This window comes from Dasypus novemcinctus, chromosome 22, assembly GCF_030445035.2.
Source record: "Dasypus novemcinctus isolate mDasNov1 chromosome 22, mDasNov1.1.hap2, whole genome shotgun sequence".
Classification (NCBI taxonomy): domain Eukaryota; kingdom Metazoa; phylum Chordata; class Mammalia; order Cingulata; family Dasypodidae; genus Dasypus; species Dasypus novemcinctus.
Window position 1 is genome coordinate 61789974 of NC_080694.1, and position 71656 is coordinate 61861629.

The 71656-nt window shown below is 43.5% G+C and overlaps 1 long non-coding RNA gene and 8 other non-coding genes across 14 annotated transcripts; 6 read left to right on the forward strand and 3 right to left on the reverse strand.

Annotated features, from left to right (window-relative positions):
• Positions 1–3787: 3787 nt before the first annotated feature.
• Positions 3788–3869, forward strand: TRNAS-GCU (transfer RNA serine (anticodon GCU)). Its single transcript has one exon. It is a non-coding gene; the product is annotated as a tRNA-Ser (tRNA).
• A 5125-nt stretch (positions 3870–8994) lies between these two features.
• On the forward strand, positions 8995–9067 carry TRNAM-CAU (transfer RNA methionine (anticodon CAU)). Its single transcript has one exon. It is a non-coding gene; the product is annotated as a tRNA-Met (tRNA).
• A 3118-nt stretch (positions 9068–12185) lies between these two features.
• Positions 12186–12258, reverse strand: TRNAA-AGC (transfer RNA alanine (anticodon AGC)). The gene has a single exon. It is a non-coding gene; the product is annotated as a tRNA-Ala (tRNA).
• Positions 12259–18451: 6193 nt separating this feature from the next.
• On the reverse strand, positions 18452–18524 carry TRNAA-AGC (transfer RNA alanine (anticodon AGC)). The gene has a single exon. It is a non-coding gene; the product is annotated as a tRNA-Ala (tRNA).
• A 951-nt stretch (positions 18525–19475) lies between these two features.
• TRNAM-CAU (transfer RNA methionine (anticodon CAU)) lies at positions 19476–19548 on the forward strand. Its single transcript has one exon. It is a non-coding gene; the product is annotated as a tRNA-Met (tRNA).
• Positions 19549–31333: 11785 nt separating this feature from the next.
• Positions 31334–31427, reverse strand: TRNAI-UAU (transfer RNA isoleucine (anticodon UAU)). Its single transcript has 2 exons — positions 31390–31427; positions 31334–31369 (listed from the first exon to the last, which is right to left on the reverse strand). It is a non-coding gene; the product is annotated as a tRNA-Ile (tRNA).
• Positions 31428–32524: 1097 nt separating this feature from the next.
• On the forward strand, positions 32525–42247 carry LOC111766140 (uncharacterized). 6 transcript variants are annotated; one of them, XR_009182792.2, is made up of 7 exons: positions 32525–32876; positions 33134–38077; positions 38656–38869; positions 39215–39358; positions 39600–39737; positions 40158–40347; positions 42060–42247. It is a non-coding gene; the product is annotated as an uncharacterized lncRNA (long non-coding RNA). The 6 variants fall into 6 exon arrangements; XR_009182793.2 differs by having other exon boundaries at positions 39249–39358; XR_002798269.3 differs by having other exon boundaries at positions 39276–39358.
• Positions 42248–66908: 24661 nt separating this feature from the next.
• TRNAA-AGC (transfer RNA alanine (anticodon AGC)) lies at positions 66909–66981 on the forward strand. The gene has a single exon. It is a non-coding gene; the product is annotated as a tRNA-Ala (tRNA).
• A 4215-nt stretch (positions 66982–71196) lies between these two features.
• Positions 71197–71269, forward strand: TRNAA-AGC (transfer RNA alanine (anticodon AGC)). The gene has a single exon. It is a non-coding gene; the product is annotated as a tRNA-Ala (tRNA).
• Positions 71270–71656: the final 387 nt, after the last annotated feature.

A 71656-nucleotide genomic window follows, 5' to 3' on the forward strand; every position in this document is an offset into this window, starting at 1 on the left:
AGAGATAAAACATGCATGAGGAAACTTCATTTATAATAGTAACAAAAAAAGAAAACATGCAAAAAAAAATATCCCCAATGTACAAAGAATCTTTTTAAATGAAGGAAAAAGTGACTGACATCTTGTAAAAAAAAAAAGGAGGGGGGGCAAAAAGATGTGCCCAGATAATACCCAAAAGAGTTACAAAACTGACCATTGAACATATGAAAGGATGGTCAACTTTTTTCATAATAAGAGAAATGACAGAGTACACTGACTTACTATTTCTCACCTAGCAGACTGGCAAAGAAATTTTTAAACGTAACACTATGCTCGGTCTGTGAGGCTGTGGGGAAATAGGCACTCTTATATGTCACTGGGTGGAATGCAAAATTATACAACACATATGGAAGGGAATTGGGCAATATCTAACAAATTATGTACGCATTTACCACTGTTGTGCCAGAAAGTAAGGAAGTGCTCAAAGAAAACAAAACATACACACAAACAAAAATAGAACCAATGGGAACATGTCTCAAGGACACAAAATACAACCTGAAGGGCTCACGGTGATGAAATGTAAGACTTTTTTGAACACAAAAATAAGTATAAGGAAACGGATGTGGCTCAAGCGATTTGGGTTCCCATCTACCATATAGGAGGTCCAGGGTTTAATACCCAGGGCTGCCTGGTGATGGCAAGCTGGCCCATGTGGTGAGCTGGGCTGCGTGGAGTGCTGGCCTGTGCAGGAGTGCTGGCCCAAGCAGACTGCTGGCACAACAAAATGAGACAGAGGAAAGACAATAAGTGGTGCAGCAGACCAGGGAGCTGAGGTGGCCCAAGAGAATGATTGCTCCCACTCCAGAAGGTTTGGAGGATTGGTTTCTGGAGCTGCCTAATGAGAATTCAAGCAGACACTGAAGAACACACAGCAAATGGACACAGAGAGTAGACAACGGCAGGGGGTGGGGGTGGGAATAAATAAATCATTAAAAAAATAAGTACATAATGAACTATAAACCATTGATAAATCATAAATTCTCAAGACCATATGAATACTAATAGGTAAATCTATAAATAAGTAGGGGGAAAAGGAAGGCTCTTGCTTGTAGTGCTGAATGCTGGATGGTAGATGGTAAATGTATAAGAATTTTGTAGTTGGAAAATGAGAATTTTGTAACCATGGATTTGGAAAGAATCATCAATGGATGCTAACCCTCGGTAAGTTTTTTAAGAGAAGCAGGGTATCTGAATCATTTCAAAGTTTCTCTCCACAGATTGCTTATTAGTTGGGGAAGGGAAGGAATCTTAAGTACACAGTGGGAAAAAGGGACAACATTTTGATCAAGCAATTAAAATTAACATCACCAACGAGGGGCATCTGGCATTCATTGGATTCCAGACTTTACACCCTGAAAGGACAAAACATCACTATTGTGGTTTCCTGGTCCAGAATGCGTACACTGGATAAAACATGAAGAAACAGTAGACAAATGCAATATGAGCTCTTCTTTTAAAAGAAAGGGCACATATATTCTTCAAAAGCATCAAGTTAACAGGCAGTGGAAATGTGCAAGTTAAGGAAAGCCAAAAATACACAACGACTCAGTGTAATAACTGACCGTACACTAGATCTTACCTGGAGGGGAAAAAGTGCTATGAAAGACATTTTGGCAAGTGACAAACTGGAATACAAATGGTAGATTAAATTAAAATATTTTATCAATGCTAAATTTATTGAAGGTGTTACCTTGATACCAGTACTGCGATTATGTAAGAGGATATTACTATACTTAGGAAATAAACACTCACTGAAGTGTTTAGTGATAAAGGGCTCTGATCTGTTAACTTACTCTAAGATGATTCAGAAAATGTGTTTATCATTATATAAAATTGCAGATGTATTTTTTCTGAACCATCAGTAAGATACACAGAGTATTATGTATGTATATATATATACACACAATATATGTATGCATATACATGTATAGAGGGAGAATGAGATAAATATGTTCTCACAAGTATATTCTGAGATAAAGATGTATATATAGAGATACTTATATTTGTAAATGTAAACACAAACTTTAAAATACATGTAGGAGAGCAAACAGAAAAGAAAATGGGGTAAAATTTCAACAATATGTGAATCTGGGATATTCCCTGGGCTATAAACATAATATTTTTGCAACTTTTCTCTAAGTTTGGAATATGTATCTATTTTTTTAAAAGGAGGTGCTGAGGATTGAACCCAGGACCTCAGACATGGGAAGCAGGTGCTTAGCCATTTGAGCTACATCCGCTCCCCGAAATAATTTCTAAATAAATTTTTAATGAAAAATGGATTAAGGAGCTGGTTGTAGCTCAAATGGTGAGCCCCTGCTTCCCATGTACGAGGTCACTGGAACCGCCTAAAAAGCAAACAAAAAATGAATTATCCCTGAGCGATTCTCAGGGATCATCTCAGGGATCGTCACGTCTCTTCGCCCCCTCTGGAACATTTGCTCTTCAGTGGACTGAGTTGCTACACAGTGCGTCCTGGGAACACAGGCTTAGGCACAAGAGAAACTTCCAGCAAATGACCACTGAAGACTTAGACAACCCACAGGGTCCCGAGGAGCAGGGCAGACAGCCCTTCCTGGGCGCCCCTTGGGGGAGCCCGAATGCCACTTAGTGCCGCTGGTGGCAGCTCCCACCGCCCTTAACACCCAGGTGAGAGGCCCGGCACTGCCTGAGGGCGGTGCGTCTACACCCCGGGGAGGGCCCAGGCCTGACGCGCATCTGAACCCGACTTTCGGGTTCAAGGTGTCCTGAGACCTAAGGCGGAAGGCCTCCCGAGACAGCGGAGTGGCAACCGGAACACAAGTGCAGGCCCTGGAGAAGGAGGGGCTGGGGCGCGCCGAGCTGCGAGCGGGCGCTAGGCCCCCTGAGGACCCCAGAACCTACGTATCCCCTTCCTCCCTTCCTCCCCCAGAGGAGTCACTCTGCTTAGCCAGAATGAATCCCTATTTGCGTTTATTCATCTCTGTGCATTTTATTCATTCTACGAAACAACGAAATGCAACAGAAAAATCTCCTTTCTGCCCTTTGCCTGAATCATTTTCTCGTTGGAGGTGAGCTGGAAAAGCGAATGAAAGCTTGTCAATCTCTCCACTAAAACTACGCCAGGAAGGACATTTGGGAGGAAATGATCAGGATTCGTCGCCGTGATCCCGAACAAGAGGCCTAGGCGTTCAGGATTCTTCCCCGCGACATTTCGCCCTCCACAACTGGGCAAAAACGGTGACAGAAGCCGAGCCTTGCCCTCCTCGGATGCACCATCTCGTTAGCCAGACCGTTCCTAGCCAGGGATCGGGAGGCCGCGTGCCGCGCTCGGGGGTCCGGGGGGCCCTCTGGGGGCCTCTGCCCGGGGCGGGCTGCGGGGCGCTGCGGGGGGGCGGCGCGGGACCCCGCGCACCTGCCTCCGGGCGCGCAGCACCTGCCGGCTCCGGGCGCGCCCCCGCGCAGGCTGCTCGCCGACGGGCCTCCCGTCCCGGGGCGCGAGCCCGAGCAGGGGGCGACCACCGCGCAGCTGCGTCTCCGTCACGTCTCGGCCACTTTCGGAGTCCTGCGAAGGCGGAGGCCGTGGAGGTTTGGGTTTTCCCCTCTGAGCCTCGCCACGCCAGCTCCCTGGCCGTTCCCGCGCAAGCTTCCTACGTCCTCGTCTCTCGCGCGCGGCTCTCCAGGCCTCCGAAATAGCCTTTAGGCCGAGGCTGCGGAGTGCGGCGAATAAAACCCTGGGAAGGCGCGCGTGGGGGCTACCTCCTGTCAAGACGAGGTGGCCGAGTGGTTAAGGCGATGGACTGCTAATCCATTGTGCTCTGCACGCGTGGGTTCGAATCCCACCTTCGTCGTTACTGTAGTTTTGGGTCTGAGACGTTTGAAACCTCCGCCAGGGCTCTTTTCAGCAGACCTTCTCCTACCCTCCTTCACTGAGTCGTCTGAACTTGATCTCCGTGGCATTTACGCTTTCTGCTCCTATTCGTTTATGTGCATTGATGTTTCCCATGTCAGAGCAGATGTTGCCGGGCGTTCCTCAAATTTTACTTGAGCATTGATATTTAGCAGACACTAGACTCCTTGAAGGGGGCTGTTCATTCAACCAACTGTTATCGTATAAGTAGGATCCTTCACACGATCCATTTAATACGTTTCTAAATTTAAGAGAGGTGGAGAGGTATAGAGAGTAGAAAGAGGGCAGGAGAGAGACAGAATCAAAGTAGTCCAAAAAGGTTAGCAAAAAAGGGCATAGCGACTTTGGTCTTTCCAGTTTACTATTGTGATAACTAAAATGAAATCTTATGAAGAGGTGAGATCCGCAGGAGGAAAAAGTCACAGTTCAAATAGTGAGATTCGGTGAGTACTACTGGAAATAAATGAATGACGTCAGGGAGGGACACAGGGGTGTAAATGATAACTTTAAAAGTTGGGGTAAGTTACTGTCAAGCTACAAACACAACACCCACAAAATTCACTCTTCTTATCCTCAGATGACTACACTTATGCATCCTTTATATACCTGTATAACAAGTAAGAAGAAATAAAATGGCTCCATTTTAGCTAAAATCAGTCTTTTACACGATCTCTTTATTAGCTATATAACAGTCAATGGAGTGGTCATACTATATCCTACTGTAGCCATTCTTCTATCTTTAAATTTTTGATTTTTAGGAGAATTAACTGGTCAAGGGCTTTGATGTCTTTATGGATCTTTTTAATATTGACCAATTCTGTTTGTTGATTGTTTCTTTTTATGCCACCGCTAATGTCTGAGTAATCCAGATTCCTTAGTGTCAAGGGGCAATCTAGTTTTCCAATTATTTAAGTATTTTATGTTAAATAATAATAGAATATATATTATATATATAGACATTTGAGATTTATGGAGTTAGGAGGATGATTAGAGTTATTTTTTCCCATATATTGTCTTTCAAAAACACATTGTCTTCTGTTCTAAACCTACTGTCCTTAAGATAATAAAGATAAAATATTATCTCAAAACATTTTATTATGGCAATTTTTAAATACATTGAATTTAGAGACAAGAGCATAAAAATGTCCATGTACTCATGTCAGAGCTTCACCAGTCCCTTGATTTTCTGATCTCACTCTTAGGCCTTCCTGTCTGCTTTTCTCAGTTTCTCTCTTGGGAAACTATTTTATCAGGAATCTCAAATTAAGTACTACCTAAAAACCTCATAGGCCTGCTTTGGTATGTATGAGTTATTTATGAGACAACGTGGATGATGGGAACCATCATATGGAAACTGAAAGCGTTCATTTTACAGTCTCTCCTGAAGATGAGTGATCCTGTGACATAGTTGAGCCCATTAAAATATAAGCAGAACAGGAGAGTTTTGCTTTTCTAAGTGCTGCTGCTTCTGTGTTTTTCCTTCCTTTGTCTTCTCACCGCGCCTTACTATTGGAATTTTGATGGTGACAGAGCCGTCTTATAAACATGAGAATTGAAACCACTTCTTGTGGGTCACAGAACTGAGAATGAGAGAAGGGCTGGGTCCCTCCAGCCTTCCACGATCTCCTGCATCAGCTCAGGGCAGCCAGTCGCCACGTTTGTTTTATGAGACTAGACCTTTACATGCTTAAGCTACTCTTATGTGATAATTGTTTACCACAGCTAACAGAACTAACAATTATTTCAAATTTTCTTACTGAAGGGAACAATGAAACACATTTTCTCAAGTAGTATTGAGCATGCCACATTCAGCCATAATTCCACTTTTGAATCAGCCCAAAAGCACTGAAAATTGCATACCGTTAGACATTCTCAAATATTTAACATTATGGAACTATTTTCTAAGGATGAAAATAAATATAAAGAAATAATACAATCTGTCCAAGAAAAGAAAGCATGCAAAGGAGAATACTTGGAGTGGCTTTTACCTCTGCGGGCGTTTCGTAGAGAACCTTGGAGATCTGGAGGTGGAGGGTGTTTGTGGTCAGTGTGGAGAACAAATACCAGGAAGCCGCTGGCCCAGCCCGAAGACTGCATCAAGATGCCTCCTAGTGAGAGTAAGCAAAATCCATCTTCTCTTCCCCTCTTGTAGAAAATAACGATAGTTATCGCTTTTGCTAATTGGTGATATGTTGCTGGTATTTGTGATGAAATACAGTAAGTTCACACTTACCAGGGAATAGAGACTCTGAGAGAAGAGAAAAAAGAGAAGGCTGTGCCACGTGGACCTTGCTTGATGGCAATGGTTCTGGGCCGGTGACGGTCCGGACCGGTGAGGAGACTGCTGGTGCAGCGTGAGCTCCCGCAGCCACAAAATAACAAGTTTACAGTCAATCTTACGAAGGATGGAGGGCGCCTATTTAACTGGAGCGTCAGAGCTCCTCCAAGGAGCAAGGCAGCCCTGAGGGGGTGGGGGGAGCACAGCTTGCTGAGGCCTGAATTCTGGACTCCTCCTAAGCCTCGGACTCTGGTGCTGTAATTTCCTGTTTAAACCAACCCATTGTATGGTACTGGGCTTGGAAGCAGGAAAACTAATACAAAACCACAAGAGAAGGCTGTTAGAAACCAGCGTGGAAAGCAGGTAATCCCTGTATAATCAGCACTTCCCCGTTTGTATTTGTGGTATATATTTTGAGATAGAAATGGATATTTTTCTCACTTTAGCACCGTCTTCAAGCTTACAGGGAGGTTGCAGCAATATAGAAAGTAGCTGTAGCCAGGCTCTTTCCCCCACAAGGATCTAAGCCAAGGGAGGTCTGAAGAGGATGAGGATGGACGAGAGGCTCTGTAGTAGACGTTTTTGGCTTGGGGTGAAAGAGAAAGGAATGGAGTTCCCTACACTAAGGACAATGATTCACCCAAATGCGGAGGAAGAGAAGACCATCTCGAGTTCTTATGAGCATTTTGACATAGACCCCTTAACTGACATTGGCCAAGACAAACGACAAAAGTTCATCAGGGAGAAAGTTCATTAGAAAAGGGGCTTCTAACACCAGGAAAACTCCCCAGTCTATGGCCTTAGTCGTCCGATGGCATGGACGCTGCAGAGACCCCCGATAGAAACAGGAGCTGGGGTAGCCTTCCTTCCTGCCTCCTTTTCTCGAGACCTGCGTGGACGGGAGCTCACACGCTCGGCATGCACCTGAGTGAATAAGAAGATAAGGACTGAGTGAAGCTTACCACGGCCTTCAGGATGGGGCTCAGTCATCTCACGAGACCAGATGCATGGTTAGGCATGCGCGGGGTGTTAGAGGCCAGCTCATACCATGGCTGTACTTCCTTGTGCAAGCAGTGACAACTACACGGAGGGTGTTAATGAAAGGCAACCCTACAGAATGCCGTAAGGGCAAAAACTAAAAGGTAGTTACCGAGAGAAAGCCACCGCCATCAGAGATAAAAAGCAAGTTCCTGTTAAGAATGGAAGCATCAAGAACAGGCCGTGAGGGATGGAGAGGAGGAGAACGCAGGCTCTATGGGCCAGCCTGGACGGTGGGGATTCCTGATTGAGGAATGGTGCCTAGCCTGATGATTGAGGGGAGTTCTGAAACACTCACGGAGGGGAGCACTGATGGCAAAGGCAGGCAATCTGCAGGTGAAAACGGAAACAATTTTGAGCAGAAGAGTTACAAGATCAAAATGAAATTTGGGGAAGGATGTTTTTAGCTGCAAGAATCAAGAAGTTGGGGAGTGTTGAAACTGGACCTTGTTTATCCTGAAAGCTGAGGTGGCTCGATTCCCTCTGAATCCCGAGCCTAGTACAGTGCCTGGCACAGAACATGTCTTCAATAAGTACGAGTAGAACGAAATAATGATGGAGTGAAAAGAAAGAGGCAGATTCAAGAGAGTTTGTGCAGAAATAATCTTACAGCAATGGTCCTCAAGCCTTCTGGTGTCAGGACCTTTAATGCTCTTAAAAATTACTGTGAACCCAAACGGCCTTTTCCGATTATCCATAAATTTTTTATCATGTTAAAAATTAAATCTGAAGTTTAAAAATATTTGTTAACAATAATTAAGCCATCATGTGTTTTCTTAAATAGTATAATTTTGTAACTCTCCTAAGAGTCTGGCCTAGTAGAAGGCAGCTCAATTTATATATCTGCTTCCACATCCAAACTGTTGAGATACGATGTTTTAGTTTAAGCACATGTGGAAAATCTGCCTTCACACAGATAGGTAGTTAGGAAAGGAAGGAATATTTACTAGCCAGCCTTCAGGTGATTCTCGACATTCTTCTTTGATTTTACACCAAGACTTGTCAGGTACTTTCTTTAAGTTTGGTTACCTTGTGAAATCTGAAATCATATCATTAATTTTGAATAGATTTTTTTTTTACCCATGCATGATTTTGTAATATTGGTTCAGTGATCTTGTTCATATTGGTTCAATAAGATATCTTACTTGCAAATGTTGAACTATTTCAGTATATGATATGAAAACATGAAGTTTCTTAAATAATAATTTTTGCTTGAAAGCTAATATTTTATCATTGAAAACAAATACTGTACATTGTTTTCTTTGAGATGACAGACTCACTTCTTTTTTTCTTTTTCTTTTCTTTTCTTTTTTTTTTTTTTTTTTTTTTTTTTTTTTTTTTTTTTTTTGAGAAAAATATCTGCCAAATACTGAGGTCTAACTAATCAGTTGACAGAGGTGGAAATGCAGGTTTAAATTAGCAGGTAAGTGTAGACTGCAGATATGTTTGGAAGCCGTTCATTCATTCAGTCAGCTAATATTTAGTGGGTGCCTTCCCACTAACAAAGGAGATTACAAAAGGAGGAATGTTGACTGCTATTTCTGAAGGAAGGAAGATCGAGATCAATAGAAAATAAGGGGAAAGTACCAGGTAGAGATCAGACTCAATTCCTCGGTGACTACAGCGGGCCGCTAGGATTCTGAGTCAAAAAAACTGAAAAGTATGAAAATCGGGCAGAAGAGATACAATAAATCTCCTTTATGTTCTAACCGAGAGAGGCGTCGCAGCAGCGTCTAAGCAGCGTCGCAGCGCCTTCTTAGCGCAGTAGGCAGCGCGTCAGTCTCATAATCTGAAGGTCCTGAGTTCGAGCCTCAGAGAGGGCAGCTGATTTTCTTGGCCCAGAAATCAGCTTTCATTGTATTTCTAAAAACGACAGGAGATTATCACAACTCCCTCTAGAGAGAAAAGAATCAGAGTATTCTGGGGTACCTGCACTTTCGTGCATCTGGGCCTTAGTCTCATATTATTATACTCGAATGAATTTTAGAAAAATGTATGCCAAATAGTGAAGGGTAAATAAACATGACTGTTTCTTACTTTGTTGTTACTTATTCTTTTAAATAAAAATGATATTCTGCGAAAAAGGAAAAAAGCAGCAGATAATTTAGTTCGCAACTCAACAATCCCCCAAGCGTTTTTCCTGGAGACATCGCCATATTTCGGCACCTCACTGAAGTTCTTCATCTGGACTTCCCATTCAATCCCACAGCATATTAAGAGACATGCATTTGAGGGTGGGGATTTAATAAAATCAATAATGTTTACGCTCCAGCAAGGTCGTCCTTAGGTAAAACGCATGTTTTGTCTGTTTTGAGTGTGTGGCAGTTTGGATACAATGACCCCTGGTACCATGTGGTGTCAACCGCCTCGATGCCTAGTTTTACTCATTTTTGTTTCTGCACCATCAGGTTTTTTTAATATAGGGAAAAAAAGTCTTGATATTATTATGAAAATGTGGTCACTCTCACCAACACCCTGGAAGTGCCTCTGGACCTCCGGGGTCCTGACATGGGCTTTGAGAACTGATGAGCCACAGGGCTTGTGAGGTGTGAGGGAGATAGGGCCAAGAAGGCGTGGAAGTTTTGGACCCGGGTACCAGGCAGGTGTGAGTTAATGTCCGTTTCGTGGATTAAAGGATCCATGATTCTATACATATTCACTTAATAATACAGATGTGGAGAAAACATGAGCTGGAGTGAAGCTAAGAGCACAGTTTTCAGGAATCAGAAAATCTGCTTTGCCTCTTGGAAGTGCTGGATTTAATTGCCCCGGGGCCCAGTTTCATCAGTAAAATGGAGATAATGATATATAGGTTTATGGCAAAAATTGAATTGGACTAAAGGAAATGATGTGAATAAAATCTTTTAACGGAGTTTTTTATCCATAGAAGTGAAAAAAACATGACATAAAATCAGTTTAGGCCTGCTTCATTCATGATATCAGTTGCAAAGCTTGGGGGAGCGGTTCCCCCAAAGCCATTCTTTTTTTTTTTTTTTAAGATTTATATTTATTTCTCTCCCTGTCACCCCCCCCCGTCCCCCCCCCGCCCCAAAGCCATTCTTAAACCGTGATCATCTCCATGAGAATTGTTGAGGTGGGGGGTAGGACTAGCACACCCTTGTGTGTGGGAGGTGGGTAGGTTGGTGGTGTGGGGTGAAAAAGGTTGATAAAATTCCCTTGTTGGAGATTCCTACATGGAGTCTAATAAAAGCAGTGAAGAAGATTGACACTACAAATGCATCTCAAAGCAAACTATAGTTCCAGAAGGAAGAACGTGTTTCAGACAAAGAGAATTCAATTTTGTACCAGGATATATCCCTCAACCCACAAAACTAGGCTTCTTTCAGTCTTCCCTACCAATGATGGATAACAGCTACTGTTTTCAGCTGGCCTGACTGAGCCAGTCCTTGAACTCTGTGCTTCTTGGGGAGGCTGTCTACCCTTGCACATCTGAGCAGAGTTAGAGAGGGATTCTGCTTCATGTAAAAGAACCTCTCCTGAAAAGACAGGATCTCTAGCCTCCACTGCAGCTTCCTGTTTGGCCTGTTTCAAGCTTCGTTTAACTGGGGAAGTGGGGTGGAGGCTGCCCTGTATTCCCCTGGCCTCTGCCTCAGTATGTCTTAGAAACTGCCAGCTGGCATCAGTACGAAGGGCAAGGAAAGCAAGCACTCACCCAGAACTCTTTTGCTGGTCAGAGATTCTCTGAGTGTCCTTTCCCAAGCCTGTTCCATGTGTCTGTATTGTGAAGCTTGGGAATCTGGAGAAAAATGGGAAGGGGGGTGTGTAAATGCTGCCCTAAGAATGCTTACCATTCTTTTGTTCTTGTTGGGACCTGTCCTTGGGGAGGGTGGGAGTTTGGGGAAGCCTGACCTTGTGTCTTCATCAATAAACACTCATTTACACAAAAAAAAAAAAAAAAAAAAAAAAAATCAGTTTAGGATATTTTGAAGGACATAGGTGGAAATGCAGATTTAAACTGACAGCTAAGTGTAGACTGCAGACAAGTTTGGGGGCCATTCACTCATTTAATGAGCTAATATTTAGTGAGTGCCTTCTATTCCAACGGAGGAGACTATGGAAGAGAAAACACCGAAGAGAAAACACCTTCTGAAGGAAGGAAGACTCAGATCAACAGAAAATAAAGGGGACAGTACCAGACAGAGGCCAGGCACAATTCCTCGGTGAGTACAGCGGCGCTTTCGGGTGTGAGGCTCTCTGGAGCGCAGGGCGAAAAAACAATCCTCCTGCGCTTACCTGACTGATTAATGTGACATTCAAATTCTTTTTTTTTTAAGATTTCAGTGGAAACATGTTAAGTGTGAGAAATGCTACACTGTAACATTATTTTAATACCAGTCCATAATCCCAGTCTTCATTTTACTGCGAGGAAGACCAAGCACGTTCATCAATTTATCATGTGACATGAGGGAAATGGGTCTGTGGTGGAAGAGATGAATGATCTTACCTACCTGTAATTATTAGATGGATGTTAGATTTCTTTCGTTCACTCTTTTCTCCCTCTTAGACCCCAGTTTCAACTGAGAAAATAACCATAATATCAATTAGTTTTTCCTCATCAAACTAATCATTCCTGAATCCACACCTGTTCTTTCTCCCAGAACCTCTTTGTCACAGAGCCGCAGGTCTAATTCTAGACACTGCGGATAAAGAAAAACAAAGGCTCAGGAAGTTCACTTTCTAGAGAAGAGAAAGACAATCCATCATTGATACTAGCAGGGAGGGGCAAAAAACAAACAAACAAACAAAAAAAAAACAACAACAAAACTGCTCAAGCTATCTGGGTACACGTCCAGCGCCCTTTGCCTCCAGTTTCCTTTCTTTCATTATTTACATTATAAAGTGTCATTGGGAATATGGGATAATGTATTCCCAGTTTACTTTTTAAATCCCGGAAAAACAGACCCCTAATAGGTCAGTTGCTGGAGAATGCGGGCATCGATCCCGCTGCCTCTCGCATGCTAAGCGAGCGCTCTACCACTTGAGCTAATTCCCCTTGCTGAAGCAAAGTTTTCAGAGGTTTTCCTTCATTTTCAATATGGATCCACTTCTTTAGGGCCACCGAGGCGAGACTGGAATCCAAATAAATTGCCGGGTATCAAAGGCAGTGCCTTGGGCAAGCGCGAAAGAACAATCAACCGCTTCGTGACGAGGAGGGAAAGGTAAGGAAAACCTGGTAGCGTCGCGGTGGGAGGCGTGGCGTCGCGGGCACGATGGAAAGTTCCTGTGTTCGTGGATGAGAAGACAGCACGTCTCTTCTGGGGTACCCACACCCGGAACTGCCGCTTGTATCCAAAAATGTTCACCCCTTGCTAAGCTTAAAAATAGTCAAATTTCAGCTGCCCGTGGCCCTCGGCCCTCGGGGAGGCGGCTCCGGGGTCGCCCTCCAGGCTCTCGGTTCTCTCCGCCACCCCCAGCGTGGCCAGCCAGGATCAGCGGAATAACCGCGGGTGTGGGGGAAACTGTTCATTCACATGTAATTCAAGATGGGCATTTCAAATTCCAATTACATGTGCCGTCCTTTAAGGATGAAAGGGAATGTGACTTTTTTGGTGTCTTTAAAAAAGGTTGTGAGACAAAGTACTTGCTGGAAAGAAAGCAACGATCAGCCTGAAGGGCTGCGCTCCCAGTATACCTGGAAGCAGGTGGGGCCGCAGCGCCTGGGCAGCTTGGCTTCGCCCCTGCTCCCCCCTCCCCTCCAGCAACAGCGCTGGCCCGCGCCCACCCTCTCCCTGGCTCCCTCCTCCCCGCAGAGCCTTCAGCTCCCCGAGGCCAGCAGCGTGGCTTCCCCTGCCGCCTGGGGGGCGCACGCCCCCTCCTCGGCTGCCGCAGGTCCTGGGAGGATCCCGTGTCTGACCCGTGCACGCGGGCGTCGCATTTCCACCGTGCGCTCCAGGGTCCGCAGATTCACCCACTCACCCCAGACTCCCCGGGGGACCAGGAGTGAGCTCTGCAGAAGGCTCAGGGGAGAGAGTTGTTGGCTGATCTGGAGGACTGGGGGCAGGACGTCCTCTGACCAAGGGTGGGAGCTGGGCGGGCGAGCGGGTGTGATTGCTGGAGCCAGGGCCGGCGTGGGGGGACAGGGGCTTCTTGGCCCTGCAGGCACCTGGCAGAGCTGGGCTCCTTCCGGCTGCAGCTCAGGGGCTGCAGGACAGGGCGCCCCGTTTCCTCCTGCCCCCTTCTTTAAAGCCCAAGCCCCAGCAGGCGCTGTTTGAGTTTCCTTACCAAGGGCTTGAGCAGTCGTTCCTGGGGAAGGAAAACTTGGTTTTGAGGTTTCTGTCACTGCAGCCCCTTTACTCCAACCTGTGAATACTTGGTGGAGTCCTTGAGATTCCACCCACCTGCCCTCAGGTCTTTCCCTTTGCTTGTTGCCTTCCCAACCTAAACCTTACCTGCACTATCAGCCATGGGCAGGTAAGTTTAGAAATGCCACCAGAATTGGAAGACAAGGTAACTTTGAAAATCTCCTTTCTCAAGTTTGCAAGAGTCCTGAGCATGTTGAGCTCCTGGCCCTGGGCATCCCTCCACCTTGTCTCTGCAGATGAAGACTGCCGTGCAGGGTCTGTGGAGGGCCCCTGAGATTGAGCATAAAGAAGACGATGATTTAGATTTGACGCTTGTTTTGAAAAATAGAGAAGTGTGGAGACTGAGGGACTTACTTTATTTGTAAACTGTATTTACTTTTGCATAGGTAAAAACTTCACACTGTTGAATATTCTAGAGGTTTTCCAAAAGTTGACAGGGAAGAATCTCTCTCCTTGCTGTGTTCCAAGATATTCAATTCCTTTACCAGATACAACCAGGTATCAAAGACTTGTTTCTTACAAAGATACGGAGGTATAGAGAAGAAATTATCTATGAACCAAAATGTATTTTTATGTTATTGGCTCCTTGTTATATACGCTCTGTAGAAACTCGCTTTTAACACTAGACCTGGAATCCCTGTGCTTTTCATCATGAGCCTCCTTTTCCCTTTGAAGTCCACCAAAGATTCTGTTGTATGCATCTGCCACAATGTAACTCTTCTCCTAAAGCTGGGCCTTCAGCAAGTTTCCAGTCCCTTAAGTTACAAATAGTCCTGCAAGGGTTGTTTTCATTTCTATATTTTTTGGCATGGACATCAGTGGATGAATTCCTAGGAGTGGAATATGTGTATTTGTAACTTGATAGATTCTGCCAAATTGCCCTCCATATGTGTCGGAAGAAGTTCGAAAGGAATTGATTGTAAAGTGAATTGACACTTTATCATCAATGAGAAAAATATGCCGATTTCCCACAGACTGACTTCAGCCATTAGTGGCAATTATCAGAGAAAATGTCTTGTTCAAATGGCCTAATGTTTTTATGCCCATATTTTGGAGAAAGGAAGATGTATACCTCCTTATGGGTGGGTAAAAGAAAACGTGACTCCCAGAAAAACGTGGGTCCCCAGTGTCAGAAGAAAAGCAAAACCCAGAACTCCCACTACTCTGCCGTGGACCCTTCCAACCCCAGGGCTCCCGAGCCTGGAGGGGCCGTGCCTTTCTCCTCCACCCCCAACAGGGCCCACTGCCCTCTTCACCCACCACTTTGGCCTTCACTGCACCTTCCTTCCGCAGGAGTCTGATGAGACCAGGACCTTGAAACACCTCATCCACCCCTTGGCCTGTCCAGCTCTGGATTCTGTCTCAGAATGGACACCACATCAAGTCCTGAGAGGAGAGGGGACCCTGACTGGCTGGTGCCGAGCCTTTCTGGGGGAGCCGAGATGTGCAGGGTCAGAAGGTAGAGGGGAGGCCCGGAGGCCCAGGGTGTGTAGAAAGAGCAGCGCCTAAAGCCTAGACAGCTCTGGATAGAAGGGAAGTATTCACCACCCTTAAAGCTCAAATGGTAAGAGAAGTAAAATTAGAATTGGTTAAGGGAAAAAGTAACACTGACTTGCGGTGTTCCGAGGAGTCTGCTTGACCGCAGAACTCTGCCCAGTGGCCTTCACAACCTCCAGTGGGGTCTGAGTGGCCAGTTGGGGTCCTGAAATACCAGGTAGAACATAAAGGGTTTTGTCTCTTAACAACCCTCTATAGAAGCCTAGCAAATCTCATTTCTGTGGTGACCTAGAGACCTCTCCCTACTTGCCAATGGGATTTTAGTGGGGATTTAACTTGGGAAACGAGGAAGGTCGATGACAGGCATCTAGAGAGGTTAGAGTAGGAGAGAATTTGTGGGTCTGAATTCTCCCAGCAGATCCTGGCTAGGAGGGGGCTTTGCTAGAAAGCCAACCTAAGGAAGGTTCCACAGCAGTTGAAGTTATAGATCAGAAATCCATGGAGGAGAAGAGGAAGGTGGCAGTTGGGGGAATCCATCATGAATGAGGCTCTATACCCACCTTCCTGGCATCTCATCTCCCCCACTCCTGCCTCTATTTCAAAGCTAGTGCCAGTCCCAAACAATAACCTCAGAAAGCTTCCAAAATTATAAGAGGAAACAAAGAGGCCATTCACATGCTCCACAAACAGAACTCCTTTATTTGACCGAAATTATGAAACAGAGTTGTGAAAATCTGATAACATGAACATAAAACCTCAAAATATCAATGAACTCCAAGTAGGATAGAAACAAGGAGACCCACATCTAAAGAAATCATAATCAGAGTGTTGAAACCAAGGATTTCTGGAAAATCTTGGAAGGAAAACAAGAAAAACATTTCATCACTCTAGCAGTTTGCTATTGTTTATGATTCCAAAAACTGGAGTTATGTTTGTAAACTGGTCTGTTCCTCTGGGCATATTAGATTGTATTGGATTCAGAGGTTTCACTCTTACTTGATTAAATTATGATTAAGGTTTTGATTGAATCACACCAGTAGGACTTGGAGTATGTGCCCCCTTAGTGGGTGGGGACTCACAGAGAAACTACATGGCAGAGTTTTAATGCTGGAGCCCAGGAAAGTAAACACACAGAGAAGCAGATACGCGAGGAAAGAGAGCAGGCTCCAGTAGACTCACAGAGGCCCGGGGAAGAGAGACGAGCCTTTCACCTGATAGTTTACCGCTGGCCTTGTTGAGAGAGCAGGGAAATTGAGCAGAGTAAAATAAGCCCCGGGAAAGAAACAAAACGTATCCCAGCCTACAGCTGATATTGGAAGAAGCTGGAACCACAGAACCGTAAGAGCAAGTGGAAACCTGAACCCTGGCAGAAGGCGGCAGCCATCTTGCTCCAACACGGGGCAGCAGACTTTGGTGAGGGAAGTAACTTACACTTTATGGCCTGATAATGGTAAGCTTCTAACCCAAATAAATACCCTTTATGAAAGCCAGCAGATTTCTGGTATTTTGCATCAGCACCCCTTTGATTTACTAATGCAATCACCTTCAAGGGAACCTCAAAAGAGCAACTACTGACTTCTTATCAGAAGCAATGAAGCAAGAAGTCAGCAGGATTACATATTCAAAGTGCTATAAAAATATGTATAAACCCCCCCTCTCGTTTAGAAACAGGGTGGGCATCACCATCCTAAAATCCTCAAAAATTGAGGAATGAACAGACATAAGAGAAGAAGGCAGCTATGGACTAAAGTAGACTTATTATTATTCTAGCAATGGAAAAAGTTGTATCATTGATATAAAGGCAGTGGCCACCAGAGGTTCTGAGGGGAGGGAGAGGGAAAAATAGATATCACACGGGATGTTTCAGGACATTGGAATTGTTTGGATATAGGGCATTATACATTTTGTCAAAGTCTTTTAAATATGTGCAATGCAAAGTGTAAACCACAATGTAAACTATTGACCATGTTTACTAGCAATATGTGTTCATCAATTGGGAAAAAGTGTGGAAGGGGGAAGGGGTGGGGTATATGGGAATCCCCTTATACTTTTGATGTATCGTTTATGTAATAAAAAGTTTCTTTAAATATAAGATTTAAAAATATAAAAAAGATACGCGTAAACCAAGAATTCTATATCCAGCACCACTTTTTAAAAAATCATGCTAAATCAGGACAACAGTGGACACGAGAAGCATCACTTCAACCAAGGTGGAGCCAGGAGTGATTCCAGAACTTCTCAGCAAAGTGTCTCCAGAAGCTCTCTGGGAACGTACCAGAGGTGGATGCTGCGGAAAGCTCTGGACCTGACCCTACTTCACTTTCTTGATACTAGAGGAAGAAGGAACTTTGTCTCACCTGCAAGTGAGTGCAACTACACCAGACTACTCTGATTATTTTCTCTCCAAAGCAGGGGCTCTTAACCAGGGGTCTACGGACCCCTAGGTATTCCGTGGGAAAAGTTCAGGGGGTCCCTGAGCTTGAATTGAAAAAAAAATCCATTTATTATCTTTATTTTCTCTGACCTCTAACTGAAATGCAGCATTTCCTTCACTTATGAATGCATGCAACGAATTACAGTAGTATTCACTTCATATCACATTACAGTTGTTGCATATCTCGAAAAATCGGTTGCGTTCATCCATACTTCGAAATTACCGCAGTTGTTAGACCCGCTGCTGGTTGAGAGTCGTGAAACTATCTGCCGCTGCGTTCTGAGAAGGGGTTCACAGGTTTCACCAGACTGGCAAAGACCTCCGTGGAACAAAAAAGGTTAAGAACCCCTGCTCTAAAGGGAGTTGGGATTATCGACCACCTTTTTAAGAAATACCAGGAAAGCAAGTAATATAATTAATATTAACTAATATACTTAATTATTATACTTTAATGACTTTTCTAATAGATGCAATAAAATCAACAGTTCATTCATATATGTTTTGGATTTTAAGTTTTTAAATGAAATTTTTAAATTTTATTTCATGTTTATACTTCATATTAGTTTATAACATTACAAATGTATATGTAAGAAATTTTATAAAAGGAATAGCGTTTATCACCTTTCCTTTTTCCCCATTTATTAATTTTGTTCTAAAATTTTAATTTAGCATATTGCATAAAATTAATATTAGTTATTAAAATTATCGTCATATTTAATTAAGCAATGAACATGGTTTTCCACATTCAAAATACTGTAGGTAACCTGATTGATTTACAGTGGGCCCTAGCAATTCTCTCACCTGATTGGCATCGCTAGGGGCTCATCACCCATCTTTCTCGTTCCCTAGATTAAATGCATCGTTGCGCCTTATGATACAGAGCCTTCTCGCTCTCACACCCTAGGTAAGCATTGAGGGAATATTGATAAAAAGCATCGGAAGTTGCCTAAAGCTGGAGAATGCGGGCATCGATCCCGCTGCCTCTCGCATGCTAAGCGAGCGCTCTACCACTTGAGCTAATTCCCCTACGCATAGAAGGTTTTTTTCCCACATTTTGATCACTTGGACTTTGGCGTCACTTCTTTAATTTTAGGATCACCAGGGTGCCACTAGGATCGCAATCATTGCCCAGGATCTCACAGGCCGCCTGGGACCGGTGCGCGGGGACACCAATCGCTTTGTGGCGAGGCGGGAAAGGAAAAGGAGAGCCCGGCGAGGGTCGCGGGGGGAGCGTCTCGTCTCCCTCAAGGCCGACAGTTCCCGTGTCCACGGACGAGAAGTCAGCAAGTTTCATCTGGGGTAGCCACGCGGGGAACTGCCGCCTTAATTAGCACAGGCATCCCAGAATGTTCTGCCTGCCTTGCGTTTCAAAGGAATCAAGTGTTTCAGCTGCCCGTGGCCCTCGGCCCTCGGGGAGGCGGCTCCGGGGTCGCCCTCCAGGCTCTCGGTTCTCTCCGCCACCCCCAGCGTGGCCAGCCAGGTATCAGCGGAATAACCGCGGGTGTGCGGACAACTGTGCATTTATATGTGATTCAAGATGGGCATTTTTAAGCATAAAAATTCCAGTCACCAGGGCTTGAGCAGTCGTTTCTGAGGAAACAAGAGCTGGATTTGAGGTTCTGCGACCCCAGCCCCTTTACTCCAGAGCCTGTGAGAATCTGGTGGAGTCCTGCAGACTGCACCCCGTACCCTCAGTCCAGGGGGCCCAAGCCCTCTGCAGGTCGCCTCCTCCACCGAAACCGTGCCCCACTCTCAGGACCAGGCAGGGGCCATGCCCGCTGCTCGGTGGGCGCAGCGGGCTCCGGGCGTGAGGCTCCCGGGAGCGCGGGGCGAAGAGGCGATCCGCGTGGGCTGACCTGGGAGAATCTTCAAGAATCAGCTGCCTCGAATCAAGGAAACTGGAAACCCGGGGGCGACTCGGGGCAAGGGGAACGTCCTATATTTGCTATATGACATGGCAAGGAACGGCGTCACCGTGCCCTCTTAGCGCAGCAGGCAGCGCGTCAGTCTCATAATCTGAAGGTCCTGAGTTCGAGCCTCAGAGAGGGCACCTCTATTTCTTGGTACCGACCTTGCTTTCCCTGTAGTAGAAGGTAATCACGAATCTAGGGTACCTGCACTTCCATTGCACGTGTGACATATTTCATCCTTTTAAAAAATATATCAAGAAAGAGAAATAGTGCCAGGACCAGAGCTTCTTCCCACAGTAACCCCTCCGGGGTGTTTGCAGGGAGCTTCAGGGGATAATTTGCCGAGAGCTTCTGGAGACAGCCTTGCTTTCCGTGTTCAGCCTGACCCTGTAAACCTGGAGGGACGTTAAAGGTCTAGTCTCCAAACAACCACGTGTCTGGAATCGCTAATAGCTGGAGGGTTCCCCAAATAGCACCCCACTCCCTTGGCAGGCAGGAGCCAGAGGGCCCACGGCGCCCCCTCCAGCTTTGCTCCTCGCCTGCCCTGAGCCACAGCCTGGAAAGCCTCCCAGGTACAGAAGGAAGCGAAGAGTTCCCTCCCATGCCCCATGCACAAGGCTGGGCACATGGACCTCTGGTTTTCCAGGCGCCTGGAGATATGGACACGAATAGGCCTAAACCTCCCCGCAGCCAGAACCTAAAAGCCACCCACCGCCTCTGTTCCCAGAACCTGTGGGGACCAAGGACAGCAGGACAGTCCCTGCTTTTCGCTCTCGCTCACAGCTTGGCACTTCTCCACCGTCCACCCCGAGGCCCACCGATGCCGAGATTTCTGGCGGGGACGCTCTGGACCCGAGGAGGCATCTTCAAGAACTGGCTGTGCTGGGTTAAAGGAAAAAACTGGAAACTCACGCAATGGCTCGGGAAGCGGTGTTCTGAACCTGCTCTACAACCCAGTCAGGTGCCCTCTTGCGTTGCCTTCCTAGCGCACTAGAGCGCGTGCTGACTTCCCAGCGGGAAAGTTCCAGGCTCCAACCGCAGAGAGCGCCGCGCGTTTTTTTGGCCTAATAACGTGCTTTCTAGTATTTCTCAAAACCAGTTGATAATCACAACTCCCTTCAGAGCTGGGGTTCTTAATCTTTTTTGTTCCACGGACGCCTTTGCCAGTCTGGAGAAAACCACAAACCCCTTCTCAGAAAGAAGTTGCAGATAGCTTTATGACTCTCAACCAGCGTCGGGTCTAACAACTGCCGTAATTTCGAAGTATAAATGAACATGAGCAATTTTTCAGACATGCAACACCTGCAATGTGACATGAAGAGAATACTACTGTAGTTTATTGCATGCATTCATAAGTGAAGGAAATGCTAGATTTCAGTTAGAGGTCAGAGAAAATAAAGATAAGAAATGGATTTTTTTCAAATGCCTTCTTTAGAGAGAAAGTAATCAGAGTAGTCTGGTGAAGTTGCACTCACTTGCAGGTGAGACAAATTTCCTTCTTTGTCTAGTATCAAGAAAGTGAAGAAGGGTCAGATCCAGGGCTTCCCACAGCATCCACCTCTGGTACGTTCCCAGAGGGCTTCTGGAGACACTTTGCTGAGACGTTCTGGAGACTCTCTTGACTCGCCTTTGTTGAAGTGATGCTTCTTGCGTCCAGCGTTGTCCTGAAACACCACGTGGGACATAAAGGGTTTTGTCTCCTAACAAGCCTCTATAGAAGCCTAGTGAACCTCATTTCTGTGGTGACCTAGAGACTTCTCAGCTACTTGCCAATGGGATTTTAGCAAGGATTTAACTTGGGAAACGAGGAAGCTTGATGACAGGCATCTAGAGAGGTTAGAGTAGGAGAGAATTTTTGGGTCTGAATTCTCCCAGCAGATTCTGGCTTGGAGGGGGGATTGCTAGAAAGTAGACCTAAGGAAGGTTCCACTGCAGTTGAATTTATAGATCAGAAATCCATGGAGGAGAAGAGGAAGGTGGCAGTTGGGGGAATCCATCATGAATGAGGCTCTATACCCACTTTCCTGGCATCTCATCTCCCCCACTCCTGCCTCTCTATTTCAAAGCTAGTGCCAGTCCCAAACAATAACCTCAGAAAGCTTCCAAAATTATAAGAGGAAACAAAGAGGCCATTCATATGCTTCACAAACAGAACTCCTTTATTTGACCAAAATTATGAATAAGAGTTGCAAAAATCTGATAACATAAACATAAAATATCAATGAACTCCAAGTAGGATAGAAACAAGGAGACCCACATCTAAAGAAATCATAATCAAGAGTGTTGAAGCCAGAGACTCAGAAAATCCTGGAAACAAAATGAGATAAACATTTCATCACATTCAATGGAACCTCAAAAGAGCAACCACTGACTTCTTATCAGAATCAATGCAATGAGAAGTCAGTGGGATGACATAGTCAAAGTGCTATAAAGATAGGTGTAACCCCCCTCTCAGTCAGAAGCAGGGTGGGCGTCACCATCCTAAAGTCCTCAAAATTGAGGAATGAACAAACATAGGAGGAAATGCAGCTGTGGACTAAAGTAGACTTACTATTATTCTAGCAGCGGAAGACCTTGTAACATTGATATAAAGGCAATGATCACCAGAGGTTCTGAGGAGGGGGAGGGAAGAACAGGGTTAACACGGGGCATTTGGGGGACATTGGAATTGTTTCACAATGACAGATACAGGCCACTGTACATTTTGTCAAAACCTATATAAAATGTGAGGTGCAAAGTGTAAACCATAATATAAACTATTGACCATGGTTACAAACAATGCTTAAATATGTGTTCATCAATTGTAACAAATGTACCACACTAGTAAAAGATGTTTTTAATGGGGAAAAGTGGGGGACGGGGAGAAGGTGGTGTATTTGGGAATACCCTGTATTTTCTATGTATCATTTAAGTAATCCAAAACTTCTTTAAAAGTAAAATAAAAAAATATGCATAAACCAAGAATTCTATATCCAGCAACACATTTTAAAAAATCATGCTAAAACATACAAAATCTCAGACAAGGAAGACTGAGAGCATTCATTGTTGTCACAACCTTACAAGAAATACTAAAGTTATGTGTAATACATTTACTGTTCATGTAATTATTTTAATTACTGGGTATTCATCTCTTATTTTGTTCATTGTTCTCTGCACATCTATGTCTTTTTTTGCTTCTCTGTCTTGTTGTAATATCTCATTTGGTGTTAGATATTAGGTAGGGTACCATTTTAATGTATTCTTTATACTACTTTCTGCATTGTTTGCTTTGGGGATTAAAACACACATCTTAATTTAAAATATCTACTTCAGGTTAAGACTCGTCTTATTACTTTGGGCTGAAAGGAAACAAAATCAGATAGTAACTTGAATCCACAGCAAAGAAATAAAGAGCACCAGTAAAAGTGTCGAGGAAATATAAATGAGTGTGTAAACATAGAGTTTTTATCTTTTTATAACCGATTTAAAATGAATTGTCTATAGCAATTATAAATCTGTTTTGTTGGGCTTATTAAAAATGTATTTAGAGACTTTCCGGCTTCTAGAAGCCGTCGCCACACAGTTGTGATGCCGCGTGGAAGCTGGAGTTGCACCTCCCGCGTGGCCCCTCAGGCCAGCTGGGCACTTTATTTTTTTTTTTTAATTGACTTTGTAATAATATTACATTAAAAATATATATGTGAGGTCCCATTCAACCCCACCCCACCCCCTCCCCCCCCCAACAACACTCGTTCCCATCATCATGACACATCCATTGGATTTGGTAAATACATCTTTGGGCACCTCTGCACCTCATAGACAATGGTGCACATCATGGCCCATACTCTCCTCCATTCCATCCAGTGGGCCCTGTGAAGATTTACAATGTCCGGTGATTACCTCTGAAGCACCATCCAGGGCAGCTCCATGTCCCAAAGACGCCTCCACCTCTCATCTCTTCCTGCCTTTCCCCATACCCATCGTCCACCATGTCCACTTTTCCCAATCCAATGCCACCTCTTCTATGTGGACATTGGATTGGTTGTGTCCATTGCACCTCTATGTCAAGAGGAGGCTCAGATTCCACATGGATGCTGGATGCAATCCTCCCATTTTCAGTTGTAATCACTCTAGGCTCCATGGTGTGGTGGTTGTCCTTCTTCAACTCCATCTTAGCTGAGTGTGGTAAGTCCAATAGATCAGATTGTAGGTGCTGGAGTCTGTTGAGGCTCAGGACCTGGCTATCACATTGTCAGTCCAGAGATTCAAATCCCCTAAATATATCTTAAACCCCAACATTAACTGCACCTCCAGCACATTAGCATGAAAGTCTTATGGAGGGAGATCCCATTTGAGTCCAGATTCATCACACATAAACACCATTTCCAAAGAGGGGCCATCTGCCCTGGTAGTTAACCCCATCGGCCATGACCATAACTCCCATGGGTCTCTTTAGCCCTCAAAGGAACCAATATCTGGGGGTTGTATCTGCTTTATCTGTCTCTCTGACTCTGCTCAGTTGTGCATGAGGGCAATCCTTCTGCCAGCCTCCAGACTCTTTTTTAGAAACTCGTAGCCATATAAACTCATTTCTCCTTTCCATTTTCCCCTTACTTTAGGTCAAACAGCATTTTAAAGTCATGGTATTTTATGTAGACATGGATATTCTGCTGATCCGCATTGAGCCTTCCATATAAGGTCATTTTCCAGTTGCATCATCAGTTGGTAGTTGATAGTGGTCCCTCGTTGCCAGGGAGGCTCATCCCCGGGTGTCATGTCCCACACTGGGGGGAAGGCATTGCATTTACATGCTGAGTTTGGCTTCGAGACTGGCAGCTGGGCACTTTAGACACGTGCTGCCCCCACGCCTGCACTTGGCTCACCTGCCGCTGCCCCATCGGATGGGTCTGAGGGCCCTGCAGCTGGGTGGCTGTGGGCTCTGCTGTGTGGCCCATGCTGGGCCCTGCCATCACTGGGGGTTCAGTGGAGGGAGGAACGCTGAGCGCTCAAGGCCTGACTCACAGGAGCCTGAGGGAGCCCCGCCGCACGCCTGCAGCAGCAGCTGTTGGTCCTTGCCACTGTGAGATGAAAGGGTGCGAGAGCCAGGGTGACCTTGCGCTGTGTGCGGGTTTCAGCGAGGCGCTGAAGCAGTGCAGATTTGCAGATGGATTAGCCTAATCAGAAGATGAAAGTGAAGAAAAGCAAAACCAATGCCCAAGCTAATTTAGTGTAAAACTATAATTGATAGTGAAAGGATGGTGTAAAACCAGCAGTTAAAGCTCTCCTCTACCAGGAGTAGCTTCCTTGCTTCAGAGTCAGATGGTCGAGGGCTTCTTACTGTACAGAAGGCCACTGAGATGGTGCAGATTCGGGCTCTGGGCAAATGTATGTGCAGTCTCCTTAAACCAGTCGCTGTGATGTTATTATATGTGAACTAATCGAATAAAGTTTTTTTTTTTCAAAAAAAATTGTATTTATAGTCTATATGGCAAGAATAGCACAATTTGGTAGAGAGGGAAAAGAGCAAATTTTTCATATTTTACTGGAATCAAGTTGATGTTAATCTGCAATAGAATTTGAACATTAAAATGCATACTGTAATCCCAGAACAACCCCTTAGAAAATGACTCCAAAAATACACAGTAAAGAAATCAACAGAAAAATTAAAATGGCACACTAGGAAATATGTACCCAGCAAAATGGCTGTCTACAAAAGATATGCTTTCCATTTAAAGACTCAAATATATCAAAAGTAAAAAGATGGATAAATATGTCATACAGAAAGTCATTAGATGAACGGTTTAAACAAACTGTGGTATATACACACAATAGAATATTGTGCAGCTGTAAGAAGAAATGAAGTCATGAAGCATATGACAACATAGATGAACCTGGAGGACATGATGTTGAGGGAAGCAAGCCCAACACAAAAGGACAAACACTGTATGATTGCACTATTATGAACTAAACATATTGTGTAAACTCATGGAGTTAATAACTAGAATACTGGTCACCAGAAAATGGAATGAGGTTAGAGAAAGGGAATCTGAGGGTTAATCTGTGCAGAATTGGCTAAGTGGTTGCATGTTAATCTTTGGAAATGAGTAGAAAAGGCGAAAGCACATCATAGTGTTTGCAACTAGCAGTGGTATTATATGGATATAAGAGTGGCTGAAATATAAAGAGTAAGGTCTTAGATATTACTAGAAGGGAAGCTAAAAAAATGTAGCATGGGACTGTACAGCATAGTGAAACCTCATGTGAAATATGAATGTAGGTAATACTGCATGTTAGACTGTTTTTTTTATGAAACTGAACAAATGTATGTTAATGTTACAAGATGTTAATATCAGGCATCAAAACAATACAAAACATATTATGCCAAGTGAAAGAAACCAGACATAAAGTACTACATCTTGTATGATTCCATTATATAAAATGCAAGTATAAATAAATTTATAAAGATGGAATTAGATTATAGGTTATGTAGGCCTGGGGAAAGATAGAGGGATTGAGAGGTGACTGCTAAGGGGTGTAGAGTTTTTCTTTTTGAAGTAAGAAAATTGTTCTAAAAACCTTTGTGGTGATGAAAACACAACATTGTGGTTATACTAAAAGCCATTGATTGGACACTTTGGATGGATTGAATGGTATGGGAATATATCTCAATAAAACTGCTAAAAAATAACCATGAAAGACTTGGAGTGGCTATGTTAATATTAGTCAAAATAGGCTATGAGATAATGAGGTGCATTTTATAAGGATATAAGATCTCCATCAGGAAGAGCTAATAATTATAAATATTTGCACCTAACAACAGAGTTCAAAAACAACAGAAGCAGAAACTGACAGAATTGAAGGGAGAAACACGCAATTCAACAACGTATTTGGAGACTTCAATATTAGAACAACTAGACAGAAAATCAGCAAGGGTAGAGAGGACAAACATTATTGACCAACATTACCTAACTTATATCTATAGAGCACGCCATTCTACAGCAGAATACACAATCTTTTTAAGCATACATGGATCTTTCTCGAGGATGTACCATAGTCTAATTAATAAACGTTCTCAATAAACTCAAGAAAAATGAAATCATAGAAAGTATGTTCTTTGACCCCCAATGAAATTAAAATAGAAATTAATAACAAAAGGAAAATTGAGGAGAGGTATTTGGATATTAAAAAACACATTCCTTAATAACCCATGTGAGGGGCGCACGGCGGCTCGCCGGCGGTGTCAAGGGCGGATGCACAGCAGCGCGAAGAATGCTGCGAAGATGGAGAGTGGTGGCAACGCATCTGCTTTATGGAGGAAGACAAGCGTTTATATAGGCTAGGGCGCTGGCGGTAGCAAGGCTAAGCCAAATAAGGCAATGTGTGTGAGGGGAGGCCGCTGATTGGCTGGGGGACGGTTGGGGGTGAGGTACGAGGGTAAGGGGCGACGTGTGGGGTGCGGATTGGCTTAAGCTGAAGGCGACCTCCGATTGGTTGTTGGAGGCTGTTGCTAGGTAAAGGGGCAGAGGTGAGGTTATCATTCTGGCGGGGGGGGGGGGGGGGGGGGGGGGGGGGGTATATGGGGGCTGGGGCAGAAGATAAGGGGAAGTTGTGGGTTGGGCTCTGGTGAGGCGCGGGAGAGGCAGGCCGATTCCCCTAGGGCGGCCCCTATGGAGACCGGATGCTGGGTGGAGATAGAGGAGGCAGCCCTTACAGGCAAGAGTAGCAGGGGGGCGACACCCATGGGTCAAAGAAATCAGGAGGAGAATTAAGAAGTATCCTGAACTAAATGAAAACAAAACACAATATTTCAAAATGTATGGTCTTTACTAAAGCAGGGGTTAGAATGCAACTTACGTCTTTAAAGATTGAATACCTCAAGTGAAAACATAAGACTTCATCTTAAGAAATTAGAAAAAGATGAGCAAATTAAAGCAAAGCAAACAAAATACAGGAAATAATAAAAATTAGAGTAGAATCAATGAAATGGAAAATAGATAAGCAATAAGGAAAATCAATGAAATAAAGAGATGGTTATTTTAAAAAGCCAACAAAATTGACAAAATTTTAAGTAGACTGAATGAGAAAAAATGAAAGAAGACAACAAATTAAGAAGATCAGGAAGGAAACAGAGGGCATCACTACTGACTGTACAGAAATTAAAAGTATCATAAGGGAATAGGATGATTAACTTTATGCCAACTAATCAGACAATTTAGATAAAATAGAAAAAAATCCTAGAAGACACAAATAATGGAAAGAAAATCAAGAAGAAATAAAAAGTACGAATAGAACTATAAAGAAACAAAGAAACTATATTAGTGATTTTAAATCTTCTAACAAAGAAAAACTCAGACCCCAGTTGGCCCAACTGGTGAATTCTATTAAACTTTTAAAGAGGGAATAAGATCAATTCTTCACAAATTCTTCCAGGGAACAGATGAAGAGGGAACACTTCCCAAATCATTCTTGAGGCAGTATTGCCCTGATATCAAAGCCAAATAAAAACACGACAAGGAAAGAAAACTACAGATGGATGTTCCTCATGAATATAAATGTAATAATGATCAAAATAATATTAGAAAACCAAAACAAACAATATATAAAAAAGATTATCCACCATGATCAGGTGGGATTTATTCCAAGGATGCAAAGTTGGTTTAACATCTGAAAATCAATTAATATAATACACCACATTAATAGATCAGAAACTACATAATATCTCAATAGATGCAGAAAAAGCACTTAACAAAATTCAACATCCTTTCATTATAAAAATTCTCAATAAATTTGGAATAGGAGGTGTATTTGCTTCCTAGATCTGCCATAACAAATTGCCACGTTTTCTCCCTGTGTCTCTGTGTGTCCTTTCCACTTCTTATTAGGTCACCATCGAATTTAGGGCCCACTGTAAACTGACCTCATCTAACTAATAACATCTGCAAAGACCCTATTTCCATCCCCTCATGATTTAGAGGTGGAATAAACATCACCATCCCAGGGTCCACAGGATTCAGGAATAAAATATGGATTAGAGTAGACTTACTGATATTCTACCATGGAACTATTGTGACTCTAGCAATGGAAGAAACTGTATCATTGATGTGGAGACAGTGGCCATGGGGAGTTGCTGGGGGCAGGGAGAGGGAAGAAGAGGTGTGATATGAGGGCATTTCCGGACTTGGAGTTGTCCTGATTGATATTAAGGGACAGATGCAGGACATTATATATCCTGCCGTAACCCACTGAATGAACTGGGGGAGAGTGTAAACTACAATGTAAACTATAATCCATGCGGTGCAGCAGTGCTCCAAAATTTATTCACCAAATGCAATGAATGTGCCACATTAATGAAAGAGGTTGTTGATGTGGGAGGAATGGGGTTGGATGGGGAGTGGGGTATATGGGAATCTCTCATATTTTTTAATGTAACATTTTGTGTATCTATGTTTCTTTAAAAAAAAGACAATAAAAATTTGCTAAAAAAAAAAAAAGACCCTATTTCCAAATAAGGTCACATTCTGAGGTTCTGTGTGGATATTAATTTTGGGGTCCACTATTCAACACATTACAGAAGGGAACCTCATTAACCTGATAAAGGGCATCTATGAAAAATCCACAGCTAATATAGACTTACTGGTAAACTACTGAATGCCTTCTCCCTAAGATTGAGACAAGCAAGGATGCTACTCTTGCCACTTTCGTTCAACGTCGGACTATATATTCTAACCAGGGCAATAAGGAGAGAAAATAAATAAAAAGCATACAGATTGGAAAGTAAGAAATAAAACTATTTATCTTTACCACAGATGGCATGATCCTATGTGCAGGAAGTTTCAAGGAACTCACACACACACACAAAAATAGAAAAAATAAAAGACCAGAAAGATCTCTAGATACATAATCAAAAATTAATTGCAAATTTAAAAAAATACAATTGCATATCTATATAGTAGTTGCATAACAAACCAACTCAAAGGTAGTGCCTTAAAATACTACGCTCAAATGGAGTGTCTTAAAACAATAATGATCATTTTTTAAATTACGATTTTACAATTTGGTCAGTGCTTGTCAGAGATAACTGGTCTCTACCCCATGGGGCGTCTGCTAGGGCTGGAATACCTGAGGTGGTATTTTTCATCACCTCTTTGATGCCTCAGCTAGAATGGTTGGAATCTTTGAAGACTGGACAGGAATCTCTCTCCATGTGGTTAGCTTGCATCTCCTCAGTGTCTCACCATCTCTACGCATTTGGACTTCTTACATAGAATTTGGCTTATCCTGAAGGTAAAAGTGGCAGCTGACAGACTTTCTTAATGCCTTGGCTCAGAAGCCCCAGACTGTTCTTTTCATTGCATTCCCATTGCTCAAATGAGTCACAAAGCCAATCCCGATTCAGGGGTAGTGGGAATAGCCTCCATTTCTAGATGGGGACGTTTAAGGATGCATTGCAGAAGGCAATGTGGGGTGAGAGATCTTGCTGCAGCCATTTTTAGAAATACTATCTACCAGAGATGTCGACATACACTTTACCTACAAAAAAGTGTGTGGATACAGTTCACAACAATTTCCTATGGCAAAGGTCACCTTTCATTTGAAAACAGCCTCAACTCAATAAAATCCTATATTGACCGGGAATAGAGATAAAAAGATTGAATTAAGGTGCTAAATCTGTTAAGAAACCATTATCCAAATCTGGAAAATAAGGCAAAAAGATTACTGAGTGCACTTCCAAAATCATTCTAGAGCACTCTCGGTTAATGTAACCTTTTGGTTACTATGTACTATTGGTTAAGGCATAGACTGTAAAATTACATGTTAACCTGTAGAAGATTGATAAATTTCTAATGATTTTTGCCCAGTGGAGATGAAATTAATTACTGCCTTTCAGAAAAAATGGCTCCAATGATTAGTTTTTATTGCCCTGTAGGACAATAAGGTTTTACTCAAATTTGCAGTGTTATTTGAGCATTCTTATTTACTCCCTGACTATATATTTGCCAATCTCTTCTATTCTAATTTGAACCAGCTTTACCATTCTGCTCATTTCCTCTCCAACGATTTAAATAAATATTATACAACTACTAATGTTTGTATAAGAGCTATACTTTAAACCTTCTGAAGATTATACTTTGACACCTCCAAGACACTCTGATGCCTTAGCAAGAGCTATGACATGAGAAGGTATCCAACGTTATTTTCTAGTGCTTTCCTGAACGGGGCCTCCCTCCCCTTCCCAGAGACCGCTCTGCAGGTGGAAAATATCCAGATATATGCAAAACACATTTAGGAATCCAGACCTCTAGAGAGTGTTCTCTGTGCTCAGCCTCATTCAGCGCATCTTTTATAACATGTCCCGGTGCAATGCTCATGCTTTCAGGTTTGGGATAATCCTTAGAGTTAAGAAAATAACTCCAAAGTTCTCAACTCCGTTCTCCCTCTTGAGGGGTGAGGGGTGAGGGGTGGGGATCGTGTGTCGACCTGAGATGAGAGCTACGTATTTTTAAGTCAGAATCTACCTACCTTCTACCCACCTCGCACACAACACCATGCATATTCTTGCAAGCTTGTTCAACAGATTCTGGTTATCGCTCTTTCTCTTCCACACTCAGGGTGTTATGAACGCCCGAGATTAGATTTCTAATTCTCAGTTGATAAAAGCGGCTTGTGTTTCCTAGTTTTTGGTTCCATTAGGATAAAATTAAGTAATCGTATTTTATTTTTCCCCAAGCCGAAGCTTTAATCAAGATCAATTTCCTTCGTGTTCCCTCAAATGGAGTTAAAAAGGATGGCCCTGTGAGAAATGAGGGGGTCAAGTTAGGAAAGGATACTTATCAAAGGTGTGCTTACAGGACAAGCTTGTGTGAGGATAAATCCACAGGGACATCACTGCCTGAGGTTGCGCGGATTCGAAGGACAGGCGTAGTGATACAGGACTAACGAAAACAATGCTCCAGGTGAGGCTCGAACTCACAACCTCGGCATTTCCCGCGCCCATACCGCCTTATAAGTACCGCGCGCTAACCGATTGCGCCACTGGAGCGCCTTGCGCGCCCTCCCGGCCACCCCTTACATGGCAGTAATATCCAGCGAGTCGCGTACCGTCTCGGCGGCGTTCCAGTCGAGGTGGCCACGGTGGAGCGCCCTGATCCAGAGCACTGGCTTCGCGTGCAGACCCCACGGTGGACACACGTTCTTGACGGCGTGGAGGGTGCTTTGGTCGCGGAAACTTCCTTCAAAGTCGACCCGGAAAACTGCAGGAGACTCCGACGGCCTTGGGCACCCCCGGGAGGGCCCTCAGCGACCGCCTAGAGGGCGCGCGAGCCCCCGACCCCCCGCCCTGCCTCCCAGGTGCTTCCGCTCCAGGCCTCAGAGGTGAGAAGTGTACTGAAGCTACTAATTCGAAGAGCTATTTTCTATAGATACGTAGACCCCGAGACAAGCCCAGGGGTCTCCGTATGAGTGAAGTGTGTAGGGGACTCGACATTGGTCCATCTTTCCTAACCCTAATCTAGATTCCTGATAGAATTGAGTGCTGATACCCTAAGGCGTTCGCGTGTGTGTTGAATTAACTTCTCTCCTATGCATCTGGATGGGACTTAGTCGATTCAATCGTCTTCAGTGTTCTGGGGCTCAGCTGTAGAGCCCTGGTGGAGAAACTTGTGTCCTCTAGCACACGGACTTCGCCCACCGTGTTCCAAGCTAGACCACGCTTTTGGGGGGAGATTAATCCAAGAGGCTAGGAACAGTGGGCTTCCAAAGTGTAGCCACCAGATCAGCAACATCACAGGGTCCGGACTGGAGCCGGCTGTCTGATTTAACACGCCCTCGACTGGATTCTGGTGCTAGCTAAAGCTTGAAAACCACTTACTGGGCTAGCCTCGACTCACCTCTTGTGAGGCGCGGTCCGCCCGCGCGCGCCTGCGCGGAAAAAATACCGAACGCCGAGCCCAGGAGCAGACAACAGGGAACCACTGAGATGACAAACCTCCCAGGTTCCCAGAGCGTCGAGGCAAGGGGCGAGAAAAAGGGGTGGATCTTCGTTAGGGGCCCTCATAGCTCGGAGGACCGGAGATTAACGACCGGAAGTTGGCGGCGCTCTTGCGCATTTCCGGGCGCGTCTCGTTTGGTCACTATGTAAACAGAAAGCTTTAGCGCTTTGTAATTGCGAGTTGCGGTTCTAGTCGTGGTAAACCGTAGAGGCCAGGCGGCTCGGAGTGTGTTAGCACTCTGCGGGGTCTGTACCCAGGCTTAGCCCCAACGTCGGGAAGCGCCGACTTCGTCACGGACCCGAGCAGAGACCGCAGCCGCGAGTCCACTCTCGAGGCGCGGATGAGAGATTAGCCGTTACCTCCACTCGCTACTACTTTCTTCTTACGCGGTTACTACTTACGAATCGGGCTCACCTGCGGGTTAGCTTCTACCGAAACTGACAGGAATCCATGCCGGAACCTGCCCTGTCTCTTCCTAACTTTCAAGTCGTGTTTGAATTGTAAGAATCCAAGAACCAGTAGGACCCTTAGAGACCACTCAGTCTAGTGTTTGTTATCCCTCTCTGTACTTCAGAATAACCTGAGGAGCGGTTTTAAAAAAAAATGCCGAGAATCAGTGATTCAGATTTAATTGGCCTGAGGAGAACCCTGTTGTGATTGTTTTGGTTCTGTTTTGTTTTTGCTCCCTTGAGTGATTTTATGTAGCCGGGGTTGGGAATATTTGGTCCAGTCTCACTCCTCTATTTCCATTTTACAGAGAAGAAAATTGAAGCCACCGCTGATATCTGGAACTGGAGCTGGAAGTCCAGATCTCCTCACTTCTTAAGCTTAGTGATTTTTTCACACGCAGTTGGCTATTTCCCCCGTGCGAGTTGGGCTTGTTTGTGTTTCACATCCCTCCCTCTCTTCTCCCACCCTACACTATTTCCATCTTTCATTATCTTCTGGATTGTCTCCCTATCCCAAGTTCTTCACCCTCTAATCTATCCTTTGCATAGTCACCAGAATAATCTATAATCATTGCTCTCCTTCCCAAACTTCCGTGGTTCCACGGGTCTTACCTTTCCTGTCATTCTTGAATGACCTCTATGATCTTTCTCTCTAAAAGGTCTTCTAGTTAAAAACTGCTGCTTTAATGTGGCCCAGCTCCAGCCACTTGGTGCTATTTGCTTTTACCTGAAAAGTCCCTATCCTCTCGTCATCATTTTTCTTCCATAATGTCTTTTCCCACACTTTGAGTTGAGATCATTTCCATCCTAAAGACCAAACACAAATCCCCAACTCATACATGAAAGTTTTTCACCCCCTCCACTATCTGAACTATAGAAATATAGTTTCTCTCTTTAAATGTCCCATAGTACTTTAAAACTTTCTTGTATCACATTCTTTATTACATTTATTTTACATTGATTTATTTGTTCATTCCTTTAACTGGATGTTTTTACTCTGTGCCAAGTGCTGTGCTGTGTTTTGTAACTTCTTTACTAGACTTTAAGCACCATGAGGGCAGAGCTTGAATCTTAATCTTTTTATTAACTGGAATGCCTTATATTAGATGTTTGGCAATGCTAATATACCATTGACCTGCTTTTTTATATATCTTGTGGTGAAATATTCTCTGAGGTCTTTCATGTCTTGAGGCTTATAGGATATCTGCAGTTTCCCATTTCTGCCATGTCTAAGACCATCTTCCAACTTGTGGGATTTTGAGGGCTCATGGAAGATTCAAGGGAAAAAAAGAGTCATAACCTGTAATTTGGTTTGTTCCAGTATCTAAATATCCTTTGTTTTACAAAAGATGTGTACTTTGCCATGGTTCATAATTGTTGGTCCATAGGCTAGTGTTGGGCTGGCTGGATGTAACTTAGTAGGGATGAGCCCAGATCTGTTTTTAATGCCTCTTAGGGAATTATGATGATCACCCAGAGCTGAGAATCATGACACTTTAATAGTGTAGCCTTTGGAAAATGTCTGGCCTTCAGGTTCTCTACCAGTCTCACTACTTCAGCCCTCATCCTTTCCCAAAAAAGAAAATACACTAGCAGCAGTCAGCTCTCTCCTCATCCACGTGCTGCAGGGCCCTCTTAGTTCTTTGATCTTTTATTCTATGAAGTCTGCCAGAGGAAGGTAATACTTGGAGATTTGGGGCTGGTCTGAAGAAAAGAAATAACACCTCCTGGGTTTAGGCCACAAGGTTAATAATCAACTAATGCTTTGCTTTCCTTTCACCAGTTTTCCTGTGTGAGCCTCCATTTTGGACACGTATCTTGCATTTCCTGGGGCCCCTGAGTGTGACACTCATCTAGCATTTTCCATGTTTTGGACATTGTTTTCAGCACTTAGCTATATTGTCTCATCTAATCCTTGTGGCACTCCTAAATTGAAGGATAGGAAGGTTAAGTGACTAGTCCGAGCGGTCATACAGTTGTTAAGTTACAGATCCAGGAATGCTCACTACTGCATTATCCATCACAAAGTCCTATTAGCTTTACATCCAGATATCTAGAATGCAAACACTTCTCACCATCTCCATTGCATCAGCCAGTAATCTTATACAGCTCACTAGCTAATATTCCTGCCTCTACACTTGCCTGCAGCCACGTTTCCTCCTTCACACAACAACCTGCATAATCTTTCTAAACTATCCATCCTGTACTTAAACCTCTTCCTAATACAACCGAAAGAAAATCCAAACATTACCATCACCTATATAGCTATTTATAATCTGGCCCCTGCCTACCTCTCTGACTTCAGCTCCCTCAGATCCTCTTTGCTGTGCTCTAATTGACCTCTTTTTCTTCTCAAATACTTTAAGCTTGTTCCTAGCCGGGCTTTTCACCTGCTGACAGAAAACTTCCCCCAGCAATCACATGGCTGCTGTTTCTGTTTAGGATTCAAGTCAGACACACCTTTTCATAGAGGCCTAATCTGATTGCTATAGCTAAAATAACTCCTAGTCTCTTTAGAACACTTCTGAGAACTAGAACTTATATTTAAGTATATATTTATTGTGTTTTTCCCACCAATGGAATTTAAATTTCTTGAGGATAAGAATCACCCTTTTTTTTACTCCTGTATCTTCAGCCCCTAAAATATTTGTTGACTATTAGCTAGCTGTTTACTTCCTGAAAGTTTTGATGTTTCTGTTTAATCTAAGTGCCTCAACATTTAGTATTTGTATGTTTGCTCTCTTGTAGTAACTTAAAAGGAAATTTGCTCATTTCTTCAGATTTGGTCTACTATTCTTTTATATATATATATATAAATATATATGTACATATATACACACACACATTCATATAACCTATATATGGTCTTTATTTAAATATATGTAAGAAAAATACATGCTTAGGTCTGTTCTCATGGAATAAAAAGGACATTTTTAAAGGACACGTTTTTTATAACTTGTAAGGTAGTTCAATCACATTTAAGTAGGTGCACAGAGGTTGCTGAAGGAAATGGTTTATGAAAAAGACATTCTTAGCATGTATGCTAGATGAGAACCATCTTGTAAATTTACCTGGAATAATGGCATCAGTCACATTTATGTTTGGCTAAGGACTCCAGCACCACTGGAAATGCGTGGGGCCACACATTTCAGCTGAATTTGTAAGTTTCATGCTCTTACAGAAACTAGTAGGTCAAGGGTAAGAGCACAGATTTGGAATCATTTAAACCTAGGTTAGAATGCCAGCCCTGCTTCTTACTAACCAAGTAACTTGGGCTACAGTTCCTCTGTAAAATGAGCTTATTTTATTTAAATATTAGAGTTTCTGTGAAGACCAAATGAGCTAATCTGTATAAAATGTTCTCATCTAGCAATAATAACTGCTTGGTAAATGGTAGCTATTATTTTTTTTCCATACTAGTAATTGTGCCTCCACACTTATTTTGTATACATAAAACTCTTCCAAGTCTTGGACATTAAAAACAAGAAGAATGAGACACCATATATATCCTATAAGTGTTGCCAGCATACCTGAAGAGATACATGGTAACATGACAATTTGCCAAGATGATAATGTTGCAAGTAAACACTACATTTCTGTTCAGGTTCACAACTGCTATTTCTAAACAGAGCTATGTCTCTAAGAGAATTCCACTTTTGATCAGCCCTTTTAAAACTTTATTTGTTAGTGATTTCTCATGTGTAAGACTAAATCTCAGAAAATTTATTTTCTTGCACAAAGTTACCCAAACTTTCTATTTTGGAAGTATTAAAGCTACAGAAAAACAGAGTTCACTGAACACCTATATTCTTTTACTTAGATTTATCCATGTAAATATTGTGGCAATATTTGCTTTGCTTCCTTCTCTCAGATGTTTTTTTTTTTTTTTTTGCCTGAGCCATTTAAAAGTAAGCTGCTTTCCTCATGATACGTCATTCCTAAATATTTGAGTTCATCTTACCCAAGAAATTTATCATGTACAACAGTATTATCTAATATAAGTTAATATTTATATTTCCAGATTGTCCCTAAAATGTCCCTTAGAATTTTTTTTTTTTTTTTTTGGCCAGGAACTAGTCAGGGATAGCATATTGCATTTTTATTGAGTCTTTAATTCTTTAATCTAAAACAGTCCCCTTATTATTCTTTTGTCTTTAATGGCCTTGATACTTTTGAAGAATTCAAGTCAGATGCCTTAAGAAATGCCCCCACAGCCTACATTTGTCAGATTGTTTCTCCTTTAGATCCAGGTTAAATGCTTTTATAAGAATGCTGCAGAGGTGGTGATGGGTGCTTCGTATTGCATCACATCAAAAACTGGACACTGCCTAGCTCTATTGAACCACTTGCTAAATGCAATATCTGCCAGAGCTGAGCTTTCCATTGCAAAGGTAACACTTAAGTAATCTCTGAGGTGATACTTTGAGGTCATTTAATAGTATATTTTGTTCAATAACTAAAGATAGCCTAAAAACAGCCTACTTTCACAGTTCATAATGTGGGTAAGAATGATTTTGTGAAAAAATTAATTGTATATACACACATATAAATCTAATAGGTCAAAAATGTAAAACACTTATCTTTTAGTGGGTTACCGTTAAAGCATTTGAAAGCTTGCAGTTTCATATGGTGCTGGGGAGCATGTTTACAGTCCTTGAGGCTTCACTGAGATGCATCAGGCTGGCTTTTAGAGGAGAGTTTGGGGCCTGTTACCACTAGAGCATCTTGGAGTTTGTCTTATTGGATCACTCTGCTCATCGCTATGTAATATCCTGGTGAAGAGCAAGGGGTGTAGTCTGTCCCACTATATCCTTCACACAGAATCAGTTCCTACTCATGTCTTCCTAGTCATTTCTCTGATTTTCCCATGTTCTCTCAGGTGCTCTTTGACTTTTTGGTGTATGAATATGGTGCGCATGCCCAGCCAGTATTAAGAGTTGGAGTGAAGGGCACAAGCGTAGCTTTGGGGGCACACCTGTGACAATGAGAGATAACCTGATTTTTAAATGATTGGTCAGCAGGATAGGATCCTACGCCCTGTTGGGGGTCGAGGTAACCTACTTATGATGTCACTAAACCTTCCAGCCAGTGGAGAGACAGGAAGAGACCACAAGGTTCTACTCTTGAGGAGAATGGGCTGCTGTGTAAAAGGGAGCTATAGAAAGCGTAGCGTAACCAAAGGATGAAAGCTGAAAGAATACTCTTGGAAAGTGGAAAAAGAAGGAAGATTAAAAGAAGAAATAAGAAACATGGTGAGCTGGGAACATTTACAGAAGACAGAAGGAAAAGAAAGGCTTGATTTGAGAGTAGAAATGATGAGGGGAATGCTGAAGCTTCAGGGCATCTAAAAAGTTTTACTTTTCTTGACACAACCAAGGAATGTATTTGGCATGTTATGTGGAGAGGTTTTGTCCCTCTTTCTGTTAACATATTCACGGAGATCCTCCCTCACATAAAGCACTGTGCTAAATGAGGTGGGATAGTTAAGAAGTCACGGCTGCTGTCCTCTAGGGATTTCCATTCAAGGTGAAAAGACCAGATATACACCCAGGGAAAGTTCAGTAACAGTACAAGGCTGTGGATGATTGTGTACAAGTAAGTGGTCCAGACAGGAAGCGGAGATGCGAGGCGAGAGACCTCAAACCTCGCTGGGGAAGGTGACCTGGAGAGGATTTGTTCAAGGCACGAAGAGGAAGGAGAGCCCTACAAGCTGAGTCTAAGCAAAAGCAAGGAGGCTGGACTTGGGGAGGATTTAAGAATGGGGAGAAATCCCAGAGGAACTAAGGAAATCTAACTCATTTACCTTCCTTTTGTTTTTTTTTTTTTTCAGTCAGTGCCCTTTTGTGCGAAATGTGGGATAATTAGACCATATCACGTTCTAATCCTCGCCTGCGCTTTCACGGGCACTGCTTTTCTGTGGTGGGCCTTCAGCCTCTCCACCTGGGTGAAGATAGAGCTCCCAGGCAGTTCCCAAACCCTGTTCAGTGCTCTCTTTGCGATTTGCAGTGATGAGATCGCATGCTGGACTCCTCCCTCAACATCAAGTAAGTTTGACCTTGCAAGGGAGGGCCCAGGCTAACCCTGTCCCTTCCAGGAATTCTCAATCCTCATTTTCTGCCCCAGCATACCCGAAGGAAACAATTGTACTCACACCAGTAAGAATGACTCATTTGGGAACGATTTATTAACCCAAGGATCAGGCCCCTCTAGGGATACCAGTCCAGGTAGAATCACTGTTACCAGCCTTTTTGAAGCATCCTTCTCCCTCTGTCCCCAAGATTCCCACGAATTGCTGCTGGCTTTTTAGTGCTCTGGGCACTCAGACCCGGAAAGGAAGGGGGCCCTAGAGAGAGCTGCTGGCCTCTCTGCCCTCTCCCTCCCCAATTCAGACTACTTCATATTTGGTCGAATTTTCATGATCAGCGCTCTTCTTCTCTCCTTCTTCCTGAGCTTTATACTTCTGGCCTTCCCTCAGCTCCTCCCTGATACCTGGAAACAGTACTTTGTGTCCACAGTCACCTTCATCATCATAGGTAAGGGACAGGAAGAAGGGGGTGTCCTCAGCGGTGTTGGTTGGTGGCTGGGGTGGTGTTTTACTGGCAGTAGCCTCTTGGAGACTGGTCAGGGGTTGCTGAGGAGAAGGAAAACCCAACAAAAGCAAAATGAAAGAAGCAATCAGGAGATGAAAGGACAATTTAAGGTCTTGGGATTTAGCCCTTAGGCCACAGACTAAGTTAACCAAAAGGGATATCGCCCTTTTTTCCTGAGTAACAGGTATCTTTGTGTTCCTTGCACTGCTGCTGCATTCTCTGTATATTTGGGAATCAACTAAGTTACAGAAAGAAGCAAAAATTACCTTTCTCTACCCCTATTTCATCCTTTCGTGCAGCACCACGCTATTTTTCTTATCTGGTGAGTATTCTTGAGACTTTGTGATTAACATTGGGGTAGGTCCTGAATCCAGATAAAAATCATACCTACGGCTTTGACTGTATTCTTTGAGCACTGTTAGTTGCTAGGCTTCCTTTGGGTACCATGACTTCTCATTTGCTCTTTGCAGCTGCTTCTGCTTTATAATGTTAGAATTTTACCTTTGTAGGCAGCAGACAATCCATTTCTCCTATGCATTTTGTCAGAACCATGTGTTGGCAATGGGAGAGAATTTATAAGAGAGTGTAATAAAGTAAGGGGTGGAGTAAAGAAATGGGATTGACAGAGAATGTCCCTAGACCACATTCTCATTTGTTAAACCTATTTGCAAACTGTAAATTTCTTAATAAATATCAAGTGTTTTAGTTATTATCATCTTCAACATCAACATTCTTTCTTCAGGAATTCTCTGCTTCTTCAGCTCCCATCGTTGTTGGCTTCGATGTGTTTTACTACGACCAATCCAAGTGAAACCCAGGCAAATATCAGTGACGAATGTAACAAAAACAGAAAGTACCTTGAGCAGAGATGGCTAGCCCAATCTCAGCAGTAATGACAAGGCTAACTTCGGGAGAGATGTCATGTCTAGCCTGTGAGTTAAGACTTCGCAACCATGTACAATCTTGCTTAGCTAGCATGTAAGACTGGAAAGAGGTGGCCTATTAATACTCATTATTCAGCTATGGATGGGGAGCCCAGAAACTTAGATTTTCACAAGAGAGAGGATAGAACTGGGGTGCATGGAGGGAAGTGGGTGAGTCTGCTTTGGCTCTTAGGGACTTGGAATGAAAACTTCCTTCTCAGCTTGAAGACTTCCCTACACCCACCTACCCCTCACTGGTACTCCTGGTCCCCTAATTGCAATTTTCTAACAGTAACAAAGCTTTCTCCACTTATGAAGTCTGAGTTTTGATAAGAATTCTCTGGCCCCTGGAAGTTGTTGAGTGGAATTTTTTCACTACCGGGTCATTCAGGACTCTTAGTGGCAGCTAAGAAAACCTTACCCTACTACCTTAAACAACAATAACAAAATAAGTTGAAAGATTCAGGGGTAGGTCACAGACTTGAAAGAAGTTCTGGCGGAAGCAGGGCTACTCAGGGGACTTTGGAGATTACAACCTGGAGCTTCTTGCCTTCTGTACACCACGCCCCTTCACTTCTTTTGGAAGCTTCTCTCAGAGAAGTTATAAAGCGACATGGTCTCTGGCAGTTCTGGGAAGAGGGCAGGGTTGGTCTTTCTCCTGCCTTCAGTGTATGAAATCTGAGAGAAGAGCTCTGACTGGCCACGCTTGGCGTGCTCCCAGCTGTGTCTATGGTCAGAGGCATGAGTCTGCACCAGAGAAAGCTGGAGGAGGAGGTGGAGGCATGGGCACTAGCCTCTACAAGGAGCCAGCTGGCAGTGACCATAAGGACAGTGTCTTCGTGCTTTGGTGGAGTTGTTTTTTTTTTTCCCTTCTGATGTCTGACTTGGTGAGGACAAGCTAACTGGGTTAATGTCAATGGCAAGGAGTTAAAGATTACGGAAGTCCTGTAAATCAGATTTAACAGTTTTCTTGTAGGAACTGAAATCAGAATTATTAAAATGAAATGCTGTCATTTCTCCTGGTTGGATGAGATTCAAGAGATTCATTTTTAACTATAAATATGAGGGGGGAATTGTAGGTTTGTCAGGAATTATAAAACAGCATGTTGAGACTGAATTATGAATCTTAGTGGAGCATGAGGAAGCTACAGAATTAGGTCAAAAAAGTTTTTAATTGGGTGAAACATATAATGATAACTATATTTTTACAGAAAAAAAATAGGCTATTTGTACTCAGACTTTTAAAGTTGAGTACAAGCTGTAGGTCAAATTACTTCTGTGATGGTTAGATGTGGACATATAGGTATAGCCTCATGTTTGTTAATGTTTGGCACAGCTCAAAATTCTAAAAAAAAAAAAAGGCATTTTTCAATATAGGGATGGGGTAGGGTATAGCAGCTACTACCCTTTGCCTACACCGCATCCAGTCACCAACACCCCCTCCCATTCCTCCTTTCCAATAGAAAAATGATTTTATTCACATAACCACCTCCACCTTGCCCTGTGCTTTGGAGGAGCTGGGTCCCATTCTCAACTCCAGAGGCTGATCTATTATAGTGGTCCCATCCTTCTTGACAGTGATTGGTTAAGGTAAGGGTATGCAATATAAATCTAGCCAATGAGATGTGAGGGGAAAATCGACTAGGGAGCACATTGGAGAGATTGTCCTCCCAACAGGAGATGTAAGAAGAGGTTTGCTTCTCTTCTAACTTTGTCTTCAGACTGAGAGTTTGAGGTACTGCCGGGGAGCCAGCGGGAGGATGAGGCCCATGTTAAAGATGGCAGAGCACAAAGATTTGAAGAACTTCAGTCTGGATGAAGTCATGGAACCACGGCATTAATTAATGATGTAACCTCCCTACCCTCTGGACTTAGGGTTGTGTATGTTAATAAATCCACTTTGCTTACAGTTGGCTGTTGTTTTAATTGTTGTGGACCTGTTGCTGAGCTTGCCGTTACTAGGGGAGGGGTCTTTGGGTTCAATATTTCATAAGTGTTATAAGCATTGCATGTTAACTCCTATCACTCTAGTTGTGAAAAACTCAAAGACAACCATAGACATGGTATGAAGAATGTGTGCCTGCTGTGCACTTGACTAACTGAGCTTTTTCAGACCAGCAGACTTCTTCACCATCAGCCACTAGCTCCAATCCCACTAACAAGCCTTATTTATTGCACTCTTGCCCATCTCCACCTTCATCCAGCCCTAAAGCTATGTTCAGGAAACTAGGACACTGCTATTGTATAAAGCTGTCCACTGCTCTTTCGTTTAAATACTTGGGTTGGGATCACAGACCTGTGATGCTCACTTAATCACAAGTTAAAATTTTCCTGATGCCTGCGGGCATTTTTCTTGCATAATCCATGACTCATGCATGCAAAATTTTAATGTGAAATGAATTCTGGTGGACACTGAGGGTGCTGCTCTCAAGGAATATGCATCTAGTGGGGAAGGCAGGTGAGCAGGCAGCTGTTTACAACACACTGGGAAATGCTGCAATGGAGGCGCGCGCCCCTCCCTGGAAGGACAAGGAACAGCCCAACCTGGAGAATTAACAGCCGATTCGGTTTACCAGCGTTTCGGTTTTTCCATCTGTTCACGCTAGTCCCTGACTGCGGGTTTCCTTCTGTTCTTGGACAGCTAAACCCTAAAATAACTCCAGGATCTGCTGCTGCCAGGGCCCTCACCACGAAGCCAGGGGCGTGAGTGTGGCAGGAAATTGAACAGATAAGGTTCGAAAGGGAGACAACAGATCTTTACGCTCTCTCCCCTAGAAGCAGAGTGGACACAGTGCGCACTCAGTGTTGTCCACGCAAAGTGCAATAGCCTCATAAAGGTTAATAGGTGATGCTAAAAAGAAAGCTAATTCCGCGCAGCCAGTGGCGCAATGGGTCATGCATCTGAGTAAGGATCGGAAGACCACAGGTTACAAGTTCGAGTCCTGAGTGGCTTAGGTTTCCCTGCGACACCCGGGGGAAATAGGGAGGCCAGAAAACCCTAGCAAGGATTAAACTAGGAATCTGGTGTATCTTCCGAGCCATCCCGTTTTGCATGAAAAAGCCTCCTGCTCTGAGGATTCTGGTCTTAACGCTGTTTCCCGAGAATTAGCAGAATCCTCAGCGACTCCGGTTTCCTTCTCTCCAGGGTTCACACCAACAGAACTACAGCCACCTCAGAGCGGAAGGGGGAGCGACGCTAAGGCTGGGCGCGCAGAAGCGGGAGCCGGAGAGAACATCACCACCGGCGAAGCCAAGCGGCTCGAGCGCGCCGGGCGCTTCGCAGGGGCGTCACCGGGACCCCGTGGATCCTGGCGCTTCCGAGTGGCCGGGGGCGGGGCTGGGCTCAGCCAGAAGGAGGGGGCCCGCAGAGGTTAAGGGTGCTGCCGGCACACACCAGGGCTCGCACCTGCGCTGCTCAGACGCCCCGGGCTCCCGGCACCCGCCCGCGCGGTCACGCCTGGAGCACGAAGCAGAAGTGCCTCGATGAGAGCAAGGGTTTTCCCATCCTAGTCGGCTGGGGCTGACGCTGGCAGGAAGGGGGCGAGAGAATTCGGGGGCGGGAAAGAGAGAAGGAAAGGAGCCGGGGAGAGCCGGCCGGGTTCCCCCGCAGCTGCGCCCTGCGGTGGCCGGGTAGGATACATCTTTCCAGGATTTGCATTACTGGACCAGCAGAAGCCAGGAAAAAGAATAACTTCCTAGTAATCAGGATGTTCTCCAACTGTGTATTGTTTACTTTATTGTAATTTCTGGTGAGCAATGGCCAATAAATAGTTTCATATTTTTAAAAAAAGCAAACACCAAAACTTCTTGAGTGAATTAGTATTACTTCCAGCTATGTCCAGTTCTCTTGTCCATTCCAGAAAAAAGGAGGCCTCACAGCTGCCCACAAAGCCTTGGTATGTGAATTGTTCCTTCCTGAATTTGAAAGAACACCACTCAGGGGACGCGCTTGCCTTCTGCATCGCTAATGTCTGAACAGGCAGGAGCCTAAAAAGCATCGTCCTGACTGGAGGCACTGGGTTAGAATGGTTTCAAGAAACAGGTCAGTGTTCTGTCCAGTGCAGGATTTTATAAACATGATGGAGAGAGAAAAAGGGAGGGCCTGATTCAGCAGAGAGGTCAGGGAAAGGCCTTCTGAGACGGGCACGATTGAGTCGAGCCTTGAGTGATGAGGGGAAGTCGGCTGTGCCAAGTTTGGAGCAAGAGCAGAAGAATGTGGAGGGTTTCTGCCGGCAGCCAGAAGAGAAAGCAACGACGGGGCCTACTTACCAGCTCCAGGGCAGAGTCAAATAAGACATTTTGCCTTCTCAATCCTCAAGACTGTGCATCAAAGTCCCAATCAGTCTTGGTTTCTGAAGTCCACCTCTTCTCCGAGACCCCTTGGAGCCGGAGCCTCACTGTTCATCGGCGTCTCTGAGACTTAGGCTCAGGGTGAAGCACAGGAAAATCTGTGAGTGTGGGGTAAACTGCAGGGAGTGTCTTGTGCTCAGTCTAGCGTGCATCATGACCTCGCCTCTTCCCCTCTTGCTCAGACTCACCAGATCTGGGAACTGGTGGGGAAGGAGTTGCTGTGCAGCATTTTCTGCTGGGCACTTACTGCAAGATTGTGTCTATCTCCAGATAACTCTGTACCTAGCAGAGAAATTAGTCTTAGGTTCCTGGAAAATGTCCCCATTGGTCTGTTTATAATTTAGAAGGTGTTTCCAAGGATTTTGTTCTGGACAGTCATTAGAGTAAAAAGTAGATGTGATGGCGAGGCAGTTATAGCCACAGTTAACTGCCTACCACCACTCTGCATACAGTTCCCACTGTGCCTGCAAGTATTTCCCTGCAAATTCCACTTGGTGGCAGGATATTCCTTTCTCTGACTTTTCTGCTGTCTTATATTTTTCCAGTTGTTGCCTTACAGAGAGGACTCAGACCCACAAATACTTTTCCTGCATGTGGCCTCTCTAGGAGCCTGGCATTGAACTTCCTTGTTTCCCAGGCCAAATCTCCACATAAAACTCAATCTTGCTTAGAAGAGACCCCTTCCTATCATCAATGAAATCAGCTTCTCTTGGTCCAGGGAACAGTGATTAGATGTAGGTAGTCTGATCTGCAGGGAGTCACCTTGCATCCCCCAGACAAAAATGTCCAGTGCAGCTTGGCACAAGCAACCTTCTTCCATGCCGAGGATCCCCACCTGCTCAGGTTTAACTTCTCATTGTTCTTTCCAGGTAAACTTCACCCCTTAAAACCCTTGAATTGGGTTAGTAAAGTCATTGCCAGCCCCATCCTACATGTATAAACCTATAAACAAAACAAACAAACACAAACAAAAAGACCTAACATCCATTGTTACATAGGCTTGAGTCAGCTGTCCCAAAGGAGAAGCTCTGTGGTGTCATTGGAAAAAGAAAGATCATCACTGAAAGGACAAAAGTGGAGAAAAGTGGATCATGGGAAGATGGCAGTGTAGGAAACTCCAGGAATCAGTCCCTCCACCAGAACAATTAAACAGACAGGAACTGTCTCAATCAACTATTTTAAACACCAGAGTCTAGTAGAACCCTGCAGTATCCAGGGAAGTGTGGGAGGAAGAGACTGATAAATTGCAGTAAATACCAGTGAATTGCACTCTGTGGAGTGACTGTCATCACCCATCCCCTATCCTCATTGCAGAAAACAGTGAGGTCCTCAATCATGACTTCTGGCTTAGCTTGCTGGTGCCAGGGTGGGATATAAAGACGTAGCTCCCCAGGATATGAGAGGGTGCAGTCTGATAACCAACCACTGCTTCTAATCAGCCACTTTGGATCACTGGGGGTCAGGCTCTGAGGGTGCACATTGTTCCTACACACCTCAGACAAAAGTACAGAGAAGTCTTAAACCACAGTACCCTTCCCCCAAACTAAAGAAAACAGGTAAAGTGTTGCATTCACTGGGCAAGTGCTGAAACACAAAAACAACTTCAAAGAGCCATTGGAAAAGCTCCTGACCCCCTTTCCACTCCCTCAGGGCATTGTATAATGGTTAGTGCTCCAACTGTGAGTCCCGGATATCCTTCAGACTGGGGAAGACTGAGCTAGGAAACTCCTGGCTTGCCCCTCCTCCTGGAGTTTCCCTCCAGGCAAAAGCAGCTTGGGACCCGCAAAACATCATAATAAACAGTTGAGTCGGGAAGCCTGGGGCAAAGGCTTAAATACTTTAAATTCTGTGGAGGACACCCAGGAAAGGGAAGAAGTTCTGTTTCCTAGAGAGTAGAAAGGGCATTCAAAATCCTGAAAACAGGAAAATTCCTAAGGCTTCTAGCAAGCAAAAGCCCAGGGAAAGACACAGGTTCAGAAGAGATAGGGAGGACACTGCATTTTGCATTTGCCCTGGTTGACCTTTTTGATGAACTCTGAAGGAGAGCACCAACCAACACAAAACCAATATGCGAACTGTGAAAGGTGCTTTTTGCATTCCTTTGTTTGGTTTTGTTAGTTGCTAACACTCAGTAAAATCACTGTCATATCACATTCACACTATCTCATGCAAACTCAAGAAGTAGACAAACTAAAGAAACAGTTAAATCCCAGAGTTAACATTTTGAAATATAAAAAATACAGTGTGCAACAAAAGAGTACAAGACAAACAAGCAGGAAGTGATGGCCCATCCAAAGAAAAAAGATATAAATTCAGAAAATGTCAATGAAGAAGACTAGACTGTGGACACCAAAGACTTTTAAAAAATCATCTTCTACATGTTCAAGGAGATGAAGTAAAATACAGAGAAAGAACTAAAGTATATCAGGAAAATGTCAAATGAACAATTTGAGGATCTCAATAAAGATATAGAAAATTTTAAAAAGGAATCAAACTGAATGACTGGGGTTGAAGATCACACAAACTGCAATGAAAAATTCCCAGGCAGGTTTCAACAACAGATTGGAGCTGGCAAAAGAAAGAATCCGTGAACTCTAAGATGAGACAATTCAAACAAGACAGGCTGAGGATCAGAAAGAAAAAAGAATTAGAAAAGTGAAAATAACCTAAAAGACCCTATCATGCATACCAAAACATACACAATAGGAATCTCTGAGGGAGAAGAAGAAGAGAAAGGAGAAGGAATATGCAAAGAAAAAAATGACAGAAAGTTTCCCAAATGAAGCAAAAGACATGCATATGCACATCCAAGAATCTCAATGAACACCAAAAAGGATAATCTTGAAGCAAAATATACCCAGACTCATGGTGGTCAAACTAAGGACAAGAAGAGAGTTCCTAAAGCTGTAAGGTAAAAGCAGTACTATGTACAAGGCAGTCCCAATTAGATTAAGTGCCAGTTTCTCATCAGAAACCATGGAGGCAAGAAGGGTTGAAATACTCTAAGTGCTGAGAGAAAACAATTTCCAACCAAATATTTTATATCCAGCAAGATTTTCTTTAAAAAATGAGAAAGAGATTAAAACATAACCAGAAAAACAAAAGCTGAGGGAGTTTATTTACTTCTAGACCAGCCCCTACAACTAATGCAAAAAGAAGTTCTTCAGACTGAAAGAAAAGGACACTAGACAGTGGATCAAAGTAGCATAAAGAAATAAAGACCTCCCATAAAGATAATCATATGAGTAATTATAAATGCCAGTATTATTGTATTGTATTTTTTTATATGTAACTTCACTTCTTACTTCTTACAGGGCTAAAATACAAATGCATAAAAATTAATGCTAAATATATATTTTTGGACTTACAATGTACAAAGATATAATTTATAACTAGTACAAAAAGGAGAGGGGAATGGAGGGGTATAGGAACAACGTAGGTGTATGCTATTGAAATTAAGGTGGTATCAAAACAAAAATGATTGGTATATATTTAGGATGTTAAATTTAACCCCATGGGTACATCAATTATAGCTAATGTAACATCCACATGTAAAAAATAAAATTGTTGGGGAAGGGGGGAGGATGTTGGATATATGTGACTTTATATATATTCTATATTCTGTGACTTTACAGTGACCTAAAACTCCTTTGAAGACATGGAAAAAAAAGAGGTAAGACACTAAGGAAGAAATGGAAGCGATTGCCTTGCCATTGTACATACAGAACAATACCTATTATGGTGATGAAAGGCAAAACGTCAAAGTTTTTATAATATTTTTTAAAAAGATTTACTTATTTATTTTATTTCTCCCCCACCCCACCCCATCCCACCCCACCCCGGTTGTCTGTTCTCTGTGTCTATTTTGCTGTGTCTTCTTTGTCCACTTCTGTTGTTGTCAGCGGCACAGGAATCTGTGTTTCTTTTTGTTGCGTCATCTTGCTGTGTCAGCTCTCCGTGTGTGCGGCACCATTCCTGGGCAGGCTGCACTTTCTTTCACGCTGGGCGGCTCTCCTTACAGGGCGCACTCCTTGCACGTGGGGCTCCCCTACACAGGGGACACCCCTGTGTGGCAGGGCACTCCTTGCGTGCATCAGCACTGCACATGGGCCAGCTGCACACAGGTCAAGGAGGCCCGGAGTTTGAACCGCGGACCTCCCATGTGGTAGACGGAGGCCCTAACCACTGGGCCAAGTCCGCCACCCATATATTTTTCATTTTTTTAAATACCCCAATTTTTTAAACTTTATTTTAGCTTTTCTAAATTGTTATGTATTTTATTTATAATGTTTAAACCTATCTTTACTATTTCATTATCCTATTAATTGAATTTGGCAATATATTAGGCTTCATTTTTGAAGAAGTTTTGCATCACAGAGGGGCTCAACTATGGCAGAGGAGGCTCACTGGTGTGGGATATCATTGATGGGGGATGCATGGGGGGCAGTTTGCCTGGGCATGCATATAAGGCATATAGATATGTTCAGATGTTTGTTGGGTATTGACACAGTGGTAGAGATTCACACGACAACTGAGGGAGTGCTGGGTTCCCATCCTGGGGAGCTCTGTTGCATTTCCTAATGGAACAGCAATAATCTCCCAAGTGCAAGGGCAATGACCAGTGAGGAAGCATGGTCCCGTGAGAGGTGCTTGATTCTGATGACTATGCTTATGAGCCTATTGAGCCTGGAACTTTGACATGGCCTAGTGTTCCAGGGTGCCTAAGAGTTATCTATGAGAACATCCATGTTGCTCAAATGTGGCCACTCTCTATGCCAAACTCAGTATGTACATGCATTACCTTCCCCCCAGTGTGGGACATGACTCTGGGGATGAGCCTCCCTGGTGCTGAGGGATTTAGCACCAAGCACCAACTAGTGAAGCAACTAAAAAAAGACCTTGAATAAAATGGGGAAATTGTAAAGACAAATGTGTTTATATGGCTAAGAGACTTCAAAATGAGTCAGGAGGTCTTCAGAGTGGTTGCGTTTATGCATGTCTTGTCAGGATCTCAGAGACAACCAAAGTAATACAGCCCCAGGTATTGGTACTCCTGAGGGCTACAGAGATGCCCTACAGTCATGAGGATGGCTCCAGAGTTTGGTGCCTTGCCAGTGGGCTCTACTTTGGAATTTGTGCCCTTGAATGTGAGGGAGTTGAACTCAGATGTGACATCTGCCTTTTCTGTCCCTTTTATTGAACTTGGAGTTGGCATTGGGGTTGGTGTATGCCCAGGAGACTTGAATCTCTGGGACGTCCATGTGCCAGCTGGGCCCTGAGCCTCAGCAGTGGTACAGCACCTACACTCCAGTTCATTGGACTTACCCAGGTCAGTTGACAGGGAGGTGAGGATGGACAACCACCACACCAAGGAATGGAGAGAGTCTACTACTGCAAGCACAAGAGTCCCATCCATGAGCCCGGTGGGATCAAAGCCCCCTCTCAACTGAGAGGCGGAGTGGGCATCACCATTCCAGGACCCTCAGGATGGAAGAATAAAATATGGATTAGAGTGGATTTACTGCTATTCTACTATAGAACTATTATAACTCTAGCAATGGAAGAAATTATATCATAGATGTGGAGACAGTGGCCACAGGAGCTGCTGAACTCAGGGAAAGGGAAAAGGAAGTGTGATATCAGGACATTTTTGGGACTTGGAGTTGTCCTGAACCATATAGCAGGGACAGATGCAGGACATTATATATCCTACCATAACCCACTGAATGGACTAGGAGAGAGTGTAAACTACAATGTAAATTATAATCCATGCTGTGCAGCAGGGCTTCAAAATGTATTCATCAAATGCAATGAATGTACCACACCAATGAAAGAAGTTATTGATGAGGGAGAAGTGTGGGTGTGGGGAGTGGGTTATGTGAGAACCTCCTATATTTTTTAATGTAACATTTTGTGTGATCTATGTATCTTTTAAAAATAAATAAAACATATATTATTTTTAAAAAATTAGCCCCATGGTAACCACAAAGAATATATATGGAAAATATATCCAGAAAGAAATGAGAAGGGACTTAATATGGTACAACACAAAAAATCAATTGAATATGAAAGAAGGCACAATGGTCAGAAAAAGATGTAAGACTTTACAAAGACTCAATAGCAAAATGGGAAAATAAAGTTCTCCATTATCAGTAGTTACCTTAAATGTAAGTGGATTAAACTCTCCAGTCCAAAGGCAGAGAACGGCAGGATAGACTAAAAAAAGCATGATCTAATCATATGCTGTTTATGAGACTCTCATCTTGAATTCAAAGATAAAAGTGGGTAGAAAGTGAAAGGACAGAAGTGGATATGGCTCACTGGATAGAGCTTCCACTTACCATATAGGAGGTCCATGGTTCTATACCCAGGGCCTCCTGGCCCATGTTGCGAGCTGGCCCATGTGGAGTGTTGCCAAGTGTAAGTAGTGTCGCCCTGCACAAGGAGTACAGCCCTGTACAGGAGAGGATACTGCCCAGGAGTGGTACCTCCCACACAGAGAGCTGATTTAGCAAGATGACTCAACAAAAAAGAGACACAGAGAAGAGACAATATGAGAGGTAGTGAACTAGGGAGCTGAGGTGGAGCAAGAAAAGTTTCGCCTCTCTCTCACTCGGGAGGTTCCAGGATGGGCTCCTGGAGCCACCTAATGAGAATACAACAGACACAGAACAACACACAGCAAATGGACACAGAAAGCAGACAATTGAGGGGGGCAGAATAAGGAAAAAAACTGAAAGGAGAGAAGAAGATATCCCGTGCAAGTAGTAACCAAAAGAAAGCTGTGTAACTATACTAATGTGAGATAAAAAGACTTTAAGTAAAAAACTGTTACATGGGAAATGTGAATGCAGCTCAACCAGTTGGGTGACTGCCTACCACATGGAAGATTCCAGGTTGGATTCCTGTGCCTCCTGTATGGAGAAGAGCAAACAATGAGCAGACAGGTGAGATAACTATCTGGGGGAGGGGGAATAAAGTAAGTAAATAAAACTTTGTAAAAAACTGTTACATGGGACAAATAAGGTCATTATATACTGACAAAGGGGTCAATTCAAGAAGAAGATGTAACAATTATAAATATATATGTATTGACAGATGGTTCTACATCAATAGTAGGAAATTTCAGTAATGGATAGAACACCTAGACTGAAGATCAATAAGGAAATAAAAGATTTGAATTATACTCTAAACCAACTAGACTAGACAGACATATATAAAACATTTCATCCAACAGTAGTAGAATACACATTCTTCTCTAGTACACTTGGATCATTCTCCAAGATAGACTATATGTTAGGTATAAAACAAATCTCAATAAACTAAAAAAATATTGAAATCATACAATGTATCTTCTCTGACCACAATGGAATGAAACTAGAAATCAGTAACAGAGGGAGAACATATTTTCACGTGAAAATTAAACATACCCTTAAACAATCAATAGGTCAAATAAGAAGTCACATGAGAAATTAGGAAATATCATAAGGTGAATGAAAATGAAAGCACAAAATGACAAAACTTAGGCTATGCAAGAGGGAAATTTATAGCTCTAAATGCTTACACTAAAAAAAAAAAAAAAAAGAAAGCATCTCAAATCTGAGACCTAACCTCAAAACTGGAGGATCTAGGGGGAAAAAAGAGCAAAGTAAACATAAATTGAACAGAAGGAAGGAAAGAACAAGATCTGGAGTGGAGATAAATGAAATAGAGAGTAAAAAAATAATAAAATCAATAAAACCAAAAGTTGGTTCTTTGAAAACATCAGTAAAGTTGACCAAGTTTTAGCTAGACTGACAAAAAGTGAGAGAGAAGACACAAATAACTAAATCAGATATGAAAAGGGGGACATTATTTCAACCCCAAAGAAATAAAATGGAAAATAAGAGAATACCATAAACAACTGTACACCAACAAATTAGATAATCTTGATGAAATGGATAATTCCTAGCAACACTCTAACTACCTACATTAACACAAGAAGGAATAGAAAATCTGAACAAACCGCTAACTAGTTAAGAGATTGAGTCAGTGTGACAGTTTGAAATTATTTTATGAATCCCCAAAAGAGATAGATTATGTTTGTGAACTAATCCATTCCTTTGGGTGTGAGGCCCTTTCAACTGGATTACATCAGTGAGGCATGACTCAGGTTGAATGTTTACCATTTTGCTGGGTCTGATAAAAATAGAGACAAACAAACACACACAGATAAAGGAAGCCACCATGTCTGATCCTGCCATGTGAGAGAAAGGACTCCAGTTTCACTCACAGTTGAACTGCAAGGAGAGAAGCCCCTGAGAGGCTCAAGGAGCTGAGCCCCAGGGAGAGATGAGTCATGTGCCTAATAGCTTGCAGCTGAACTCAGAAAGAAAGTGGAGAAATCAAGTCTGGTAGAGGGGAAGCAGATGTGGCTCAAGTGATTGAGTTCCCGCCTACCACATGGGAGGTCCTTGTTTTGGTTCTCAGTGCATCCTGAAAAGAAGACTGAGCGCACAACAAGCAGACACAGCAAATGCAAACAACGAGGGGGTAGGGAGAAATAGATAAATTAAATTAATCTTTAAAAAACAGACTGATAGAGGAGGCCTGAAAAGAGATAACCATATACCTGGTTGCTGGGAGCTAGGCTCTAAGAAAAGTGAGCCTGGAGGGGAAAGCAGAAATGTTGGCAGAGATCAGTGAACATCTTGATTTGCCATGGCCCAACAGGGTCAACAGTAGTTGACTTTGGTGAGAAAGCACTTCCGATGGTGCCTTACTTTGGACATTTCTCAGCCTAGAACTATAAACTTTTACCCCAAATAAATTCCCTTTATAAAAACCAAACCCATTTCTGATACTTTGTATCGCAGCCCTTTGGCAAACTAAAACAATCAGTAACCAAAAATCTTCAAACAAAGGAAAGCCCAGAATCATATGGTTTCATAGGGGAATTTTACCAAACATTCCAAGAGGAATTAACACCAATCCTGCTCAAACTCTTCCAAAAAAATTTAAGAGGAAGGAACACTCCCAAACTCATTCTATGAGGCTAACATCACCCTCATACCAAATCTAGGTAAAGATATCACAAGAAAAGAAAATTTAGTCCAAGACTTCTTAGGAATATAAATGCAAAAATCCTGAACAAAATACTAGTAAACACAATCCAATAGCACACTGAAATGATCAAGTGGGATTTATTCCAGGCATGCAAGGTTGATTCAACGTAAGAAAATCAGTTAATGTAATATACCACACTCATAGAAAAAAGGGAAAAAACGTGATCATCTCAATTAATGCAGAAAAGGCATTTGACAAAATCCAGCATGACTTCTCAATGGAAGTCACTTAAAAAACTAGGAATAGAAGGAAATTTCCTCAATAAGATAAAAAGCCCACAGTTAACATCAAACTTAGTGATGAAAGACTGAAACCACTCCCTCTAAGATCAGGGACAGAACAAGAATGCCCATTGTCACCACTATTATTCAGCATTGTTCTGGAAGTTCTGACCACAGCAATTAGGCAGGAAAAAGGAAATAAAGGGCATCCAAACTGGAAAGAAAAAGTAAAACTGTTTCTATAGGAAATGACAGAAAATCCACAACAAATGTCCTAGAGCTAATAAATGAATTCAGCGAAGTAAAGGGGTAGAAGATCAACACCTAAAAATCAGTAATGTTTATATATATTAGTAATGAACAATTGGTAGATGAAATCAAGAGAAAACGTTCCTTAAAAAAGCATCTAAGGAAATCAAATATCTAGGAATAAATCTTACCAAGGCTGTAAAGGATGCCAAGCTGGCAACTGATGACACAACCTCAGAGAGAATAAAATTATCTATTTCTATAAAAGGGAAAAGCAGGCACATGTAGTCACCTTCTTAGTGCATGCAGCAGGTAGTCTCATAATCTGAAGGTCCTGAGTTCAAGTCTCAGAAAGGACAGGCTCTTTTATGCTTTTGGATTCATTTGTCTACCATATAAGGGGAAAAGGGTATGTAACAATGACTGAAAAATGGAACACACAGTAAAAGCAGCAGACAAATCCTGTCAGCTAAGTACTTGACAACTGGCCCCAATACTTTCTGGCATAGTGAAGTCACGTAGTGTTATTGTTTCCTGGGGTTCCCAAGGACCCCCCTTCCCCAAGAGTAAAATGGCTGGTGATTTGAATTTCCCCAGAAACTAAAAGCTACATTATATCCTTGGTATTCCTCATCATATGATGGAGGAATTGGGAAATTTCTCTTCCAACTCTGTGCTCTGAGTGTTGCCTAGCCTGCAGCTGTGGAATAGAGAAATGGTATAGTCATTCATTCGGTCATCCATCAAATAGTTCTTGAGCACCTATCTTGGGTCAGGGACTGGTCTAAGTGCAGAAAATTCAAAAGTGAATAAATGGAGCTACATCCTAGTTGGGAGGGGGGTTGTAACAGAGCATACGAAAATAAGAAAAACCATATGCGAGGTGCCATTCATGGATGCTTTTACTATACTTCGCCCAGAGCAAAAGTCTCTCAGACACCAAGAATACTGTGGCTGATGCTCTTGGAGGCCCTGGGAATAGTGTGGTCCTTCAACAACCCCATATTTGGCTAGGCAAGTGATGCGTGGTCTGAGGAAATAGGATGAGAAGTGTCTCACATTTTGGCTCTTCTGTGGTATCTAGTGACCGTCCTCTGTGTGGCGTGGTTTTCTAACTACTTACAGAAGACCTTCCTTCTGTTGCCAGCCTCCTGACTCAGACACCCCCTACTCTTGCCCCAAATATAGCAGTGTGTCTACTTCCCTGCACTAAGGTCCAAAATCAAATGTCACTTCCCTACAGAAGCGTTCCTTGACTATAATAACTGTTTTTTATGTTTGCTGACATTTTAAATCCTCAACCCTCTTTCTTCACTTTTGCCATAGCCCAGTTCACTCATAGGGCAGGTTTTCAATGTTGGTTGGGGCAAACTGAGAAGACCAGAGGCTGCCGCCCTGACCCAGTGCCTTGCTCAGGAAGCAGGAGTGTCACTCTGAAAGAAATGGCGCCTCCAGCTCCAGAACAGTGGATCAGCGGTTTTGCCCAGCAGAGAGACAGGCCGTAGGAACAGAGAGCTTCAGTGTTCTTTCCAAGTGAACTTACTTAATTTGGAACAGAATGATGGGAAGGTCCAGCCTAAGCATTTTCCTGAAAACAATGGAAATTTAGTGGTAAGTGTTTAAGTAGATGTTGGGAGCTCCATGAGCAAAATAAGACAAGTTGTAGAGCAGATAGAACAGCTACCTGTTCAGGTGCAAAATCCCAGAAGAATGGAACGGTATATGATGAAGGGGAATTAGTGAGAAAAGGCTCGCTAAACTGCGTTTTCTTACTAAATGTGTGCTGCTCCCTCTTCCTTGTTAACCCCTCACCCACCTCCAGTCAAAAGGAAATGCTAGAAATTAAAAAACAACAAACACTGTAACAAAGTGAAGAATGCCTTTCATGGTCTTATAGTAAATTGGACATGCTGAGGAAAGAATCAGAGAACTTGAATTTAGGTCAATGGTAGTTGCCCAAACAGAAACACAAAGAGAAAAAAGAATGAAGAAAGAGAAAAACAAAACAAGCAAACAAAAACAGAACATCATACAACTGAGGGACAATTTAAGAAGGTGTAACATACATGTAAGTGGAATACCAGAAAGAGAGAACAGAGAAGAAAATGGAAGAAATAATTAAATCATGCAGCAAATATAGAGTTCCTATATATACCTCCATTATTAACACCTTGCACATTTGTTACAATTGATGAAAGAATATTAATATAATTGTATTATTAACTATAGTCATCCATGGTTTACATTCGAGTTTCCTCTTTGTGCTGTTCAATCCTATGTTTTTTTTAAAATTTTCTATTCTAATAACATGCATACAACCTAAAATGTCCCCTTTAACCACATTCAAATATATAATTCGGTGCTGTTAATTATGTTTACAATGTTGTGCTTCCATCACCACCATCCATTACCAAAATTTTTCTTTCATCCCAAATAGAGACTCTATACAATTTAGGCATTAACTCCCCATTCCTTACCCCCACCTGGGCCCAAAAAGTTTCTCCTTTAATATACCCATGAAAGAACACAGTGCAGAAGAGAGCTTTCCCCCACATGCCACCCAAATATTGTAGCAAGAATAGCATCACCCTAACTCTCAATACTGGGGGTTAACTGTGAGGATCTGAACTGTTAACCTTTTGAGAAACTGGCATCTAGGGGAGAGATGAATAATAAAAAACAATGTACTTTCCAATACAGGAGTTCGTAAAGAAAATGGGAGGAGAGAAAGAGAGGGCATGAATTAGCTAGAGAAGTCAGAAAGGAGTTTCTGAGGCAAAGGCATTTAAGTTGTGGCCTGAAAAATCAGAAGGAGTTGTTAGCTGCCACCATTGGAGCAAGAGTACAAGATTTTGGAGGCTGACAGATGGAGCTTCTGTGGACAGCCAGAAGAGGAGTCAATGAAGGAGCCCGGTTACCAGCTCTACAGCAAAGCCAAAGATGAGAGTTTTCATTTTTTCAGCCATTGAGACTGTGCATCAAAGTCCTAAACAGAGTCTTGGGGGCCAATAGGAAAATAACAAAGATCTAACACTCATAGCTTCAGAGTCTCAGAAGAGAAAATAGAAAGCCATGGGGGAAAAATTGGAAGAATTAATGTCTCAAACCCCCCCAAATTTGGCAAAAGCCATAAACCCAATTCTAGAAGTTCAGCAAAATCTCAAACAGGATAAACCCTGAGAAATCCACACTCCGGCACTTCAAATCAAACCAATGAAAGCAAAAGGAAAAGAAAAGTCTTGAAGGGCACCAGAGGAAAATGAAAGGTAATATACGACTTGAATATTGTGAATTTCTCATCAGAAAACATAGTGGCCAAAAAGAAATGGAATAACATTTTTTAGGTGCTGGAAGAACTGTCAACTCAGAATTCTATGTACAGCAAAAATACCCAACAGGCAAAGGGTGAAATAAATACACTCATAATTGTAGAATGGCAATTCACCAAAGAGACATGACGGTCCTAAATTTGTATGTCTCTGGCCACAGAGCTTCAGAACACATGAAGTAAAACCTGATAAACCTGAAAAGAGAAATAGAAAAATCCACAATTATAGTTGGAGACATCAATGCTCCTCTCTCAATAATTGATAGACAAGGCAGAAAGCATCTTGAAGAACTGAGCACCACCATCCACCAATGGATCTACCTGACTTCATAGAGCAAAACCACAATGTATGTAGAAACAAGGGCCAGGGAGTTGAAGGAAACAAATGCAAGGTCATATCAGAACTAGGAATCAGGAAGAATCAGAGTACAGAAGAGTGACATTATGAAGCTGACATTTAGGAACAACTACTTGGCTGTAGCCTCCTGGAAGATTGAAAGGGTACAACTGTGAGTGGAGCGCTCACTTTCCACGTTTGTCCTGCCATCTTCTGATGTCTGGGACAGACAGATTCCCTATGAATCACATGACCTTACAGCAATGCTTGACACAGAGCACTTTCCCAATGAATACAGATTGAATAAATGAAAAGATATGATAAATGCAAAAGAGCTGTGCAGAAATAATGTTCAGTAATGAGCAAGTCATTGTACATGGTTGTTTGAGGGCGGAGAAGGAGTCAAAGATGACCTGGAAGTCTAAACCCGGATACCAGGGACAGAGGAAGTTGGGAATTGGGGTCTGATGAATGGATGAATGAATCTGTGAGTCTGCAGATATTTGGTGTGTGAATGAGTGGACTGGTGTGGGGAAGATCAGGCAGAGAGAACACAAGCTGCAGCAAAGGATGAGCTCACGTTTTGGAACATAAAAAATCTGCTTTCTGATTCAGTGGGTCTCTTAGCAGCTTTGGGACCTTAGGAACCATATTTAATCTAACTGAAGCTCCATTACATTTTGTTGCCAAAATTCTGTTGGCCTAAATGAAATATTCAGAATAAATCTTAGTAGAATAATGGCACATAACTCTGAACAAAAGCCATGGAGGCTATTATCATAAATTTACTTTAGGTATTTTGTAGGGTAATGTCTTCAGTCATATAGAGGCAAGTGATCATATAGAGTCAGAAAGAGAAATTTGGACTGGAGACAAGTTTAGAGACATTCATTCATTCATTCATTCCATCAGCTATGAGTAACTCAGGGGAAGCAGACATGGCTCAACTGATAGAGCGTCTACCTACCATATGGGAGGTCCAGGGTTCAAACCCAGGGCCAGCTGGCCCGCATGCATGCACTCCTGCACACCAAGTATGCCCTGCCATGTAGGGGTGTCCCCCGCATAGGGGAGACCCATGCACAAGAAGTGTGCCAGGCACTGAGCTGCCCCACACGAAAAAAGTACATCCCACCCGGAGTGGCGCTGCACACATGGAGAGATGACTCAAGAAGACACAGAAGGACACCCAGTGAATGGACACGAAGAGCAGACAGTGGGGGAGAGAAATAAATAATAAAATAAATCTTTAGAAATAAAGATAAACTGAGCACCTCTCACATTTCATTTCAACAAAGGAGACCATGGAAGATGAAAGAGCAACTGAGATATTGAGGAAAGGAAAGCAAAACCATTGGAACACAAGAGTGAAAAGACCAGAGGCACAATTGTTCTTTCATGGGTGAATATGGAAAAATGTGGACTCCAAGGTGCTGGGTGTGGAATTCTTCAACCAGGACTTTGGCTTACATGGAGCTCTCTTAAAGAAGCACTGATAGTGTTCTTAGAAATCTGGAACTTGATAAATTTCTTGGAGACTAACATTATTTATTTCTACTGCAATGTAAATGGCAGGCTTGGAATTGTCTTCTTAGAACAACAGGGAGCCTATCCATTTTGTAATCTGAAAGTCCCCAGTTTGAATCTGAGTAGTCACATTTCTCATTTTCATAGGCTGCCTAACAATAGGTTTGTCTAGCACATGAAAGAGAAAGGAAATTGTCGGATACACAGAAAAGTACAATATACAACAAAAGCAGCAAAAGCTGTTAGATAAGAATTTGAAGACTGGCTCAGTACTCATGAGTATGGTGAGAATACTCAGTTTTCTTGTTTTCTTGGGATTCCAAGGAGTTTCAGTAAAATGGGTGGTAAAGTAATTTGGATTTCCCCACAGAATATAAGCTATATTGTAACTTTAGTCTTCTTTACCACCTGATGAAAGAGCTAGGGAAGATTTTTCTTAACACTCAATGCTCTGAGGGTTGCCCAATCTGCAGCTGTGGGATGGAAGATGTGTAAAATAATTCTTCATGTATTCATCCACCAACTATTTCTTGAGCACACATCTGTGTCAGGGACTTGTTCTAGGGGAAGGAAATTCAAGAGTGAATAAAACACAAATTCCTGTCTTTGTGGAGCTACATTCCAGATGAAGGGGGAAGTGAAACTGACAACAAGTTAATTTAAAAAATACAGAATTTGCGAAGTGATGATTGATGTCTGCTGTGCAGGCATAAAAGTCAGTTGGAGGATAAGGAATGTGGAGGTGGCACATTCACTTTTCAGAGGAAGAGTCAGGGAAGTTTCACTTTGATGATGCCAGGTAATCTCTCCTTCTTTCATGCTAATTGCTTGGATCTTTTGTCCCAAGATTTTCTAACACTGTCATCACAATAATTTTCACCTATTAAGGTACTAAGAATCATGAGAGATGTTTGCACTGAGGTTGGTTGACTTAGTTGGCTAAAGGGGAGGTGCTTGAAGCCTGGAGTAATAAATCCTTCATATTTTTCTTTGACTGGAAGATGGGATTGTAGGATTTTCTGAGTGGTTTATCAATACCTGGAGCAGGGCCAGAGCGATGGGAATTGCCCAGTATCAGCTGGCACTGAGATTGTATCATATATGCCCACTTGAGGCTGGTGAATGAATTTAGAGCTTGAGGTTAGACCCATCAAATTTCTCTTCCTGGAAAGAACTGGCTTCCCACTAAGCTTCCTCGTGGTCCCTGTAAGGAAAGAGCCACGATGGGCTTGAAAAATTAAATGCTTTCTGGCAAAATCTATGAAAGGCCATAATCTGAGCATAGAGCAGTGTCTCAGGACAGAGATGGATCGCCAGGAGGCCGAGATGGTTAAGCAGTGCATCAGATCAGAATGGAACATCTGTGGTGGAAAGAAACAGTGGTTAGTTTGATTTCACACCCACTTTGGATCTATTGGGTATGGTCTGTCCCCTGTAGGGTCATACAGAGCCACTCTAGGGTTCAGGGTACATTCAGAGAAATGAGACTAATTACCATTGGTTTTAGTCCATGATTATACAACCCTCAGACTGTGAAGATAGCATGTGAATCCCACAACTCATTAGGAACATTTGTGACACAAGACACACTCTTTCTGCACTGCTCTCAATCTTCACACATTCGTTCAGATTTTTAATGTTAAGTACTTAGTACTAGACAACAAGCACCGAGACCACTGGCAAGGTTTAAAAAATGACCAAGAGGGATGAAAAGTAACTTTTGCACAGTGAAGTTTTCGTGGATGGGGCTTCCATCAAGTATTTTGGTACGCGGAGGTAGGATCAGCTAGAAGGAGGAATCAATACAACATCGGTGAGAAAACACAATTTTGTGGTGCTTTCTCTCACATGTAGCTATAGAACCTCAACCCAATGCCTCACAGACATTCTTTACCCCAGGAGAGAAAACAAGAGGCCGTGGAAGCAGGCAGGTTTGGATCTGGAATTGGTCCCTGGACTGGCTCTTTCCGCTCAGCTGTATTTTAAGGAATACCATCACAATGTTGTGGCCATGTGGGGTAATGTAGTTAAAACCTTTTCTAGTGGCAATGCACTTCTCGGATGAACCATAGAAACATGTGCAGTTAAGTCATACCATCAAATCCCAGATCCCTCAAGAGCAAACATAAAACAGGGCCCCCTACTTTTCATCTGGCCAAGATTACCAGGGAAACATGAATTGACTCCATCATTCCGTTGCAGGTTTTTATCATGGCAGTCTTAACAGGTTTAATTGACACACAAAACTAGCTAGCTCGCACGGGGGTTAAATGCACGACCTTGGGGTGATTAGCACCATGCTCCAATCAGCCGAGCCACCAGTCTGGCCCAGTGAATTGCCACTTCCCTGTGACCAGATACTAAAAGTTGAGTAGTATTCCAATTAAAGAATAAAATTTTCTTTCAGATTCCCCTCTGAACTTGGAAGGAGTTACAATGCCCGAAATAGCAATTAAAATACAATTAGGGAGCAGATGTGGCTTGAGCAGTTGAGCGCCTGCCTCCCACTTGGGAGGTACCAGCTTCAGTTCCCAGTGCCCTCTCAAGAAAAATCAGACAATGAGCAGGGAACCAGCACAAACAATGAACCAAAAAAATCAACTACCAAACAGACGAGGGAGCCATCCTGGGATGCGGGGCGCGGGGAATAAAATTTTGCAGAAGGAAAGTTAAAGTATCACCTGTTTAGCGATGGTTTTCGTGACCACCTTAAGTACAACACAACCCACCACCCACTCTCCTTTCTGCTTTGCTTGCGTCCCTAGCACCAGGTGTCCCTCAGAGACGCTGAGGCAAGACGAAATTGCCATCGCTTTCTCTCAACTTGCTGTCAAGGCATTCGCCCGCCCAGGCTCCTGGACTCGTGGCTTCTAGCAAAACTACCATCAGATTCTCCACCTATTTTCCCCGAAGGGAGTGTTTGACTTCCTTCTTCCTCCACACACACTTTTACCAACTTTGGGAAACAGCCCCCTATATCTCTATTTGAATAAAGACACTTTAGATAAGTATATTCTGTTGCAGTCTTTGTGTAAGCATTTCATTTCTTCTTTTTGTGTTAGAAAAGTTACAGGTTTACAGAAAAATCATGCCGAAAATACGGGATTCTCATATACCATCTTATTACTAACACCTTGCTTTGATGTGGTACATTTGTTACAATTGATGAGAACACGTTTTTATAATTGTAGTATTAACTATAGTCCATGGTTTAACTTAGGGTTCACTCTTTCTATTCTACAGTTCTATGATTTTTTAAAACATTTTTTTGTTTTTGTAACATATATACAACCTAAAATTTCCCCCTTTAGCTTAATCTATAATTCACAATTTAATCTATAATTCAGTGCTGGTAATTACAGTCACAATGTTATGCTACCATTGGCACCATCCATTACCAAAGCTTTTCCATCCATCCAAATAGAAACTGACATTTTAAGCCTCAACTTCCCATTTCCTAACCCCACCCCTACCACCCCAAGGAAGCTAGATTCTAGACTCTGACACTTTGAGGTTGCTTATTCTAATAATTTCATGTCATTAAGGTAATACAATATTTGTCCTTTTATGTCTGGCTTATTTCATGCAATATGGTGTATTCGAGGTTCATCCATGGAGTGGCACATATCAGAACTCCGTTGTGTGTATATACCACGTTTTGTTTATCCAGTCGTTGGATGATGGACAGAGGCCTCAAATAGCCAAAGCCATCTTGAAAAAGAACAAAGTTGGAAGACTCACACTGCTCAATCTTTAAAATGTATTACAAAGCCACAGTAAGCAAAGCAGCATGATGCCAGCACAAGACCAGTGGAATCGAACTGAGAGTTCAGAAATCAACCCTCACAATTATGGCCAAATGATTTTTAATAAGGGGACAAAGACCACTCAATGGGGGAAGAATAGTCTCTTCAACAAATGGTGCTGGAATAACTGCATCTTCATTTTCAAAAGAAAGAAATTGGACCCCTACCTCGCCCCATATTTTAAAAATCAACTGAAAATAGATCAAAGACATTAATATAAAAGCCAGAACTACAAAACTCTGAGAAGAAAACATTAGGGAATATCTTTAAGACATTGTGTCAGGCAATGGTTTCTTGACTTTACACCCAAAGCACAAGCAATACAAGAAAAAAAAATAGATAAATGGATCTCCTCAAAATAAAACAACAACAAACCTTTGTTCCTCAAAGGACTTTATCATAAAAGTAAAACAACAACCTATATGGTGGAGAAAATATTTGGAAATCACATAATCCGAAAATATTTAATATCCAGAATATATAAAGAAACCCTTTAACTCAAGAACAAAAAGACAAAGATCCTATTTTAAAATGGGCAAAAAACTTGTATAGTCATTTCTCTAAAGAAGAAATACAAATGGCCAAAAAACTACATGAAGTGGAGCAGGCAAAAATGCTGAACATCATTAGCCATTAGGGAAATGCAAATCAAAACCACAATGAAATACCATTTTGCACCCACTAAAATGTTTATTATTTTTAAAAATGGAAATTAAAAGTGCTGGAGAAGATGTGGAGAAAGAGGACACTCATTTATTGTCGGTGGGAATATAAAATGGTATGGCTGCTATGGAAGATAGTATGGCAGTTTCTCAGAAAGCTAAGTATAGAATTACCATATGACCCAGTAATCCCAATTCTAGGTATATACTCCAAAGTACTGAAAGCAGGGATTCAAACAGATATTTGCGTACTGATTGTTTTAGTTTCCTGGGCTTAAAGCAAATGCCATGAAATGGATTGGGTTTAAACAATGAGAATTTATTAGCTTACAGTTTTGAGGTTGAGAAAACGTCCAAATCAAGGCATCATCAAGGTGATGCTTTCTTCCCAAAGACTAGCTGCCAGTGATCCTTGGCTTCTCTGTGACACGGCAATGGACACGGGACCCCTCCTGGCCTCTCCCTTCTTTTCTGGGTTCTGACTTTCAGTGTCTGGCTGCCCCCCCACACACCCCGTGGATATCTGTCTGTATCTGAATTTCATTCTGCTTCTGAAGGACTCCGGTGATAGAATTAAGACCCATAGGATTGAGTTGAGCCGCTCCTGAACTGAAGTAACCCCATCAAATTGTCCTTCTTATAAAGGGTTCACACTCACAGGAATGGGTTAAATTGCAATATTATCCTGTCCTCAAAGAAACTGCATAAAGTTCTGTATTAGTCACCCCTCGTGTAGTGGCACTAGCTCAGCTGGTCAGAGCAGCGATCACAACTCTGAAGGTGGCCTTTGATCTCAGGGAGCTCTTGCAGGTTCCCGAGGTGCAGTCAGGTCTGTCCCCTTCCCATCCTTCTCTTTTCCGTTTCCCACTTATCTTTCTGACACACTTGATTTCTCTCAGCATTATTCTATGTTGACCATATTACAAAGAGATTTTCATTGATGAAGCATGCTTTTCTATTTCATTTCCTTATTTGAACCCAAGATATGTTATAAATTAGAAAGCCTCTTTTTAAATTTCTGACTGACATGGGAAGTCTTTCTTCTTCTTAGGGAGTGTCCCTCACAACCTGGGACAATGCAGGAGGGCCCTGAAGCTGCGGCAAGCACCTGCAATTCCTTGAAGTCCAGTAGCTAATGCCTGTGCCATTCGCCATGTTGAGAACGCCCTTCTACTCTTCCCCAACCACATTTCCTACTTGGACAAAGGAATTCCTGTGAAATTTCAGGCCCTGCCTCAAGCTTCTCATTCTCTGCACAGTCATCCATGATCTAAAGCCAGTCTGTACTTGAGGTGCCTAATTATCTGCATATCATGTATTCATTTGGCAACTATCAATTAAGCTAAATTCCTACTTGGTAATAGATATTCACAGAGGAGGTGACTCTGTCTCTACCTTAAACGATACTCCTGCTTGGGTGGAAAACACACTTGGAATCCACTACAACTCTGAGAGATAACTGAGCTAATGTCTCCCACTGGCCTGGAGATGTGAAGGTCTACATAGTAATGAGAAGGATCAAGGGAGTGTGGAGATAAGTAGGCCAAGAGACATGATGGGTGTGAAGTAGTGATGGAAGAAATGACCAAAGGGTCATTCTCTTTTGGTTAGGAGATTCTTGAGGTCTGTGGTTATTCTGAGGATGGAAAATGGAGATGATAGACTATCTCTGGGCATGGTACCTGCTGCTACCTGGACAGCAGCTAGAAAAAGGGTCTGATAAATATTAGCTGCTGGTGTTCTAGTTTCTGACCTCATTCACTGTGCCTGTTGCTAGATGTGTTAAGAGAGATTAAAATTCGCAAGGTTTCTGTTTCTCTAAAGCTCTGACTCCCCTCCAAGGTCATCCATTACTCCCAGGATCCTACAGGAGGAGGGAAGTACTGCGTGTAGCCTCAGGAACTGGGTGTTGTCTGGGAAACCCAGGAGGCCTCTGCTGTAGACAAGCATATCGATGTGGTCCAAGATGAAATAGGGGTAAGAAGCTCAGATCTTTAAATGGGATGGTTGAATGAGAGCCGAAGGCCTGTGGTCGCGGAAAAAAAGTACTTATGTCAAATTTTTTGATGCCACATCCACAATTGTAGAGGAGTGCAGACAAGAGTTCTGGCATAATGAATTTATAAGAAAGGAAAATGTGGTCGTTCTTTTAGGACCAAGGGAAGACTTTCTCCATTATTGCTGACTCAGCATCCCAGTAGATACTCAGGACAGGGAAGTCCTGACATCAGCGTCTGCGTTCTCTACCTTTCCTTAAAATTCTTCTTTAGTCCAACTGAGGCTAAACTCTTATTTTCTTTTTTTTTTTAATTATTATTTTTTTAATTACATTAAAAAAAAAAATGAGGTCCCATTCAACCCCACCGCCCCCGCCCCCCACTCCCCCTACAGCAACACTCTTTCCCATCATCATGACACATCCATTGCACCTGGTAAGTTCACTTAGTCCCGACAGCCTGTTAAAATTCTCTCCCACTCTGAGCTACAGGCTTGTGCCTCTGAGCAGCGAAGGGCACTGGGTCTTCGGGGAGCGGGAGGTCGGCTCGGGCGGCCCGCCAGCACCCTGGCCCACGGAGGGCGTGAGGCCCCGGGCTGGGAGCAGCTGCCGCTCCGCGTCCCCGGGCAGCCACGCCTGCGCGAGCAGGTGATCGTCAGGACTCGAGCTGAGACGCGAGAGGCCGAGCCGCCGGGAGGGCTGCGGCGGGAGCCCGGGCAGCTCCGGGGGGCTTCCTTGGGATGAGCTCCCTTTCCTGCCGCGAAACCGAGGAACTGGAAAACTGGAGGAGGGCGTGTCGTTTTTCCGTGGCTTTCCTCGGACATCCCTTCTCCTCGCTGTCCTGATTCTGAGGTCTTCTGCTGAGCAAGTCTGGGACACTCGGCTCGCAAATCCGTGGCGGCTGGAGTTTGCGGCTGGAGGTTCCCGGCAGGTCTGGGGACCCCCAGGAAAATGGGTGGAATGTGACAAATCCAGCGCTGGGTAATCGTGGGGAATTAGCTCAAGTGGTAGAGCGCTCGCTTAGCATGCGAGAGGTAGCGGGATCGATGCCCGCATTCTCCAGGCGCTCTTCTTTTCCCTTCTTGGTTTTGTACGTTCTGTTCTTTCGTTAACAATCTCGGAGTTTCTCACCTGGGAAAAGGTCTAAGGACCTCTGGCCCTCTTTTGCCCTTCTCTACTGTTTCCCACAGAGACCCTCGCGCCTGCCGGTCCTTTCCACCCCTGCCCAGGCCGGCCGTCCTGGCGATCAGGCTTTGGCTCTGATTTTCCTTCCTCACGCTCAGCCTCTCTGTGACCATCGCAGCTAAGTGAGAGCCACGCGATGCCTCACCTCGCGCCCATCTTCCCAGTGTCTCCTCCAGAAGGCATGGTAGTCAGTCTTTGCTTTTCTCTCCCCTGGAATGTGAGCTTACGCAGTGCCGAGAGCCCGCCTGTGCAGCCGGTGCTCCTGTCACTTCCACCCGCGTGTCTAGAGGGAGGCAGGACGCACGGCTGCTGCCTGAGCGGACAGTGTGAATAGTGCGGGGGACTGGGGGCGCAAGATCAATCCAGAATTCAAAAAATTATCCTGCCGCAGCTTCCGAAATCCTAACCATAGTATCAACTAAGTCATTTTTTTTTCTTTGTGATTTCACCCTCTTGCACTTTTTTTTTCTTTTCACATTTGACGGGTAATTGACCATTTCTTTCCTTTTTTTTCCCCAAAGGACCAACCAGATTTTGCTGTTTTCTAGTTAATTAATTCCTGGTATTCCTTTTTACTATTCTTCCCCTTCCATGTTTTCTTTAAGATTTCGCCTCCTTTTCCTTTTTCTGGCTTTTATATTGAATGCCCAGATTATTTATTTTAATGTTTTGTAACTATAAAAAGTATTTAAGGGTGGAATTTTAAATTAGAGAACATTTTCTGCAGAATTCACATTTTCGTTATCTGAATGAACAAATACAAGAAATGTCAGTATACGTAAAAGCAACATATCTTGCTGTGATGGAAGGCAAATGCAAAAAAATTTATTTGGCTTTGTTTTTGGAGAGGTTTGGGCTTACAGAAAAGCTCCAGCTGTGGCAGGGGAGGATCACTGGGGCAGGGTGGCAGTGGCGGGGGCATGTGTGGGGAAGGGTGCACCTGGGGCACACCTCTGTGAATGGGTTCATGTGGTCATGGGGTGTTATCTGAGTGGGTGGAGACCCACACAATAACCAACAACATATTAAATTCCCATCCTGGCGAGCCCTCCTGCATTCTCTAATAGAGCGGCAAGAATCTCTAGAACTTATGGGCAGTTCCTAGAAAAAGAGAACAGACCAATATGCCAAGCCCTTGATATTAATGCCTGTACTTATGAACCTTATTCTTATAAAATTGAAACTTAGTCTAGTAATAGATACCTCCCAAAACCTCCTTGTTACTCAAATGTGGCCTATCGCTAAGGCAAACTCCACATGTAAGCTCACTGCTCCCCCCAACGCCCTTCCCTGTGTGGGAAATGACTCTCAGGGATAGGCATCCCTGGAACTGAGGGACTGACCAAAAGGGAGAAATATTAAATCAAATGAGTTTTGATGGCTAAGAGATTTCAAAGTGAATTGGGAGGGCATTCCAGTGGTTACATGTTTGCACAACTCAGGAGGATCTCACCGACTGACAGAGTAAACAGTGTCTCAGGCAGGGGTGCTCCGGAGGTGTCCAGAGACATCTGGACAGGGCAGACAACTCCAGGAAATTGCTACCCCATTGGTGGGCCTTACCTTGGAATATGTGATAACCTATCTCCCCAGTGTATCAGAGTTAGGCTCATTTATAATTTCCTACACATGATTCTTCTCCCCCTTTTATTCGAACCTGTAATCAGCACTGTAGCCATTAAATTTATGTCCCAGAGATGTAAATCTTCAGCCTGTTCAGATGCTGGTTGAGCCCTGACTCTCAGCAGAGTTGTGGCCAACACCTACTCTCCAATTTATCATACTTGCCCAGGACAAGTAACAAAAGAATAATGATGGACAAAGCCCATCCCCCCAAACAGAGACCATCTACAACCGCAAGCAGGACAGTTCCGTCCATCTGCCCCATGGTACCTAAGTCCCCTCAATCAGAAGTAGAGTGGGCATCGCCATCCCCAAATCCTCAAGACTGGGGAATGAACACACATGACAGGGAAATGCAACTATGGGCCAAAGTAAACTGTTATTCTAGAATTTGAAGAATTTGTAACACTGATATAAAGACAGAGGTCACCAGAGGTTCTGAGGGGAGGGAGAGGGAAGAATACATGTAACATGCACCGTTTTTGGAACTTTGGAATTGTTCTGCATGATATTGCCATGACGGATACAGGCCATTACACATTTTGTCAAAACCTATGAAATTGTGTGGTATAAGGTGTAAGCCATAATGTAAACTACAGATCATGGTTAGTAGTAATGCTTCAATTGTAAGATATGTACCAACGAATGAAAGATGTTAATCAGGGAAACTGTGAGAGGGGGAGTGGTGGGGTATATAAAAATGACTTATATTTTCAGTGTAACTTTTATGTACTCTAAAAATTATTTAAAAATAAAGAAATTTTTTCCAAAAAATTTATATATATACAATTTTAAAATAAAGCAGCTCTGTCAATGGTCTCCATGCTTCTCTGTTTTTTCAAACAAAACAAAAACCAAAACTGAATCATTATCTTCTTTACGCTCAATCTGCGTGGAATTCTCTAGACTCCCCAGAGACAAGGTAGCTGGATGTCGGGGCCAAGAAATTCAATATGCTCAGGACTCTTGCAGCCTTGTTAAAGGAGATTTTCAACCTTAGTGTGTCTTCCAATCCTGGTGGCATTACTAAATTTACCTGCCCCTGGCAGACGGTGCAGGCGAGGTTTAGGTTGGGAAGGCAGCTAGCAAAGGGAAAGGTGGGTGGAATCTCAAGGACTCCACCGAGTGCTCACAGGTTCTGGGGTAAAGGCACTGCGGTGACAGAAACCTCAAAACCAAGTTTTCCTTCCCCAGGAACGACTGCTCAAGCCCTTGGTAAGGAAACTCAAACAGCGCCTGCTGGGGCTGGGGCTTTAAAGAAGGGGGCAGGAGGAAACGGGGCGCCCTGTCCTGCAGCCCCTGAGCTGCAGCCGGAAGGAGCCCAGCTCTGCCAGGTGCCTGCAGGGCCAAGAAGCCCCTGTCCCCCCACGCCGGCCCTGGCTCCAGCAATCACGCCTGCTCGCCCGCCCAGCTCCCACCCCTGGTCAGAGGACGTCCTGCCCCCAGTCCTCCAGCTCAGCCAACAACTCTCTCCTCTGAGCCTTCTGCAGAGCTCACTCCTCGTCCCCGGGGAGTCTGGGGTGAGTGGGTGGATCTGCGGACGCTGGAGCGCACGGTGGAAATGCGACGCCCGCGTGCACGGGTCAGACACGGGATCCTCCCAGGACCTGCGGCAGCCGAGGAGGGGGCGTGCGCCCCCCAGGCGGCAGGGGAAGCCACGCTGCTGGCCTCGGGGAGCTGAAGGCTCTGCGTGGAGGAGGGGGCAGGGAGAGGGTGGGCGCGGGGCCAGCGCTGTGGCTGGAGGGGAGGGGGGAGCAGGGGCGAAGCCAAGCTGCCCAGGCGCTGCGCGGCCCCCCCTGCTTCCAGGTAGACTGGGAGCGCAGCCCTTCAGGCTGATCCTTACTTTCTTTCTAACATGTACTTTGTTTGACAACCTTTTTAAAAAACACTAAAAAACTCACATTCCGTTTCATACTTAAAGGGCGGCACGTGTAATTGGAATTTGAAATGCCCATCTTGAGTTACATGTGAATGAACAGTTTCCCCCACACCCGCGGTTATTCCGCTGATACCTGACCGGCCACGCTGGGGGTGGCGGAGAGAACCGAGAGCCTGGAAGGCGACCCCAGAGCCGCCTCCCCGAGGGCCGAGGGCCACGGGCGGCTGAAACTCTGAAGGACTTTTAAACTGAGGACGAGCAGAACGTTCTGGGAACCTGCGCGCAGGAGCCCGACAGTTCCCGGTGTGGCCGCGCCAGACGAGACGCGCTGTCGTGTCACCCACGAACACGGGAGCTCCCAGCTGGGGCGGAGACGAGACGCTCCCGCCGCGACCCTCCCCAGGCTCTCCTTTCCCTTTCCCGCCTCGTCACAAAGCGGTTGATTGTCCCCGCGCACCTGTCCCAGGCGGTCTCTGAGATCCTGGGCAATGACTGAGATTCTAGTGGCACCTTGGTGGCGTTAAAGGTGAAAGGTCCCTCCAATTCGAATTCCGCGTGGGTGAAATGTGTGAGAAGCCCAAGCTCGCCGAGGGGAATTAGCTCAGGTGGTAGAGCGCTCGCTTAGCATGCGAGAGGCAGAGGGATCGATGCCCGCATTCTCCACTTTAACCAACTTTTGACATGGCCCAAGCTGGCGTTTGGTCATTAGTCCCACCCCTGCGTGTTACCGTGTGACACAGACTCAAGGGGCACAGGCCAAGTGTACCCTCGTGTCATGTCATGACAGTCCAAATGTAAATCCTTCTAAAGACCTGGAAAATCAGTAAAGGAAATAAGCAATTCTCCAAAAGCCAGAGCCCGAGGTGCTCTTTTCCTTTAGTTTTAGAAGCTTAATTAAATATGAAAATAATGTTAGATTTTTAATTCACCTTAATTTTATTCAGTATACTAGGTTACATTTTTAAATAAAATTAATAAATGGAGAAAGATGAGGGGCAGTAAATTCTATTCCTTTTATAAAATTATATATACATACATTTGTAATATTAC